Source organism: Sciurus carolinensis, chromosome 10, assembly GCF_902686445.1.
Source record: "Sciurus carolinensis chromosome 10, mSciCar1.2, whole genome shotgun sequence".
Taxonomy (NCBI): Eukaryota; Metazoa; Chordata; class Mammalia; order Rodentia; family Sciuridae; genus Sciurus; species Sciurus carolinensis.
In genome coordinates this window covers 2157014-2227952 of record NC_062222.1, presented here as the reverse complement: position 1 = coordinate 2227952, position 70939 = coordinate 2157014, and the positions used below count along the sequence as shown (strand labels likewise).

The following is a 70939-nucleotide window of genomic DNA, read 5'->3' as shown; positions in this document are numbered from 1 at the left end:
GACTATCACACTAAGTGAAATAAGCCAATCCCCCAAAACCAAAAACCAAATGTTCTCTCTGATATGTGGTTGCTAACACACAAGGGAGGGTGGAGAGGGAAGAATATAAATGCATTGGATTAGGTAAAGGGAAACGAAGAGAAGGGAGGAGGATGGGAATGGGAAAGACAGTAGAATGAATTAGACATCACTTTCCTATGTTCATCATGAATGCACAACCAGTGACTCCACATCATGTACAACCACAAGAATGGGATCCTAATTAGATTAAGTTATACTCCTTGTATGTATAATATGTCAAAATGCACTCTACTGTCATGTGGATCTAAAAAGAACAAATAAAACATTTTATCCAGTGCTGAAATTCCTCCAGGGAGTACCTAAACTTATACACAGCTTTGAACGGCACTCTGGGGAAATCCAGAAATCTGCATAGTTAACAGGAGAATATGACTCAAGGATTATCTGTGCTTTGTAAACCACTGGTTTTGTTATTATGGGTAAAAATACTACTTTTCTTATTAGGCTAAGTACTGTGTGGCTTTCCAGTGGTGCTGGCTTTGCAGGCCCACGTTCCCAGTCTTCCCTGTGGGAAGGATCAACAGGCGGGGCTAAGCACTGAGGAGGTTGGGAGGCGACCCAAGTTAGGGTCCTGTGGGAAACTCAGGTGCATCTTTGTTCCTCAGTCAGTTCCACTGACCAGCCTAAGGCATTCTGCTCTGGTTCTAGAAGGAATCTGTACAGCTTTCAGGAAACACCCACCAAGAGACTTACCTTACTGTATTATTGCTGTCGATGTTGTCATTGCTATTGTTATTCTCTTCAGTAGTTGAGAAGAATATGTCAAGAGGCCAGAGTAAAAGGGATGACTTTGCCCTCCTCCATCTTTTAGCCCAGTCAGGAACTCGGGGAAGAAGGAGATTTACAGCTGTAGCTCAGGGAGAGCCTCTGCTTAGGGTGGGGTTTGAAATGCGTTTGTGTGCCTGAAGCTCTGGCGCTGCTGAAGCCGCTGAGCCAGGAGGTGCCGGAAACGGCGCTTGCCGAAAGCCACTGGGACTGAACTCAAGAGTGGGACTGTCACAGATACGAGGGAGTCAGTGGCACACGGCAGGCCCAGTACAGACGGGAGAGCAGAGCAGGGCGCCCGCAGGCCTGCCCGTCAGCACATCTGCACACCGCTCAGCAGCCTGCCCAGCTTCTGGTCTCAGCCAGGCCGATTTTTAGCACTTCGTATTTATATTTCATATTTTACATCCACTTCTTCCAAAAATACGCCTGGAAGCTCCTTGAACCCAGGAAAAACCCTCTTCAAGGTGTCTTTCTCTGCTGTCCTGCACTGGGCCTGCATTCAGGAAGTATTGGATGACTTGGATGGAGGAATTGAACCAAAGCTAATTTTAGTTTGAGCAATTACATTTAAAAAGGCATTCTGCTTACAGAGGTAACAGGCAGCCACTGCAGAAACTTTGGAAACCACAGAAAAGCTGGAGGAAAATGTGCAAGTGGTCAGAAACCGGAAGTCATTCTCTCCGCTCCTGCTCCCGGGACGGCTGGAAGGTCTCGGGCCTTTCTGCTGTGCTGGCCTCTGGGGACCATGGCATAAACTATCCATAAAGCTCAGCAGCCCACAGTTTTCGCTTGATGGATGTCATGAACTTTTTTCCACATCAGTAAATACTCTTTTGAGACGTGACATTTTGCCAGTTCCATGTTCCCTGAATGGGAACACCACGAATCCTACAGGACACCCAGATCACAGTGATCCTGGTTTTTTTATTGTTAGTTATCCTACTGTGAATATACATGCTCATATCATAGCAAATACACATGGCAATTAAGTCATCAAATACTTGATCTCTAATAAAGAATATGTGATTAATGAGAATGGGACCATACAATCAGGTACTGCATATTTTACATTCCACATGGAAAAAAATGGTAATCTCTTGAGCTCTTCAGAGTGGTTAAGAAATAAGATCGTGAGGGTTTTTTTTTTTTTTCCTCTTTTGCAGTACTGGGGATCCAACTCAGGGCCTTGTGCTTGCAAGGCAAGCACTCTACCAGCTGAGCTATCTCCCCAGCCCAGATCTTGAGGTTTTTATAGGGAAAATGTTTGCTTTGATAAACTAATTACTAAAATATAAAAATGTTATAAAAAATCAAAGCCTTCAGTCACTCAACAGTGAAGTAAACAACAACAACAAAAAAAAATTCTACACAATTTACTGTTTGAGTGATTAAAACAATAAGGAAGGTTTCTGCTAACTCAGGAAAGTTCGAAGGTGAGTGCATTCTAGATAAACTTCATAAGAGTTCAGTACCTTGATTATGATCATTGACCAATTTATCTCAACTGAGTCACATGCAGAAGGCCCTGTGGCTTTTAAAAACTCTCTGAAAGCCCAGGAAATGGTTATACATTTAGTTATAAAGCAGGGAACCCACGACATCTGTCACATTCCAGCACAGATTTTCAATGATTCCATCTCCAATGCAAACGATGAAAAATCTCAGTGATATCTCAGACTCTCCCATTTAAAGGAATCTGTCCAGGACTAATTATTTCTACTCCTTTTCTATGTCTAGGTTTCTTGGTAGTGAGTGACCTTTCCTTTCTTTATTCAAAAATGTTACAGGAGACGACACATCAGATTATCAATGGGTACAGGTTGGAGAAAGGATATGACTAAGGCCATGGGCCTCGTGTCCAAGCTGGTCCTCACTGCCAACACAGTTTTTTACCTGAAATGTGGGTCAACAAATATGTTGCTGAAAGAAAACAGCAAGAAAAAGAGGAGCCAAAGAGACTTTGGCCATGGGACAGAGAGATTCACAAAGAATCGAAGACTTCTGCTCTGGGGAAGTCACAGAATGCTCAGAATCACACCTGTGGCCCCTTAAATGCATCCAGCTGTTGCCTAGCAATGACACAGCCTCTCAAGGTCCCGAGGTGCTGTTTAGATAAATGTACTCGAGGAACACCCGGTCCCTGTCCTCATGTCACCCCACCCCACTGCCCTTTCCAGCTTACTTTGTACCTACGTAGCAAACCCTGTTCTGAAGGAAGTTAAATTCTTTGAGGATTTATTATGAAATGAAGTGGGTATACAGCTAAGCAAAAGCAAAAGCAAGTTGCAGAACAGTTCATATAGCATGATCCCATTCGTGGGTTTAGAAGCAGCATGAAACCCTATCCTTGGGTAACATCGCTAACGAACAGTTCTAAGCAATGTACTAGACCCTAGGCACTGCTGGTGTTTCATGGGTAATTCATTTAATCACAGGTGCTAATGCCACTGCCAGCTCAGGAATAAGGAAGTTAAGACCCAGCAATGACAAGTAATTTGCTCCAAAACTAACAAATGTTAAGAGTTCGGACTTGAATTCTGACCCAGGTGGCCTAGTCCAGAATCTGCTCTTAAACATCATCTCTCTCTCTCTCTCTCTCTCTCTCTCTATATATATATATATATATATATATATAAATTTTTGTATATATTGTATACGTATTTGTATATATAAATTTTTGTATATATTGTTGTTATATATATATATATATATATATATATATATATATATATATATATAAGTTTTGGGGGACACCACATAGCTAAACCATAGCAGTCTGTACTTAGGATCATTACATTCATGACCCCATCACTATCTTGGGCTTTATATTTGCTTAGGTACTAATGAATTTTTTTTCCTGCTTTCATCCCAATTTTAGCACAAGTATGTACCCAGGTTCTAAGAGCAGATCTAATGCCACAGATAGGATCTTCTTACATGTCCTCTCTCCCTCAAGCTGTTCTAACTAAACTATTCCGTTTTTCCTCCCAGTCTTCCTACCCAGATCCTCAGGGCACTCTTGCTGCTTCTGCTGAGCTCATGTTCTTCCTCCTGAAGTCAATTGTTTCTGGATATTGGGCTCCTGCTGAGTTTTCTCCAGAGGCGTCTTTGTTGATATTCTAATGTGTTTGGCTACAGCCCACGTAATATTTCCAGCCAAGGATGAGCTGATTATTTTTAAATACGGTATTGTTGGTGCATAGGCCCCTCAGTGCATTTTTGGTAAAAGTCCACCTGTGATTCACTCAGCTGACTGCACATGACAATTGGAGGTGGTTATGGTCTGGGAGCCGGCCATCCCCTCCATGGTGTGTGTGAAGCCAAGCTCTCCTCGGGGACTTCAGGACTGCACGCTGCCGCTGAGCAGCCGAGGGGGCAAGAAGTCTCCTAAAACAAACGAAAGCCCTGAAGAATGAATCCCTTTTGTTGTTCAGTGGCCAAGACTAACACGTAACTGCTCTGAGAGATGCTTCCATGTGCAAGAGCTGTTTGTGTCATACAGATACTGACTCTTTGATTATTATTCCTGACTGCAGAAAGCATCGTCTTCCTGAGATGCCAGCAAAGCCCACCGGACACAGCTCCTTTTCCAGGATAAATCACCTCCAAGCCAAGAGTCAAAGCTTTCCAATTACTATTTAGACAGTTCTTCTGTTTTGTAGTCAAAGCTAACTCTATTGCATGCAAAAACACATAACCTGTTTCTTTTTGGTTTACAATGACATAGATCCTCACAAAGGGCCCTCTACCCCATCTCCAGTGGGCATTCTGGCTAAGTTATGTCCAAGACCTGAATGTACACAGCAGATTTTCCACAGGGGCTCAATTAACTATGGACTGAATTTGCTTCTCACGTGTACGAGTGGACTTGCCCAGTTCTCTTAGGCCAAGGCGGTATTGAACACCCCTGCTCTCCAGGAGTGCTCCCAGGCATCATTTCAAGTCCCTCTGAGTGCTGACACTATCACCAAGAGATGCAGTAGCCTTCTCTAGGACAGTCACTCACAGACTGGACTCATGGTTGAGGTATAAGCCACACAAGGAAAATCTCTCCCAAGAGAGGACTGAATGCATTAAAAGATCTATGGAAGCAAGTGCACAATGTTTTCAAAACTGTTTACAGAATGACAATATCAACGTGTGTATATGAAAATTTAACTGGGACAGTGCAGAGGAATTCAAGCACTGTAAGGTGATGAGACTTTGTGTCCTTTAAATTATGTTGCAACCCTGCAGAGCTTATGATTTAGTGAACCCTATAACCCTTTCCTTTATCCCTGAAATTCTTAAAGACATTACAATTATAATGTCATATCAAAAATACAATTGAATTGCATATTTCTATGTTGTCATGTGACTATCTTTTTGATTAAAGATCAAAATGTGCATTAAAAGGAAACCATCGAACATCCCAAATATTTCACACATTTTTAAGGTAACTTATTCCAAGTAAATATAGGGAGAAGCAGAGACATGTTTTAGCATTTTTGTTCTATTTCTCTTTTTGCTTTGTCTTAACGCTTTTGTTCAAAATTGAGCTGCAGGTGCAGGGAGTCACATTTGAAGATGAGCAACAGTTACTGGGGCAGGAGAGCAAGACTCGGAGCCCCAGGAAGCTCAGTGTCAACGAGCCACGCCCTTCCCTGCATTCACCTACGGAGGCAGCACCAGCACAGGCGGCTCCCATCTGTGGGCAGGGAGGAGATGCCTGTGCTTTCAAGCAAAGCAAGGAAGATGAAGTGGTCATCACTTACCTGGTAATGGAGGCCTGCGATCTTAGCCTAACGCTATTGTGGCGCAGCTCAGACCTTGAAATGAAGCTTCATTTGAAACAGAATCAATTTGATGCAAATGGGTTGTGTGAGCAGGAAAAGAATGGAGAATTATGACTGATATTTTTAGTGTCTTTCTTTTTTGGAGGGTGTCCGCACTAACTTGCCCAGGCTGGGTTTGAACTGGGATCCTCCTGCCTCGGTCTCCCAGTGGTTGGGATTACAGGCAGCACCACCATGCCCAGCTTAAGTATTTGAGCAGCATTTTTAATATGCCCTACGATCTCAGCCGGGGCAGGATTAATAGCTTACGACATCAGCCAAGGTGGAAGCAGGCTGGAATGCTGACCCGCTTTGGACAGGTGACTCATTGGACCATCTCTGCCAGTTTCCCATCTGCAAGTGACTGGAGTTTTTTTCTCCCTCAAGGAAGGACAAATATAACTTTGAGGAATATGCCTTTAAATAGTTTTTAGGAGAAGGTCTGGGGGGTCACAGGGATTAGAATGAAGGAGAGTTGTTCTTAACTTTGCCAAAAATAAACGTCAAGGCCGCAGCCCGTGAGTCCCGCTCCTGGACGGCAGCCGTGACCTGGAGCATGGTGCTGGAGTCCCACCCTTCAGGCGGCACTAAGAAGCAGGAAGCTCTGGTGGAGTCCAGGCCTTGCTGTGTGTGGGCAGAGCCGAGACTCAGTGTGGTGGTCATTTCACATTCAAACAAACGCATCAGCAGGCGTGCAGAACAGGACCCAGGCATTGGAAAATTGGTGAGTAATGCACCAACTTCCATGGGAAAGTTATTACAACCCCTTGAAGAACCAGATTTGCTCTCGAAGCCTTCAGTCCTGGAGAGAGCTGTTAATGCTTTCATCTGTAAAATTTAATAACCATCAAGAATGATGAAGGGCCAGGGGGTTACCATACTGTATGCTAAGGACATCCCCAGCCACAGGTTAACAAAGGCTGGTTCAAGGCACAGAACTCCTGGACCAGAGATAGAGGACATGTGTTGCTCATCTCAGCATCTGTGCCACTTCCTTAAGTCCCAGTCCCCACCGAGTGACATGAAGAAGGTCAGATGATACCCACACAGGCAGTGGTGGCATTAGTGGAGAAGAATCCCTGGCTCAGGCAACCAGCAAGCCAGCCTGACCTGGCCCCAGGAGAGCACTCTCTCTGTTACATGGACAGTGAGCACATCAGCTCCTGGCTCCAGAGGAGGCCACTCTCTCCGGCTCCCGAGGGTTGCCACACAAACACCCTTGAAAAGATGCTCCGGAACAGAGGCAGCCCTTGGCTGTGCTTGCAAGATGCATAGAAATGTGAGGTGCAGCTTGAAGAATTATCTTCTAACAGTGACAAATTTATCTCTGCTCAATAATGAGACTACACAGAAAGCCCCTTGCTCCGCCTCTTAGTCCACGTGCTGCTCCCTCCTCGAATTGGGAGCCTTTCTAGATAATGCCATTGGCAGATGTTGATGGGATAAGGATTAGGGCAAATTTGCATGGGTCAGGAAGTGAAATTTAGTAGCAGGGAGAAGCCAAGTAAGAACCCCTACAGGGGAGCCACCCAGGTCGGGCTTGCTGCTTGGCCACTCCCACCTCCCCACCCCAAAGCTCCTTGCTTTTAATTCATTTAAACACACAGCTAGTCATCATATCAGAGGGAGATTTATTGCAATTTTTGAAAAATGTAAATCCCTTGGAGCATGAAGAATTCCCAGCTTGTCACACTCGTGTGACTTTGGGTAAGATAGTTTTCCTCTAACAGTCAGCTGGACTGTGGCCCTGGAGGAACGCAATCTTGACTGACAGGACAGCAAGGCAGCTGTGAGGCATGCAGCACTTGGAGAGCCGCAGACCTGGGGGAGAAGCTCTGGGAGCCTTTAGATAAGGTGATGCCCCTGAGCCCACCTGCCAGGGAGATGGGGAGGGGACTACGAGAAGGGAGGAGAGGAGCGCTGTCCCTTCTCGGGTTCACCTAGTTGGTGCTGCATGTCCATGGCAGGGGAAGGATGCCTCTTCCTCCTCACTTCTGGGGTGCTGCATTTCTCCAAAGTCTGCTCTTGCACCAGCCTTTGCTGTTATCTCTTGTCACCGCTCCCTGAACACTAGCTGTGCAGCCAACTGGATGGTGACACGGGTGTGACAAGGTCATACAAGACTTCTGGGAGTTGCCTGGGACCTCCTGGGCTGGGAACTGCAAGAGCTTACAGCCAGCGGGGAGACAGAGGGGAGGGAAGGCACACAGCTTGGCAGGCGCTACTAAGAGTGGCATTGAACGGCCCAGGGCGGAGCCCCGCTTCAGGACCCAGGCTTCAGGCTTCCACAGGTCCTAAGGTTCGCAGGATTGAGTTAATGGCACCTACTGCGTATGAAGCACAGTTTTAGGTACTGAATCTTATAGCAGCCAGAGAAAATACCTAGTATGGCTATATCCTCTTGTGACAGAGGCTCAGAGGGGTTAAGTAGCTTCTCTAAGGTCACAGAGTCTGTGAGCTGCAGAGAAGGAATTCAATTTCAGGCCTCTGGCCTAGAGTATGTGTTCTTAGATATTGTCACTGAAACAAGTTTAAGCTAACTGTCCTGGAAATAGAACCACCATTTATAAGTTATTTCTACGATGAAGTAAATTTAGAGTTCCAAGCTTCTGACTCATGGGGAAATTTTCAAAACACATGTTTCAAGTTTGAAAGCTGCCTGGGACCTCCTTGGCCTGTAAGAACTGTAAGGATAAGTGATTGACAGTTTAAAGGACAATGCGAATTCTGTGTAAAAGGCACTAGGGTATTAATCACCACATGATAACTTCAGGGGTTCTGCTATTGGGGGTTCAATTGTTCTAATAATATGTAGCATTTCCTATTCTATGAGTTTACACTGCTAACTGCTAACACAATTAGCAATGTGAAGTTACTTTAACAAAGCAGAGCAAAATCCATTTATAAGAGAACCTCTATTCCAAAGGAGGAAAAAAATGTGTACTGTTGGAAACATCCCACCTGTTCCCAAGCTCTTGCTCCCTTGAGACACTCTGCAAACCTACAGGCAGCCATTCAAGAATTAACTGCCCGGCAGGGTCTCCTCATTGGTGTGTTACAGAGGCCCTGGGGAGAGCGGGGTAGAAGGAAGAGAGGGGCTGAAGGAGCTTTCCACGGTGTGCAAAATGGAGTTTAAGGAAGGTGCAGAGTCTTCCTCGAATTTGAAGAGGACTTTTGGAGATCATCTCCTAGGTTTAAAAAAATCACTGATTTTATTTGGATTTCTCATAAAAGTCATGCTTCACTTATGCCTCAGTGGCTGCCTCTAGTTGAAAATAACCTGCTTAAACTGCTGGATCTTTTGAATACTGAATGTTGATTATTTTGGTCCCCCAAAAGGAATGGATCTGGACTGTATCTCAGGCAAACACTCTCCATGAGCACAGCAGCTATAGGCCTTTTGCAAAAGGAGAAAACAAAACAGAAAACTCTCCTTTCTCTTTTCTAAGAGTTACTTTCTTTTACGTTCCTTTTCCTTCCTTGAGTGTGTTCCAGGACCACACTTAAGATAAAAAATAGACTCTGGGGCTGGAGATGTGGCTCAGTGGTAGAGCACTTGCCTGGGATGCACAAGGCCCTGGGTTCAGTCTCCAGCACCACAAAAAAAAAAAAGAGAGAGAGACTCTGGAGGGAGCCACTGCCTCTGCCCAGGTGTGGCAGTGTTATAGGCTGCAGCTTGTCAACACAAAACACATCCTGAAAACCTCATCCCCAGTACCCCTGAATGTGACAGACAGTAGTTGCAGGCAGGGTCTTATAAAGGTAATAAACCTTATAAAGTTTAAACGGGGGGTTAGTTGGGCCTAATCCAACATGAGGGGTGTCCCCATAAGAAGAGGAGACAGGACCGAGGTTATAGCTCAGTGGTAGAGCACTTGCCTAGCACATGTGAGGCACTGGATTCGATCCTCAGCACCACATAAAAAATAAAGGTATTGTGTTGATCTATAACTAAAAAAGAAGAAGAAGAAGAGGAGGAGGAGGAGGAGGAGGAGGAGACAGGCACAGGTGCAGAGGGAAGGTAACACAGGATTCAGGATTCAGGGTCAAGCAGCCATCTCCAAACCAAGGAGAGAGACCAGAAGAAGCCAACCCCATTGACACTTTGAACTCAGACTTCCAGTCCCCAGAATTGAGGGAGAATAAATTTCTGTCGATGAAGCCACAAAGTCTCAGGGTAGCTCCAGGACACCAATATGGCATGTGTAAGAGTAAACTCTGGTGACTTCAGGAGCCCACAGAGCTATCCAGAGCCTCTACGGGAGCCATGAGCTTGTTCGTGCAATTAGAAGGAACCTGCAGATTTCTTTAATTTCCTCAACTACTTTTATTGAGCTTTCCTGGACATTAAGCACTCAGCTAAACAGCAAGAACAAAAAAATGATCCCACAAGTAGCTCAAAATAAATAAAAACCAAATCACCAGCAAGGAACTAGCACTTCAGGGAAAAGACAGGCAGGTAAGAATTAACTCAGGTATGCTGTGACCAACGCTACGATGTGGTGTGCAGATGGGCAAGGAACTCCCCTGGGATCAAGGGCAGTGTCAGCCTGGAAGCCACTTCTAAGCTAGGGTTTGAAGGGACAAGAGCAGCGTGCCAGGTAGAAGGAGAAGGAAGAGACAGTCCAGTGTCGGCAAAGTGGCGGAGTTGGTTGGTGAATGAGGGTCCCAGGCTGCTGGAGTTGGAATGTGTCCGCGGGAGGCATGGGCAGACGCTGCAGAATCGGGGGCAGACCACAGAGGGCTGGGTGTGCCAAATTTGGATTTTAACCTAAAAGCAGTGGGAAATCTCCAGAGATTTTCATAGAGGAAAGTCATGATCAGACCTGCTGTGAGCACAGTCTCTGGAGCCAGGAGAGGTGTGTCACAGGAGTGGAAGGCAGGGGGGACCCAGGGCCTGCACTGAGGCCTAGCGCTGGACTGCTGTGCGTTCTGCTTAGACGATAATTCAGAGGTGCATGGAGTGGGTCTGGCAACCCTGTGAGAGGGCCTGCCACCCAGGAGCACTGACAAGGTTCGCTGGCTCCTTTTTCCCTGTATCAGTTGTCTTAAGAAATATCATCACTTCTTTAAACATAGACACTTGATGTCAATTCAATAAAATGCCTGGTATTTTGTTCATTTTTTAAGAATTAGACTCAGAGTAGCTACATGGCTTCACTGGTGTTTGAAGTGGGAAGATCTGCTCCTCCCAGAAGCACAACACGACTGGATGCAGTTAAAAAGGAACAGATGTTATTTTGTCTCTTCACAGCACGTCCAGTATTTTGGTGATTCTTGCAAGTTGGGTTTGTGGAAAGTTGCCCGTTGAGGCAACAGAAAGTCTTGGACAGCACACTTCCGGGCCTGGTCTGTTCTCTCACTACTGGCCTCCCTTTAGAGTCCACCCAGGACCTCTGCTTCTCTATTTCTAAAAGGAGCAGAGCCTGGTTGGGTATAGCCCAGTGGCAGAGCGGGTGGTGGCAGATTCTATTGCCAGCACCCCTGAGTAAATAAGAAAAAAAAAAAGGAAATAGGAGAGGACCAGAGGATAGAGGTGATTCCTGTTGACCAAAATTCTGTAACTCTTTCCTCCCAGAATGAGTACTCTTGAATTTTGCATCCATTTTTTTTCAAGTTTTAAAATACTTCAAATTTTTCCTGAAAAATATTTCTTGGAAAGTACTTAAGTCTTGTTAGATGAACTACATTGTTAAATGAACTAAAGCATCACGCACGTTTGAAACAGTGCTGTGCTGTAGCACCGAGGCTCTCGGGGAATGCGCTGGGACCTCTCTAGGTTCAACCTACAGAAGGCCCGACGAGCAAGGAATGCTTCTGATATCTGCGGCTTGAGCTCCAAATGCGACTGCAAGGAACCGAGGAGCCCTGCGCTCCCTCTCCCTTCCTAGCCAACTTGCTCTGTGGGTGCAGGGGGCTCTGCTGGGGAGAGGAAGTTCTCCAGTTCCTTCGCTCCCCACCTGCTGGTCTGTCTGGTTTCCTCTCCAGCGCTGTCTGAGGAGCTGATCTTCCCCTCCTCCCTCCCCTCCCTCCTCTCCCTGAGTAGCGCTGCTGTCCTAGCAAGTGATGCTGTCGGAGGCGGGAGACGGGCGCGCAGGCGGCACCGCCGGGGCCTCGGGGCCGCAGCTCCTCTCCCGGCACCGGCGCGCGCTCGGCCCGGGCTTCCTCCTCGCGGCCACTGCGCGGCGGCTCCCGCGCTTGGATGGTAGGCGGCGGCGCGGCTCCGGCTCCCGCCTCTAGCCGCCAGGTCGCGGGCAGCGCCGCGCTCTCCCGCCGCCTTCCCGCCCCGGGCCGCGCGGGCTGCGGGAGCTGCCGCCGGCCCGGAGCGGCGCCGCCCGGAGGGCTCGCGGCGGAGGAGGCCCGCGGCCGGCGCGATGTCCACCAAGGTCAGGAAGTGCAAGGAGCAGGCGAGGGTGACCTTCCCCGCGCCGGAGGAGGAGGAGGGCGAGGACGAGGCAGCCGAGCCGCAGCGCCGCCGCCGGGGCTGGAAGGGCGTCAACGGGGGGCTGGAGCCGCGCAGCCACCGCGCGCCGCCCCGCTCCCCGGGGCCCGACCCGTGAGTACCGGCCGCCGCGCCCGCGCGGGAGGGCGGCGCCACGACGTGCGCGGCGGGGCGGGTGGATCGGGGCGCCTGGGCACCCGCCGACTCCGCCGGGCGCTCCCGCTCGGTCCCGCTCCGCCGAGGGACGAGGGGTGCGGGGCGCCCAGGGCGCGACAGGGACTGTCAGGGTTCCAGTGCGCGGAGCCGCCCCGCAGACGGACGCTGATGGCAGACACTCGTCCCAGCCGGCAGCGCCCGACACGCGCGTGACTGCCACGGGACAGGGACCCTCGGAGGCAGACCCGGGATCCCCAGGCTTACCTGGCGAGGCCGAGGAGGGGGACGCTGCTCCGGGACGCTGCTCAGAGACCCTGCACCCGGAGCTCCCCGCGGCGTCCCCGGAGAGCCACCCTGGGAACTCGGGTTCCCTCCACCTCCCGGCCGTCGGGGTGGGGGCGCTCAAGTGGCGCTGGGCGACGGCCTTCCCAGACTCCTTTCTAGCTGGGTTAAACCAGAACCGACGCCGCAGCGTGTGCCGACGAGGGAGTGGGCGCGGCGCGAGCCGCGCTGTGCTAACTTCGGCGAGGTTCCCAGGGAGCTCAGGGTCCCCGACTGGTTTTCCTTTTCTTTTCTCTTTACTTTCTCCCCCCGCAACTCCAACCTTTTTTTCTTTTTAACGAAGGAGCGATTGGCGCTCAAATTTGAGAAAGAGCAACTTTTCTGAATCCCCAGTCTCAGTCTGCTGCGAGATGCGAAAAGATAAGAAGGGCTCTTCCGATTTCAGAGTGAGATGCCCCTGATTCTCTTCCCACTATCTGGGCGGTGCTGAAGGGCTCCTTGTCTTTTTTAGGATGCAGCACAGACCGAGGTAGAGCCCCGGGGTCAGAGGAGGCGCTGGCCACCGACAGGCAGAACCGGGGAGGTGGTTCTTGGGTGGGGACCGAGGCTCTGCAGCGCCCCCTGCCGCCCCAAGCTCTCCCCGCCGGGCAGAGACCTTGGGGCCCTGGGACTCACCCCTCAGCTTGGCAGGCCGGGAGCTGCTGCCTGGCGGGACTGGACTTGCCTGTAGGAAAAAAGAAATCAGTGGCTGGGAGTAGACCCCAAGGGGAAGGGTTTGACTGGAAATGAGTGGTGCATCTCGATGTGGTTCGTTACTGCTGAGGATTAGCGTGGAGTGGAAACAGCCCAGGAGGTGCAAGGACGGGCCTTAATCCTGTGGGACTGAAGAGCCTCCAGCGCGCCTCCCCGCTCCCCTGGGAGTTCAAACACTGTCCATTTTTCTTTTGCCAAATTGTTTTGATAAACTTGCTCAGTTTCTTGATTCGTTAAATTCTTTCACAATAAATCCAGACAAATTGGGACACCTGAACACTATTATCATAGAAAGTAGGGCGGAGATTACTGTACCCGCTTTTGAAGTTTGAGGTCAATTGCACAAAGCCCTGGAAAGAGGCCAGCTGTGGGCTGGCCATCTGAGGGCTAGTAGAACACCCTTCTGATTTACCGAAAGTGAGTGCCTGGTACCTGTTTCCTACAGGTCAAGGAGACCGGTCACTTTGAGGAGACACACATTGATGGCCTTTCCTTCATGTTTATTTGAAGCCTGCCACATGGTGAATCAGAGACCAGCTTATACAGTGTCTGTAGCAGCTTCACTCCTCATCCTGTTGAGTAGAACAAGGCCACGGCTAATAAATGCTGTTTATGTGCCGCTGTTTAAAAGTGAACAGACAGCCCTAGCATGGACCAGGGAAGTATGTCCAGCCTAGCAACGCCCAGATCATTTTCCACAGGCAGAAGAGCACAGCTAGGTTTAAAATTCAGCAGGATCCTGAGGATAGAGTGCCCCTGTTACCAGGGAAAGTCCTCAAGGTAATCCTGGGACTCATTTCGTCCCAGTATTCCACTTGGGAATAAACAGACTTAGGGACAAGAGTGTCATCTGTTATGTCACTATTTTTAATCTTTGATAGAACTCTTGATTAGCCATTAGTTCCAGCCAAGGCTTCCTTTATCCCAACTACTTGTAAACCAGGATTTGTCATCTGAGATTACTTCCTTCTTGAAGTTGTGGGATTGTTAAGTATCTGATGAACTCCATCCAAGCAGGCGTTTGCAGACCATCCTCCTGGGTTTCAATTCAGAGATGTTTCTTACACCTGTCTGTGCAGAATGCAGGCGGTGCAGGCGGTGCAGGAGACACGTGCCCCCTCTCCAGCACTCGGGGATTCAGAGTCTCTTGAGAGAGTGGTGGGAATGAGGCAGGCTTGAGGAACCAAGCTGCAAGTGGAGTAGAATTGCTGTCAAAAACTACAGAGATGGGGCATAGAGACTCTAGTGCAGAGCAGAGTAGCCCGTGGAGAAACTGGGCTCAACATTTTGGTTTGGGACATGCTATGGGGGTCTCATATGCCAGGAGGTGGCAGTGGGGTGCCATGGATGGTTTTGAGTCAGTAGCTGTTTAATCAAAGCCACTCTAGGCACAGGAAGGATTGACGTGGCAGGTGACAGAATGTGAAGGAATGTGCAGGTGAGGTAGCCGACCAGGCCGGGTCAGGGTCTGCTACGGGGTGGTGCAGAGGGGATGAGAAGCAGGGAGGCTGGTGAGAGGACAGACCAGTGGCGTCTCTGGGCTCTTCACTCTGCTCCCCATGAACGGTGTAAAGAGAAGCAGGGTCCAAGAGGATCTGATGATTTTGACCTAGATAACTAAGACTGTTGAGGTCACTGTTGAACAGAAAGGAGAAATGGGAAGGATCTGATTTTTCAGATAATATGAATGGAAGTGTGAAGAAGAAGGCGGAAATGCAGGTCAGCGGACAGGGGGATGGCCGGAGCCAGTGCTTCTGGGATTTCTCGGAGAGGAGCATGAGGAGAGCAGCAGAGTCCAAGCAGTGTGTGTGTGTGTGTATGTGTGTGTGTGAGTGTGTAGGGGGACTTTTGTTTAGAGGCAGGGACAAAGTTAACAAGCAAAGCACAGAGGAGGAGGAGCAGGTGCTGTTGGCGGGGGTGCCTGGGGAAAGCGCCCCAGGAGAAGAGGGGAAGAGCCGACCCTTGGCTGCTTGGACACTCGTACACAAAGCCAGTCGTGCCCTGGCAGTGTTGTCCTGGACAGAGGGAGACTTCCAGGAAACGGAATTCTGCCTTTCTCTTCAGAGGGAGCACTGCCCAGTTAGCCAGGATAAGGAAAGCTGCCATCTGCGTCTGTCACGCTGCTGCCGCGTGCGCTCGCTTAGTCAAAGCGCAGTCGCCTGGCCGTCATTCCACACGTGTGGAAATTGGTACCAAGAAGTCATCTTCTAGAGTGTACTTGGCAAATCAGCAATGGCGTCTGTGGCTCCGCTCTGTGTGAGGGGAGCAGTGGTGACATGCCGCGCCCGGTAACCCTGGGCGGCTGATGTGCGCTGCTGGCCCTGGACTTGTGGAACATTCCAGCCTGGCTTGCTCTGGCTGTGGGTTTAGGAACCGTGCCATGTGGGTTGGTTTGGGCATCAGATTGGAAGCAGCGCCTCCTTCCCACCCCTGGACTGGGAGTCCAGGCTCTCCGAGGGGCTGCCGAGTGTCCAGGGACAGGAATCTATGCTTGGGGGACTGAAGTCTGACTGAAAGAGCCTGAAGGAGAAGGTGCTTTCTCCGAGGCCATGGCTTAATTTTCGAGACCGGCAGCGTGGCCTTAGGCTTCGACAATCTGAAACCTCCCGTTACCTCAGGAGGCTTGTATCCTGGAGTAGCAGGTCTACTAAGTAAGATGTGGAGATGTCATTTGTGTTGGTTTGTTTTATTTTGTATGATATCAAAGTGATCCACGAATATAGTTTTAGACATCCATTTGTGCTAAAATACCTACAAGAGTCACAGGAACCCCAGCAGCCCCCTGGGTCCGTCCCCTCTCCTTGAGTTCACACCATTTTCAGCTCCTCCCTGTGCTGTTTGCTTGTTATTCATAGATTCTAGATGCCATCCATAACCGAAGGAGAGAGTTTTTGCTCACATATTCCTGTTATTCTCCCCTTATCCTCCACAACGTAATTTGCCATAGTCTTTCTGGTTAATATCTTATTTAGGGTCTTCGTTATTAGGACCATGCAGCCATGATCACTGCTGAACAATATTGTAGAACTGCCTTTTTTTATAATTACTTGTGTCCCTTGGGGGAAGGGGCTGGCACATCTTGTCTCTGTAACTGAATTTTCTATATTCTCCAACAGTTGCTTCCTGAGAAGATATCTCTCTGACTTACTTTGTATATAGTTTAAATTTGTTCTCCTGCAGGAAGCTTTTAGAATTGTCTCTTCATTAGTGCTATTCTGAAGATGTGCTTTGATGAGAGTCTTTTCTCATTACTAAAACTGGACACTGGGTGAATCCTTTCAACTTGGAGATTATGTCCTTTTGTTCTGATTTGATTATGTTTTGGGGGGTATTATTTCTTGTATTATTTGCTGACCACTATTTTTATTCTTCTCTCTAGAATACTTATTATGTGGATGTTGTATTTCCTAAATAGTTCCCTGGTTTTTGTATTGCCTCTCTCCAGTTTTCCAGTACTTATCTTTTGCATTCTTCTTTTTGAGCTATTTCTTTGTATCTCCCAACTATTTCACTGTTTTTTTCCACTTTAGTGCACGCACGCACACACACACACACACACACACACACACACACATTTGCAGTGAGAGCTGGGTACTGAAACTAGGGCCTCATGTGAGCTAAACACATGCTGTAGCTCTGAGCTACATCCTCAGCCCCTAGCCAGTAAAATTTTAACCTCTAAGCCACTCTTTGTCAGAAATCAGTATTTTAAAAACACACATTTCTTAGGGGAGGAGGGACTAGGAAACAATAAAGCTGGCTGTCGGTGTCGTGGAAGTGGGCAGGGTTCCCGGCTGTTCTTAGCTTCTGCCCCCCCAGGCCTGGTCTCCCCACATCTAGACCGTCTCTGTTTCTATGTCTCCAGAGATTCCGTAACCTATCTCTCCTGCAGGACTGCAGGAAGGTTGTCATGTGACCATATCAGTGGGGACCTAGGGACAGAGGGAAGGGTCTCTCCTACTCCTGCAGGCTTCCAGCAGCTCCCTCATTCCAGGTTCCAGTCCCAGCTCTACTTGCTGGACTCTGCGTTGAGCAGGGTGGATCAGCCCGCCCCCCATTCCAGGCACTCCTGGAACCTCCTATCTGCACTGAATGGTGGACAGGATCTCCTCTCCATCTTCATGTTGCAGCTTACTTGGCTTCATGGAATTTGCGTTGATGTTCCTTGCTGTCTTGTCATTGAGGGGGGTTCTGGAGAAGACAGGGATGAGAAAGGACTTTATTCCATCATCCTGAAACCAAGCCCCTCTATGGTTGTGTTTTGTTTATTCAAGCCCTGACGATGACAGTATTTTTGACAGAACTAAGATTGCAGGTGGAGGAATAGTCTCACAATGAGCTCACCAGGCAAAGGGCGTAGACAGCAGTCTCCCTGACCACAGAAGGGCGGCCGCAGTCCCCACTGCAGTCATCTCAGCTCTGTACCTCTCTGTCTAACTAGGAGACAGCACTTTGAAGAATAAAGAGTGTTTGAGTTGAAAATAGTTCATCAAGTTCAAGTCCAGTGCCTTATTTTATGAATTAAGCCACTGGATCTGAAGGTTGACATGGAATTCCCAGTAGCCCCAGGTCAGGAAACATCCAGGTCCAGGGGCCGTCCTTGTGCACTGTGGCCTCCACTGGGTTAAATATTTCTTCCTCAAAACATTTAATGTAATTACTCCTAGGAGAAACAACACAGGAAATTATTAATTAGTATTAATTCATTTACGAGATCCAATTAAGTCATCACAGCAATCTGGCTGCTGATAGTGGAGCAGCTTGGCAAAGCTCGTAAGAAAAGTCAGAGAACGAAGGCGGGAAAGAGAAAAGGCATCTCAGGGACCATTGCCTTGCTCCCTTTTCCTCATCTCACAGAGGCGAAGGGACCCCTGTCCACATCTGGCCCATCCTCCACGGGCTGAGTTAGAATTTTAGGAACTTTTCCATTTCTGTGCTGAAGTTGGGATAGCAGATCTCTCTGAAGTTGTTCTTAACCATCAAGCCTCTCCTGCCTAACATATCCACAAGCCCATCTGCACAGTTTACAACAGGCATTAAGACACCACAGGGAAGGCAAAGATGTCTGCTGAGCTCCTGTGCCCTGTGCCAAGGAGCACTTGGGACTTCCCAGCTCGGACTGGATCACGGTGGCCTCCTCAGCAGCATGCTCAAGTAGCCATGAATGTCCACCCGGCAGCCCATAGAGGGGAGCCTCTGTGCTTGGCCAGCAACCCACATCTCCAAACTGCCCGCGACCTATGACAATCTAGCTCTGGACAGGGAGCCAGATTAGTGGCCTCAGCAGGGAGAAGGCAGCAGGCCTAGTTGTAGACTTCACAGTTGTGACTTTATGAGGATAATCAGGACTGTTACAGTACTCTCAATTCAGCATCTGGGTCAGGGACATTCGTCTACAATTATCCAGTCAGAAACTCTCTTATTTTAAAAACTCCTATTTTCAAATAATAGGTGATAATATATGTTTGGTCCTGGACCTTTGTAAAAAATGAGATTTAATTGTCCACCAGTGTGTGACCTGTTAAGGAAAGAGCTTGACCTGCTGATATTCTGCATCAGCTCTGCACTTCTGAATACATTTTGTCCACTAAAATCGATGCCTGTAGATTCTGGTGAGATGGAGGTTGCAGAGAGATGGGCGGGGGGTGGTGATCACTAAAGCCCCAGACTGACTTCACATGTGGAGGACAGTGACAGAAAACCAGGTCCCTTTGCTTCTAATAGCTGCAGAGGTTAAAATATAGACATATTTAATAGTAATGAGTACATTTAAATGGCCAAATAAAATTTATCTTCAGTAAGCAGAAGATTTTTGTTTTATTGAGCTCATTTTTTCTCTGTTCTTATTTAATTATAGACTAAATTCATATAACTTCTAATTTGTCTCTAACCATTCTGAAATAATAATAGTTTTAAAAAGCATTGTGAAGATGAATTTATTTTAGAAGATAGGCTTAATTATTAATTAATTTTAGTGGTTATTAATTTTAAGGTTTAATCCATATTTTCCCTCTAGGTTTTTCCTGACAAAACTTAACTTTACCTGAGATCAAAATCAAGAGATAGAGAAGTCATCAAACCCTTCAGTGATATAACTAGGAATTGATCTGATTAACAGACATCTGTGCTTAAACATTTGGTTGACAGAAGACTGGTTATTTGTATTCTTGAACTTTTATGAATGTTTTGTGACGTTCTTGTTTGTAGATGTCCTCCCATTCCCTCACCCCTTCCCCAGGTGACAGGGGAATGGCCGGCTCCTGTGGGTGTAAGCAGGTGCGCCCAGTCCTGCAGCAGATCCCCTACACATGCTGGAGGCGGGGCGTGCAGGGCGGAAGAGGCAGTCTCTGATCCTCAAGACACACTGAACCGTGGAGGAGACAGGCATGGAAGGTCACCCACAGCCATGCAGCCGTTGGTTGATGGGATCGGAGTGAAATGCAGACCCCGTGAGCATGAATGCCCAAGTTCCAGAGGCACTGGCTTCCGTACTTCCTGGGCTCACCCTGAGGCAGCATCTCCCGGGAGCCAGGCGGGCTTGGCGAGGGCCTCGCTTCTCCTCCTGGGGACTCAGCAGCGACATACCTTTCGCGTCTGCCTTTCTGGCATTACTTGCTGAGGAGCCTGGCAAAGCTGCCGCATGCTCCTGAGAAGGCTGCGGGGCCAGTGAAGGAGACGGGCGACCTGAGGTCCCCTCCTTGTCCCTGGCAGCCTACTGTGGGGACCCAGATCTCTCCCTGGCTCGGCAGCGCCAGGACCTCTGCATTTTATGTTCTGTGGCATGGGGCTCTTTGGAAAGGAAGGCTGTGCCTGCCTCCTTCCTAGATGCAGTGCTTCTCCTGAGGCGTGGTGTGCAGTGGGTGGGCTGTGGCCCTGGGCCTGCGACCTGAGCAGCTGAGCTGTGGGTTGCGCCGCCGCCTTCCACGCTGGGCACCCGGCGCTGCTGACGTCCAGAGGGGCCTCCACCCCTCCTCCCACAAACACATGTGAAGAGATTTTCCAGGTGGGCTTCTGGCCTCAGCCTGCTTCTCCTCCTTCCAGCCACACACGTGGCACGCTGGGCCAATGTCGGACGTCTTCAGAGGCAGCGGCACTGACTGGCAGGTGGTGCTTGCGGGGACCCTGAGGGTCTCCTCTTTCGGCCCTTCTCTGCTGGCTTCTGGTTCTCTCTCAGGCCCGCTCTCCCCACCCCCTCACCACTTCTGCTCAGCACCATCTCAGTGCCGTAACCACCGTGCCAGCCGCTCCCTGGCCAGCACCCTCGACTTGCTGTTCACCAGACCACCGACTGGCTCCCAGCCACTTGGCACAGTCTCCTTCTTGGTGTGGCGAGCTGACCGGTCACAACCCTTCGGTGTCCCTCTCATGGCTTTGGCCACATGGATGGTGTGGTTACTTCGCCTGCTTGCCTCCCACATGGCTGGAGGAGTGATTCATTCTTGATCTCATTTCAATAATGAATTTGAGGCCATTTCTTTAATAATGCTCACTTGTTGCTGAGTGCCAAGGAGCTTGGGATTCCAGCCAGAGAGCCATTTTAGAAGCTGTTCTCTTTGGACTCTCGCTATCCCAACACTGACGCTGAGCATACAATTTAATGATAATAAGATCTTGATTCGACGTGGTGTTGCTTTTCACAGTCCCTGGGAAGAGCGTGGTAAAGGAGGAGAGCTGGGGAGGACCTCCGAGCCCAGGCAGGCCTCCCCTCAGACCCGCGGGGAGTTACTCAGCATTCCGAGGAGGCCTTTTTGTCTCCAGGATTAGTATCAATCAACAAGTACTTTTTAAGCTCCTGAGCTGCATTAGGCACTGTCGAGATGACACGGAGGTGAAAACACAGGCTGAGATGCAGGAAGCCCTATCCTCAATCAACCTTGAGGACACGAATGTCACAGGAGACCATAATCAAGGGAACACAAACCAAGGAGACGAAATTAAGTATCCAGATTTATGAGCAGACTAGCAGCGTCACCCGGCAACTCAGGCTGTGGTCCGCAGTGGCTTCGGAGAAGACCCAAGGACTCCCTTTCTAAGTCGGGCCTCTGTCCTTTGGGCAGCCTCCACCGGGGAGCTCCGTTTCCACAGGCATCACGTGAGCTGGACCATGAACAGTGACGGCTTGAGCTGACAAGGGCAGGGAGCAGCGTGTTCAGGGGTGAGCCACAAGGAGCAGGAGCGGTCAGGAGAGCCCTCACACAGCCTGGACGGGCAGCCACACACAGCACCCATCCTCGTCCACACCAGCCTCTCTCCCCAGCCTCCCACGACTGACCAGGAGAGAGGAAACTAACCCAAGCTCCAATCTGTGGCTTTAAATGGTTTTTAAGTGTTTGTTTTGTTTTATTTGCTTACTACACAGACACTCACTCAACAAGTGAACTAGCAATCAATAATTAAGCAATTAAGCTAATTAAGCAATCAAGCAATTCCGTGAGCTGACAGGAAGGGAGGCCTGGCTACCAGATTAGAGGACTGGTCAGCGAGGGCAGCCTCCCTGCATCCTGAGCCTGTGCCTAAGGGGCATTGGCCTGCTGGTCCCCCTCCGGTCTCCAAAGGCAGTGGGCGTCTCTGTGGTCTGACTGTACCCCGATATTGAGTCCACCCCAGAAAGATGCTGGGAGGCTGACCTCACTCATCTAACCTGATGCCATAAAGTAAATGTTGTTTTTAAGAAATACTCTCTCAACTAGATCAAATCACTGAGGCTCCTGGGAATCTACGCTTCCCCTGCTCTCCCATGGTCGCTTGGGGATGGCGTGTCCTGCGCTCTGGCCTCCTTTCTTGGGTGCTTCTTTTCAGCAGAAGGAACTTGCTGTTGGTGGACTTGCCTCTGCTGGAAACCCAGGAGTGCTCGCTGGGTACTCTCTTCAGGAAGGTCCTGGGCTTGAGCCCAGTGCCCGCACAGTGTCCCTCACCTGCTCCACAGCACTGAGGCCACCCCAGCCCTGGCAGGCGCCCCGCTCTCCACAGGCTCAAACCACAAGGCGTGAGGGGCTCCAGGAAGCGTTAGCCCACACGGTGCCCTGTCCAACCAGGCTGAACTGTCCCCAGCCTCCAGATAAGACAGGCCTGGCAAGAGCCCTGCCCTCAGAGCTTCCCTCACTCTGACCCCCTTCTGTTCTTCCTTTCCCCTCCCGGGACTGCAGCACTGAGGCTTTGCTGTTGAGGAGGGACAGCCGTCCTGTCTGCATGGGAGACCAAGATCGAGCTCCTTCGGGATGAACTAGGGAAATAAAGGAATCGAGTAACTTACCTGCACGACAGTCTCCCTTTTCTCAAATTCTGCTTGCAAAACTTAGTTCTTCTTGCAAAAATCAGAACCCGCCTGTGCGCTTTCTCTTTGTGCTCCTCCTCTAACATTGCTCTTCTCCACTCTCCCTTAAGCACACCGCCCAAGGCTACCCGGCAGCCCACCCCAGGCCAAGGTGTTCCCCATCAACAAGGGTGAAGTCCTTATGTGTGGAATGCAACAGAGTGACAATCTTAACATTCTTAAAAACATCCTCGAGGGTAGAGGAACTCCTCTGATGGTACAGGAGCAAGCAGGGTCTTGGGGCTTAGGACAGTGAAGGAGGAGTCTGAGGAACAGAAAGGAGGCTGGCCAGGAGGGCAGGAGGCGTGCAGAGGCCGCTGGGCTGCTGGTGGCTTCTAAAGGGAAGTGGGGTAGGGAAAGCAGCTGGGAAGGGCAGGATGCCGGGGTGGCTGTGGTGTATGAGGAGGAGACTCGGGAGCCGCCAGGAGTCAGCGAGGCCAGGTGGCTCCGGCTGCATGTACCATCTGTGTGTTGACCTTGGGCAGTTTCCCTTGAGTCAGCGTGCTGGTCTGTGAAGCAGAGGAAATGACACCTGCCTCACAGCTTTGCTGTGGGACTTGACTGTGACAGGGCCTTGCCTGAGGACGCCTCACGTGCACCGGGTCCTTGTAAGGTCCATTCCTGCTGCTGGGAAGCTGTGGTGATAGTCCAGCAGAGATCTGGGAGCTGGCGACAGTGATGGGAATGGTGAGGAAGGGTCCAGCGCGAGCAGGAGAGTAGACAACCTTGAACTTGCAAACCTGAGTGGCTGCGATGCAATGCTGGGAGGGGAGCTGGGCTAAGGCAGAAGCCTTGGGTATGTCAGAGGGATCAGGCCGAGTTCAGGTGGGGACTCCGGTGGACACAGGTGTGTGGAGCGCCTGCTCTCTAAGGGGCACTAGGATGGACGCTGTGGATAATGAGAAGTAGAATACGCTTGGCTCTCCAGGAATGTGTGGAATTGGGGCACAACGAGGGGGACTCGGTGCTATCTTAACAAGTTAAATAATGTCATTGGGTTTAAAACACATGGCGTATAAAAATAATTGGTTTAAAATTTACATAAGAAATTAAGAAGGAGGAGAAAGACTATCAGGAATCTGGGATGAAAGTGATGATATTTGAGGAATTTTAGATCTAAAAGGAATTCCTGGGCATCCTGGAGAGGGAGAGTTATATAGTTTATATCATCAGATTAAAGGACCAAACCCACCTGGAGAGAAGCCAGTGACACTGTTCCTGGTTGATGGTGGCCCTTGCATCCTCATGACAGCACAGGGACGGCTAGAGTGGAAAAGGCTTCTTCTCGCTGCCATTGCACTTTCTGAGAAGAGGCCATAATCGCAGTTTCTGAGAAGAGGCAGTAAGTTTCTTTTTTTTTTTTCTTTGCCTTGCAGTCCTGGGTTCTGAACGCAGGGGCACTTTACCACTGAGCCACCTCCCCAACCCTTTCTATATTTTATGTTGAGTCAAGTTCTCACTGAGTTGCAGAATCTGGCCTCAATCTTGCAATCCTCCTGCCTCAGCCTCCTCCTGAGTCACTGGGATTACAGATGTGTGCCACCACACCTGGTGGCAGTCAGTAAACTTTTTAAAATACTGTTCTTTGATAACCGTGAGGCGTGACATAAGTTGGTCACTGGTGAAGGCTTTTCTGCAGGCTGCTTATTTGCTACCATAGGTAGCCTCCTGGGGATCACATTTTAAACAGTAACAAGGCACGGAGGAAGTACACTCATGGAGGGTTATGTGTCCCTGGGCCTGTGCTGCTCAGATGCGTTGATTCTGCTTTGGTCAGGGGCAGGGTGGCCAGTGTTTGATGGCCCCATAACACCATCATTAGCTTTATACAGGCAGTTCCCAGTTTCAGCACGCATAGAAATTGCAGAGGATGCTCATTTAAAATACATATTCCAGGGCCTCACCTGAGAGATTCTGATTTAGTTAATCTGGAATGAGACCTAGAAATCTGCATTTGAGCAGGCACTCCGAGTAATCCTCAGGCAGGTGGTCCTCAGGACACTCGGAGAAACACTCCTAGAGGGCAGTCGACTCGATGGCAAAGCACTGAGAACTGAGGTGTGTTGCCTGTACTTCCTCCTCTGATAGCATGGGGCTGTCCCCAGTGGAACGCCAAAACACTTCTCAGGAAGAACTTCTCATCTGCCTAAGTGTTTGGCAAAAAGCATAAAAAAGAAAACCTTTTTGTGCCTTAAAATCTATGACCAGTGTTAGTCATCTCTGCTGCCAAAATAAAATATCACGGGTTGCTTACAAACAGATTTATTGGCCAGCACCTGTAATCCCAGAGGCTCAGGAGGTTGAAGCAGGAGGATTGAAAGTTCAAAACCAGCCTCATCAACTTAGCAAGGCCCTAAGCAACTCAGTGAGATCCTGTCTCTAAATAAAATCCAAAACTGGGCTGGGGGTGTGTCTCAGTGGTTAAGCACCCCTGAGTTCAATACCCAGTACCAAACAAAACAAACAAAACACCTGATTCATGTTCCTCACAGCTCCGGAGCCTGGAAGTCTGGGAGCAGGGTGCGGCGTGGTCCAGTTCTGATGAGGGCTCTTTTTCTGATGTGCCCCTGCAGGGGGGGCCTGCTGAGAGCGTGCTCCACGCATCCTTCAGGGTGCCAGCCCCACAGCAGGAGCCTCATCCATGACCCGGCCAGGCCTGATAACCCCCAGAGGCTCTGTTTCCAAGTGCTGTCTCATCAGGGTGTCAGTGCTTGCCTTCTGGAGGGACACGGCTCAGTGCCTTGCAGACAAAGTGCCAGTCATCCACGCCTGCCCTGGCGAAGGGGCTTGCATGGGGCCCTGTGCCCCCTGACTCTAGGCCAGGGGACTCCAGTGCTTTTACCAGCAAGAAGTCCCTGCAGAAGTTCCTCCCTCCGTGCTGAATGAGTCGACCCCTGCAGGGGACCTGCGGGTAGGAAGGTTCCCCGGGAACAGCGTTGGAATGCTAACACCACTGGAGCCAAGCGTCCTCCCCATTACCCGTTCCTGTCTCATTCTCCCGCGAGAAGAGCTGTGGGTCCAGAAGAGCCCCGGGCAGCCATGGTTACGCCCTGTGGATGGCTTGTGTGTCCATTCGGTTCAGATGAAGGAAGCTTCACTTGGTTCTGGAGGGAAAGCGGGGGTGGGGGAAGGGGGAGATGGACTTCCTATCATGGATTCGTGGATGCGACAGGAAGATAAGCAGCATCAAGGCCGCTCTCTTATTGTGAAATAGCGGTAGGATTTGCTGACTGAGAATTCTGACTTCACACTTAACTCAGCGTTAGAATCTTCTAAAGACGGAATAAAAATGACCAGTGTGACTCGGATTGTGTAGTATTAAGATGACACATTTCAGTTCAAATATACAGTGTGGAGGTATAGACGCTAAAAGAAGAATAAATGGCAGGAAAAAATGTCAAAATACTAAGAAATTTAATACACAATGTGAGGTCCACAGGTAATGGAGGGAATGTACCTGGGATTCCGGAGAAGCAAGTAGATTTTAGCTGCTCTCAGACACACGTAGGTCGACAGTGTGAGATGACAGGTGGGCTCCCTTGCCTCCTCTGGCAACTTTATACTGTGGGTATCCCATGCGGAGTCTTCTAGACCTTAAATATACACAAGGAAAGTGTTATTTCAAACAGTTTTAAGTAGTAAGAAATGCAAAGAAAAAATTCATGAAATAGTCATTTCCTAGTGTCTTTTAGAGAAATTGTGGGTTTTATAGGTGGCTTTCTTTGTAGATAACAGTCATTAAACTATCCCTTCCATTAGGATGTGACGCTTTAATATGAGTTTCCCCCCCCCAAAATAACCCATCTGAGTGTAGACTGGAATTCTGCAGTTACATACCCTCTATATACATATTCTCCCCTACTGGCTTCTTCTGTTACTCATAGTTAATGCTAATGTATTAACACTGGCAAGCACTAAATTAATCTTTCATAACAACATGAAAATCCTAGCCATTTGAAGAGTACCAGTCATAGCTGAATAGTAAAAATATTAACCCAATGAAGTCAATATGATTAATGGTAATAAAACATACTTATTATAATAATGTTTACAAGTTTTGTTTAAAATCCTTCTCATAGAATTTGATCTTGAAACAAAGTTTGCCATAAGGTTCAGCATAAGGAACATCATGTCCCAGTTCTCACCCACCTGAAAATCATCACTGTGTCAACACACCAGCCTGGACCCCACCAGTCCCCCGTTCCACTCACCACACACCTGAGCCCACACGTCCATACTCGGTCATAATAGCCAAACTCACACTAGGCTGCAGAAAGACTGTAGTGTAATGCCTGCCAATAAGTGCCTGAATTTAAAACATTTTTGTCCATTAAAGGATTTAAAGAGAAGCGTTAGAACAATTTTATTTTTAATACAAATATTCAAGTTACAATTAAAACTATTCAAAACACCAAGAGGGTTTAAGTGAAAGACAGAAGTTCCCCGTCCACTCCAACTCCTCAGTTTCACTGCCCATGGCCTCAGAGCTAACTTGGGTGCAAAGCTTCTTGTGTTACTTTCTAGAGATTGCTATAAATACAGGTATATATGTGTGTGTGTGTGTGTGTGTGTGTGTATGTGCACATATATAAATGTGAACATATAAATGAATATACTTATTTAATTTCAAGAGCTGTGAACAGTTAGGGCAGGGTGCTAGTCACAGCGCTCTCTGTCCTGTATAAGTTAAAAGCTTCTCTGGGGTCCTCTTTGGTGTCCTCTGGATCCCCAGGTCGGCCTGGCTCATCTGCCTTGGTTCTACCTGGAAGCCTTCTGCAGAGTGGAGGACTGCATGAGGATCAGTGACTGCCTGTGGCTCTGCCTCGGAGAGGCTCCTCAGCTGAGATGTCCTCCCCCAGCTCCCAGGGAAGCCAGTGTCCTCTCCAGGGACTTTTCAGCCCTGAATATGATTTTCTCAATGGTCAGAGCTATTTCTGGAATGTATTATCAAAATAAAGCATTTTCCTTTCCAGTCACTTTTAACTTTGATTTGTTTGCTTCAAAAGGCAGCAACGTGGGGGGGAAATGCTTTATCTGGTACCTTTTGGTGCAACTCATCCCAAAAATACCCTTAGACTTTTAAAGGAAAGTTATCTTGAGTGTTTCAATCAGCAGGAATGCTGGAAACTGGGTAAAGGTAAAGACATGGGTTTGTACAATAATTGTGCAATATTTCAATAGCCACTGAAACATTGGACCAATCATTGAGATACTACAGACAATCACAATGTAAAATTATATTATTATTTAGCATCATTTTTCAGAGACTCAGAACTTCTAAAAAAAGCTTTTCATTCATGAGATTTTGAGCAAAATCCAGAGAACTTGATAAATTTTCATTTTACAAGGATAGTAAGGAAGCACAGAGAATGAATTTATTTACCCAACCTCATAAAAATGAAGATGTAAACTCAAATCCCTGCACACATCAACTAATGATATGACTTTTATAATGCAGTCAGTCAAATCTTACCTAGTGCGGTTGGAATTCAGATTTCAGTGCACATTATTCTAGATGTTCAGTTAGTACCTAAATGCTTTATTCTCAAAGTAAGACTGGGGATTTTTAAAACAAATCAAACCACAGCCTTTTAGTTCAAAAATGCAAATATTTTGCACTAAATAATTCTCATTACAGGACAATTATTTTCAGTAAAGTAAGCAGGAATCCATACTTGAATTTTGTATTTGCTAAATCTTGTCTGGGTCATTGAAAAAGATGAACCCTGTGATTTATTTGGAGGGAGGGGGGAGGTCCCCTTAAGAGAAAAAGTTAGAACCATTATCTTGCAAGATGAATGCTTGGCCTAAGTACCAATCTGTGTGCGTGCGTGTGTGTGTGTGTGTGTGTGTGTGTGTGTGAGAGAGAGAGAGAGAGAGAGAGAGAGAGAGAGAGAGAGAGAGAGAGAGAGAGATTCCATTAAAGGTAAAAGCTGTGACTTGAGAGGGTTGCTGCGTCCGGATGCCTGAGTACACGAGCTTCTTCAGTGTTCAAGCCTAGCGCTTCCGTGCCAGGGACTTGCAGCCTCTATTTCCACGACTCTTAAGAGCAGGAGACAGGGTAGGATGGATGGGGAACGCCAGCGTTACCAGGGTCACCATGGAGCGGTGGGTGGGTGGAAATTGCTTTTACTCTTATTTCATCTGAACGGCGTTTTCTAGGGCCGGGAGCTTTCCCTCTGCCCCTAGGTCCAGTGCCCACATTAGATACAGCTTACCTTGCGGCTGCGTCCTGTGCAGCTGGCCTGGCGGTCGGCGGGCCACTCTGGTGCGTGGGCGACCGCAGAGAGCCCGGGTTCCACAGCTGTTCTGTCCTTGCCACCTAGGTCCATGGAGGGGAGCCCGTCCCTGAGGCGCATGACGGTGATGCGCGAGAAGGGCCGGCGCCAGGCGGTGCGCGGCCCGGCCTTCATGTTCAACGACCGGGGCACCAGCCTCACGGCTGAGGAAGAGCGCTTCCTGGACGCAGCCGAGTACGGCAACATCCCGGTGGTGCGCAAGATGCTGGAGGAGTCCAAGACGCTGAACGTCAACTGCGTGGACTACATGGGCCAGAACGCGCTGCAGCTGGCCGTGGGCAACGAGCACCTGGAGGTGACCGAGCTGCTGCTCAAGAAGGAGAACCTGGCGCGCATCGGCGACGCGCTGCTGCTGGCCATCAGCAAGGGCTACGTGCGCATCGTGGAGGCCATCCTCAACCACCCGGGCTTCGCGGCCAGCAAGCGCCTGACCCTGAGCCCCTGCGAGCAGGAGCTGCAGGACGACGACTTCTACGCCTACGACGAGGACGGCACGCGCTTCTCGCCCGACATCACGCCCATCATCCTGGCGGCACACTGCCAGAAGTACGAGGTGGTGCACATGCTGCTGCTGAAGGGCGCGCGCATCGAGCGGCCGCACGACTACTTCTGCAAGTGCGGGGACTGCACCGAGAAGCAGCGGCACGACTCCTTCAGCCACTCGCGCTCGCGCATCAACGCCTACAAGGGGCTGGCCAGCCCGGCGTACCTGTCCTTGTCCAGCGAGGACCCGGTGCTCACGGCCTTGGAGCTCAGCAACGAGCTGGCCAAGCTGGCCAACATCGAGAAGGAGTTCAAGGTGAGCCCTGCGCACCTGCCCGCGCCCGGGCTGCTCCCTGGGCTTTCTGCACGCGGCTCCGGAAGCTCTAGAATCGGTTCCACCTAGCGGATTTTAAGTCACCAGGGAACGGGAGTCTCCTTCAGAGCTGATGTGATTGTTTTCCCCTTGTCAGTGGTAGTGCTGTGGTATTCGCTTTGGGGATGTGTATATTCTGGATCCCAGCTACAATGTGGTGTCCCTCTGTGTTCTGGGTAAGCGTTAAATAAAACTCAGGGCCTCTCCACCCTCTTTTGCAAAATAAGATTTGGCGTGACCTTCTCCTTCCCAGAGTCTTGCTCCTATTTTGCAGTTAGTTGCATGGTGACACCCAACACAGATGTAGTATTAGTTTTTAGCTTTTTTTTTTTTTTTAATTCTGGGGGTGCGGGTGGGGGAGCCTGGTCCCTGGAGGAGCTGTAATACCAGGTCCATGATTGGAGTGGATGCTTCTATTCCTTCCCTCTGCAGTAATATTAGTTTTGAAAGCCCTGTTAATGGGCCCAAGCGTTTTGATAGCCCTTTACAATCAAAGATCAAGAGAATGATATAAAACACTATTAAAATCATTTCCTTAATGTGACTAATGCCTCTCCCTGAATTCTGCAAATGTATATCCAGAGGGTGAGGCATAGTGTCAGGTCAACACAGAAACACAAGGACAACCAAGTGGGTTGCCTTAATGGATTTTTGTTGTTGTTGTTGTTAATGAGTGAACATTTTTATTTTGCTTTAATGGACTTTTTAAGTGAGTGAACTTTTTTTCTGGACCTAATTTGCAGACAAGCGGTATTATTTTTATAAAAATTATATACTGATGATAGACTTTTTCTCATTGCTGCATCCTCCTATGCATTTTGAATGGTTGTAGCTATTAAGCCTAGGGCACAAGTATATTTCATACTTCTGAAAAAAATTAATCAAACTCTTCAGCAGGTTCTTGTCTACCATTTTTCACCTAAGAAAATGTAAGCACCAAATTCTTGAATTATATTCTGGGTGCTGAGTTAATCTTTTGGTTTAGTGTTATGGTATCAGATCGCAGAAAGAGTGGTTCTTCTGTCTTTCACATCTTAATATTATTTTTCACATTTAATTGAGATTTATTCATCTGTAACTAGCAACATAATTCAGGCCAAGGAAAATCTATTTTCCTCTGGGGTTGCAAGAAAATGGTGGGAAAGTGGTTTTCTCCCCTGCTTTCCAAACACACCAAATTTCCTACCTATTCATGAAACTTCACTGGATCCTGGTAGAGATCTGGCCTTAGGGTAATCTTGTTAATTCATTTAATTTTTTTTTTTTATGATGCAAAAGCTAGACATATTTATTGTAAAATATTTTCAGAAAACATGGGAAAATACGAAGAAGAAAATGAGTATCACTTTATATCTACTCCCTTTGAAGACATTTATTATGTGGTAATTGAAAACATTTGTTTCCTTGGACCCAAGATGAAAGTCTTTAGACAGAACAATTTGAAAACTTTGAACCGGCTAGAGAGAAAGTAGAAAAACATTTGGGTAAAATGCTTCTAAAAATCATTTTTGTTTGTTTGTTTGTTTTGAGACAGTAATCAAAGCATAATTCTGAATTTGTTTATTTGCCACTATTTCAAACATCACCCAGAACTCGTTTTTGTGATGTATACTGCTTGATGTGTATTGAAAGTCTACAGAAGAAATTCTATAAAAGGGAGTATTTTCCTAGATTCTGCTTCACCAATTTACTCAAGATGGCGATGTTTGCAGTTTTCCCAGGGAAGTCATGCAGCCAAATGATGGCGGGGCGTTTGTCATTCACAGTTTCCCCCAGCCAGCTGAGTCCATATTAGTAATGCCGAGACTCCACTTTGCAGGAAGAGTGGCTTCTGCTAACCTTTCAGAGGTGGGAATGTCGCTGGTGAAGCAGCCAGCCCCCCCGGACCAGCACAGGGAGTCCCCGAGGACAGCCATCGGGGCTGCACACCAGGATGGGCCAGTTCTTTTTCTCTTTCTGTGGCCAGTGGGGCGTAGCTGAGCCCCTCTAAGCCCACTCAGACAGTCCTTTCTGTAGTCACGGTCTCTTGAGGCTGGAGCCTCCTGGCCCTGACTGGAGGCTGTTTCTACCCCAGGCTCCCCTGTCCTTGCTGTCCCTTCTTGTCTGCTCTCCGGCTGCCCCTTGGCCTCCCATCCCTGGTGCGTGGCATCTGTCAGGGCTTTAGACAGACACAGCTCTGAAGGACCAGTGCCGGCGCAGCTCTTCTCGGAGGAAAGCAGGTAACCTAATTTGCCCTGTGCTGTGGTGTTCGCAGTTCTCTCTCCGCAGGGACTCTGAGTACCAGCCTTGGAATGAAAAAATAGATATCGTGTTCCCTGGTGAAAAAGTGGTGATTTTCCCCTTCTCAGACGCCTGTGCCTCTTTCATCTTATTAATGGCCTGTAATCGCTCACGCCTCACCTCTCAGATTGCCTCAGTGCAGGTGCTTTGGAGGATATTCTCAGCCCCAGTGCAGTTTCCAAAGTTCCTTGAGGGCTGTCCTCGGCAAGGTGTCGAAAGCACATGAAGGTCATTACCTGCAGAGGTCATGCATTCTAGGACATAGATTTAGATAGATTAACGGAGGACAGCCCAGTGACAGGTTATTAAAGAAGTATTTTAGATGTGCATATGCTGTCTGAAGCTATTCTAAGAAACAGAATATTGGACAGGATGGACTCTGGGTCTAATTGGCCACATGTCAGTGACAAGGAAGTTAGCCATCTATTAAACAGTGAGAAAGCAAATCGAAATTTCCTAACTCTGACTGAGTGGGTGATGTACTTTCTTAATAAATGACAACAACAAAACAAAGCCACCAGCCTTTCCTGGGCCTCAGTTTGCCTCTGCCTCAAGCAGAAAGACAGTTTGGATTTGTATCACAGTGGCACTGCAGGGAGAAAGAGAATAAATACGACCCACAAGCAGGCAGCGTGTGATAGCAGGAGGGCCGCTAGGAGTCAGCTGCCATGCAGACCTCTCATTTTACAAATGAGGACATCAGGGCTGAATCCCAGGTCCCATTTGCTAAGCCTAGATCTGAGTGTCTTGGGTCCCTGCCCTAGGCTTTATATCTAGTGCAACATACCTGATTATACTGAAGCACTTCTGTAGTAATGTGTACCAAGCATTTAATCCCTGCAGTACCTGTAGAAGGTAGGATTATTCTCATCAGAGGGAAAGTAAATCGCACAAGATTACACAGCAAGTAAGTGGTAGAAGCAGTATTTGAGCCCAGGAAGTCTGACTTCAGGGTCTATGTGAATCCAGACTGAACCACTACACCTCCTTGCTGTTCTGCTGGTAGAGAAAGGACCCCAGAGAGGGAAGCCTTCTTAGAGTTGAATTTCAGTTTCCTCTTAAGGACAGAAGGGGACTAGAATGGAGAACAGACCATATAAGTTAAAAGAAGTATAGCCGAGTTTTGATGAGGACTGAGCTGTGCAGTTGCTGCTTTGTCTTGCGCGGGTCCTGGGGGTTCACAGTGCCTGTCCTGGACTGTGCCGGAGTCCATCTGCCAACTCGTGGAGGGCCATGGTAATGGAAAAGCAGCACAGTGAAGACCATTAAGCAAAACTCAAGAGAGGAATGTCTTAGAAATTGTAGATTCAACAAGTGACCTCCATTGTGAAGCCACATGAGGCAGGGCCTCATGTGGAGCAACGAGCCGTCAGCGTTGGCTTCACGGTGCCATCCTTGCAACTGAGGGCAGGTGTTGAATTGACCCAGAGTGTCTGCCTTCCCTGAGAGCTCCCAATAGCTCTTTAAAAGGGTGACCCATGAAGGAAGTAAAGGAATTCCCCTTGGCTGGTCCTGGTGGTGCACCCCTGTAGCCCCATCTACTCGGGACTGACAGAAGCATCCTTCATCCCAGCAGCCAGGAGTTCAGGTCAACTGGACAACACAAGGAGACCTCAAAAAGGGAAAAAGAGAAAGAAGAAGGGGAGGAGAAGGAAAGGAAGGGAGGGAGGGAGGGAGGGAGGGAGGGAGGGAGAGAGAGAGGAAGGAGAGAGGAAGGAAGGAAGGAACAAACGAACAAAGGAAGGGAGGGAGGGAAGGAAGGAAGAAAGGAAGGAGGAAGAAGAGAAGGAAGGAAGGAGGAAGGAAATAGGAAGGAAGAGAGGGAAGGAGGAAGGAAGGAAGGAAGAAGGAAGGAAGGAAGGAAGGAAGGAAGGAAGGAAGGAAGGAAGGAAGGAAGGAAGGTAGGGCTCAATCACCATTGTCTCCAGCTCTGATTGTTTTCTGCACTTAGGCAACAGACTTCTTCCAGCAAGAAATGTTTAAATTGTTATGAACAAAACATTGTCCTTGTAATTTGCATAAGTACCAATTTTTTGACTGACCTTTCAGTGGACATGAAAAAAAATTTACACAACTTTCCTTAAAACCGGACGCTTCTCAGGTTATAACTTTCAAGGTGATGAGTCAGCATTTAGGTATTAGGGCAAAAGTCGAGTGCTAAGTGTCCTCCCAAGCACGGGAAGCAACCTCTTTCATTTCTGATCAGTGAAGAAACGGCCATCCTGTGTTTTGCCAAATCTTACAGAACAGTCTGAACTAAAGAATAACATGAGGAAATTTCATCTAAAACACTCTATTAAAAGGGGAGCTTTCTATGGAAAAGGGCATGGATTTAATACTTCTGTATGCTGCAATAAAATATTTCATTAGTCCTCAGGAATGGAGGGCAGATGGATATTTAACTGACCCTCTGCTTAGAAACCAGAGACTGGACATTTTATTAATTTTATCAGTTGCCTGGTACCAACTTGAATGGAAACCAAAGATTGAAGTTTTTTTCATTGTATCTGTTCCCTTATGAGGGAAAAAGGATTAACTGTAACTGTTCTGTATCTAATCTCTGATATCCAAAATGGAAACTGTTCTAGTCTGTGTAACCTTTGAACAATCTGTCTTTCCTCTACTTGTTTCTTTTAGTTGGTGAGGTTTTGCCCATAAGATCAAATTAAGCATCTATTTAAGGGAAGGGAACTGGATTCTTAATGTCTTCTTTTGAAGAATGATTTCAGAAGCCCAGAAGTTCTGCAGTACTGCTTGGTTATGTAGCCACGAGGAGTCTGGAAATGTCGAAATGAGGAATACTATTTCCCTCAGGTGCACCAAGTTAGATTCTTACCTGGATGACTTTCTTAAGGGGCTAGAAGTTTAGTGAAAGTCAGAGTAGAGCTGAGGTTTCTGAAAGTGAGACACCTTGATTGGAACCCATGGCTAGAAACAGAGCTGCCTTCTGAAGGCGGCAGGGGGTGCTGCTGACAGCCCCTGGCACCATGTAAATATGCAAATGAAATTTTTAAAAATCACAGATTATTTTTAGCAAGGTGTTAGTTTCAGTGGCCTGGAAATTTTTCTCACAGGTATTGACATTCTGTAACCCTCGAGATTTCGATTATGTATAATCAGACATTTCTCTCCTAGTTCTGCTGGGAATGATAATATGCCTTGCACACAAACCGGGGAGAAAACCCTCCTCCATCCTGTGGATGGGAACCCCTTGGCCTCTTCGCGTTTATCAGAAAACATTCTTGAGCATAAGCTTGGGTCAGACCACGCACAGGTCCTCCCTCCACTTCTGCATCAGGACCTCGGGGGCAGGGCTGAGAACTGTGCTTCCAGAAGCAACACCTCCAACAAGGCAAGGGATGGAAAACTGGACAGGCTATGTCCACATAGAGTCCATCTTCTAGGTCAGATTGCCATTCAGAATACTTTCCAAAATAGAAATGGTCTCGTTCTGGCTTTAGAATAACTGTTGTTTGCATGAAAGAGATTAAACTCGTTGATCCTTTGTTCTTTCAGCATTGGCATTTCGCCAACATCACTTAATAAGAACCAGTGAATTATGAGGATATCACTTTTTTTAAAGCAAATTTAAGTGGTTTGTTTGTTTGTCTTTTGTACTTCTGGGGAGTCAGACTCAAGGCCTCATACACCCTACACAAGTGCTCTGCGACCCTGAGCTCTATCACCAGCTAGAATTTTTAACTGACAAATAATAATTTTATATATTTATGGAATACCATGTCATATCTTGATATATGTGTACAATGTGGAATGATTAAATGGAGAAATTAACATATTCATCACCTCACTTATCATTTTTTGTGGTATGATCTTGAAATCTACTGTCAGCAATTTTGAAATATGAAATACTTTGTTGCAACTATAACCACTGGACTATGCAACAGATTTCGAAAATTCATTCCTCCTGTCCAGCTGAAACTTTGAGCCTTTTGATCAACCTCTCCGTTCCCTCCCCACCCCAGTTACCCACCATCTGTTCTTCACTTCCAGGAGTTGGGGTTAGATTCCACATAGAAGTGAGATCACGTGCATGCTCTTTCCAGTGCTGTCCCACGTCGTGGGAGGTGGTAGAAGGGAGCCTGGCTAAGGGTAGAGGCAGCAACTCCAGCCCTGCCTAACTCCACAAGCCGTCCTGCGCAGGGAAGGGACACTTTTCCTGATCCACACACCCCACTCACTTTCCACTGGGTAAAAGGAAATTTGTTGTTTTAAGCACAAACCTCTTGTTTTTAGAATGACTATAGGAAGCTCTCCATGCAGTGCAAAGACTTCGTGGTGGGTGTGCTGGATCTCTGTCGAGACTCGGAGGAGGTGGAAGCCATTCTGAACGGAGACCTGGAGTCCACGGAGCCCCTGGGGGTGCACAGGCACAGAGCTCTGAGTCGGGTCAAGCTTGCGATTAAGTACGAAGTCAAAAAGGTGAGTGGGCGCTTCACAGAGACGTGGCACACAGGTGCCAGTGTCTAGGATGCTTGGCAATGATCAGAGCAGGTGCTGTGGACGAGAGGAATTCTTTTCTCTTCAGGAAAGACATTAAGTGGAGAATGTCTAGATTCAGACCCATTATGGGTCCTTGGATAAGTCACACATCTTTAAATTTCAGCTTCCTCATATAAAAGGAGATACTCTCCCTTATCTATCTCAGGGTTTTGGTAGGATTTAAATGGATGAAGGTATGCAAAGCAGTCTGCAACTGTTGATTCCATGCAATGAATACTAATATCTGATGTTTGTGTACATTTTGTTAAGGCACTATTCCATTCCTTCTCATGCTGATCTTTGCAGCAAGTCTACGTTATTGTTTATTTTACCTACAAAGTAGCTAAGATAGATGATGAGGTTTCTGTTGTACAGGAAAACTGAAGGTCACAGCCTTAAATGACATGTCTAAGGTCACAGAACTGTGAAGTTGGTCATACAAGTTCAAGAAATTAAAAGTATGATTTTTTTATTCTGATTACTGCAGAAAAACTGATAGGCATATTTATTTGCTCACTTGTATGGGATGATTAGATAACTCATTAAAATAGTACTTATAGTACTTTTCATGATAATAAAATCCCAGTTATGCAGAATCTGACAGTTTATTCATGCTGTAACTGAGTGGGGGGGGTTTGGCCTCTTTGTGATATGTTTGTTTTTGGTGTGTGTGCTTTAAATGGAGCTGACAAGTCATGAAGAGGAAAGCTATTATTAGAACAGAAATAGATCTGGTTTCATGATCTGGTCAATGACCAGCACATCTCTGTCCTTTCTGCAGAGTGGCATGGTGCTTAAGAGGACATGCAGGGAGCTACCCTGAAGGGTTCAAGGCCTGAGGTTGCATGGGTTCCCTGAGTGGCCAAGGGCAAGTCACCTGGCCATCTAGCCTTGGTCTGCTGGTCAGGAAGTGGGGACCATAACAGTGCTACTCTTCAGGTGTTTGATGTTTACGGGAGATAATGCTTGTGAAGTAATTAGCACAGGGTACTACACGGTGTTGGCTCAATAAGCATTAACTAATAACATTTCTCCTTTATGAAAACTGCTCAGCCTGAGGGACAACCTTTAGGGACGATCAGTCACCAGAGACACATTTCCTGTTCTTTGTGCTGGTTCCAGTCCTTGGTACCAGACATAGCCAATTTTAGCAGGAAACCATGGAGTAAAGGGTGTTAGGAAGTTCACAGAATCACAAGGAAAGGTGGAGGAACAAGCTTAGTTAAGCTGGGTTTCCATAAACCTCACCGGAACTGACCTGGGCAAGAAGTTCCTGTGGCTCAAACAGAACAATTCTGCTGCCGTGCAGATGGACGCTGGGCTCCTGCACCAGCAGAGAGGGTGCCCTGAGGCCTGTCCCCACAGGCCCTTCCAAGTCAGGCCAGCCAGGAGCTCTTGGCAGCAGGTGAGGACAGGGCAGTCCCCCCTTGCACCCTCTGTGGACACACAGGTGTGCACCCACACATGACCACAGTGTGGAGAACTTCAGCAAGTGGTACTAACTAGATTTTGCTCAGACATTAATGACAAATTTCCCCTTTCCTTAACAAGACAGTCAGATGTGAAGGTTCTCAGTAAAGATGGAAGCAAAATAACTTCTTGAGGAGATCCTCAGTTGCAGGGTGACTAAATGGGCTAGCCGCCCTCCTCTCAGAATGCCTTGCTAGTTGAGGTTTCACTAAGTTGGGGGAAAAGATAAGTGTGAACAAGATTGATAGCAGGCCGTTTTTAGAAAGCTGTCTGGACACAGATTCACAGACCTGGCAATACGTGGCTCTTCTGTTTTGGCACCTGAGAGAAGAGAATTGATTTCGGTTGTCTCTGGTTTTTCATCATTGCTTTGGAATGTCGTGTTGGCAGAGACAGCTCATCCACAGATGCGCTCCTGTTAACCAAGCTGTCCTGCAGAGTGAGTGTCCTCCTGCATGTAAATTTTAAGCAAATTGGTGCATAGGTCACAATGCGTGTGAGGTGTCATTAATAATAAATTGGCTATCATTCAACCAGCAGGAAAAATAAATGGATTTAGAACTGAAAGGAGACTTGGCATTTTGTAAGCATTTCTGTTTTATTTGTTTTATGCCATAAAGGAGTATTGCAATCTTTGATTTGGAATCTTTACTCAATAACTGTATAAGAACTTTGTTCTAGGTAGGCATAGTGACACACCTATAATCCCAGCTATTCTGGAGGCTGAGGCAGGAGGGTCGTAAATTCAAGGCTGGCCTCAGCAACTTAAGGAGACCCCATCTCAAAATTAAAAACAAAAACAAAACAACAAAACACCTGGAGGTGTAGATTCAGGGTAGAGCCCCCCTGGGTTCAACCACCAATACTGGGGGGAGGGGGACTCTATTCTGGAATTCCCAATAAAGCCCCAGTCCTTCCTTTCTTTGTCTTCTCGAAGGCTGGCTCCATTGTCACCAGCACCTGCCCTCTCCATCTCCACTCTAGCCTGGAGGAAACACCACCTCCCCCACCTCTGCCTCTGCCTCTTCCCACCACCTCATTTTCCATCCTCAAGCACAGCCACTTCCAGGTTATAGGGACAAGCCTGCCCACTGCAGCACAGAGCTGGCCCACGGAATTCCCACAGAGCTTCACACGGGACGGACCCCTTCCCTTCAGTAGCATGAGTTCATGCTTATGCGAGTCCACCCATATTCCACCAAGGAAGTGAGTTTTATGCAAGGGCAAGTCGTTGAGGCCAGATGAGTTAGGAATTCTTTCCTGTACCACCTGCCCAAGCTGCTCCCTGCCTTGGTCCCAAAGCAGGAGCTGAGCTTGGACCTGAGCTGAGCCCCAGAGCCCAGGTCTTCCCCAGGGTCGTGCAGGAGTTCCATGCAGGCCTTACAGAATGAAACCAACAGAATGAAAATACAGGAGACCAGAGCAGGAACTCTGCCACCAGGCATTTGATGTTTACCTGGGAAGTAACTTTCTGATATGAAATCAATAGGAGTCTCAAAGCAAAAACAAATGATATGACCATGTACAACTTACGGTGCATCAGAAATGTCATTAAAAAAGCGAAGGACAAACTGGAAACATTTTTCTGAATTGTAACTTACAGAGGATCAATGTTCTTAATATCCAGAGGGCTCAGGCAAATGCATACAGAAAACCTCCAGTGCCCTGTGGGAAATGAGCAAAGGCTTGAACAGGTGATCCCAGGAGAGGGAAATTCGGGTTCAAAGTTTAACACCTCTAGTAACAAATGTTTACTGATATACAAATACCCTGCCCCCTCCCCAATTATCACAGCACACAAACTATGATTCCGGTGAAGTGGGCAAGCTTGCTTGCCTTGTTCCTGTCAAGGAGCAGATTTTGAAGGTTATTAATCCTAGAACTATCTGTGGGGTCTCTAAAGTAAACCATGAAGCTGGAAGAAGAATAAACATTATTATTTATATAGATGCACACTTTATTCCACAAGGAGCATGGAATTTTGATTTTCTGAATATTAACTTTTGGACAAAAACATTCATTTTGTCCAATTAGAATAGTGGACTCTGCCCCTAAAAAGTCTTGCATTCCAATCCTGGTGGTCCCTCGGTCCAGCTCTGTGACTGAGCATCAGGCCCGCCCTCCACAGGTGTGGGAAGTGCCACCCACTTCCCGGGAGCTGTCTGCTCTGGCAGAAGGTCCTAGACCATGTACACCACCAAACCTGCAGATCCGTGTTCTTGAGAGAAGGCTTCCTGAAGGTTCCGGGGTGCCTGCTTCCTGCACAGTGGGATGAGTTCAATTGCATGAAGTTCACCCAAGAAAGGGACAGACAGGCAGCAACACAGACGCGAAGGCTCACAGCCCACCTGCTGCGAGGCCTCGAGGGAGCAGTGGGGGCACCTGCTGCCCACCAAGCCCGGGTCCTTCACAAGCACCTCTCGCCCACTTGTGCTCGGGCACCCAGATACAGCATGCCCCACTCAGCCCGTTCCAAAACCCAGGAAACCTGTACAATACAAGCTTTACATTTATAGTTCCCCATTCAATGAACTTATTTTTAATAAAAATAAGTTGATTTGTATGGTTTTCATTCACAAGAATATTTTCTTTTAAACTGTATGAATTGTGGCTATTACAATGTCATTAAAAACAAAAACGGAGTGTTCCTACCACGTTTTTACATAGTAATCTGATGTGAATATTGTGAAATCCAATTCGATGAAAAGACAGTATAAAATGAACCTGTTTAAGTTAAAACCTATTTAATTGTTCTGTGTAACTTGACCTGATTGGTGGTTCAGTTTACATCCTCTTAGTCATTTGGCAGGAAAAAGACATGTCTGTTCTATACTGCGATGGTCGTTTTGCTCCATGGAAAGATGGACGTTTTCTTGGGTCAAGCATTCTTCCTTCAAATCGGAAAAACCTCAAGTAAGGGTATTATTTTTGTAATGACTTCAATTTGCTGGCCCACTGGAGTTAGGAAACCACATACAAATTTTATCCAGCTAGCTGTGGCTGGGAGCACAAGGACATTTTTTAGAAAGTAAAATAGTTTTAAGAGATAAAGGTCAGTGCCCTATTTTGAAGTCATTGAAAAGTGAAAAACTCATCTTCTAGAGGGATTGGTTTTGTTGGTTTCTTCCCCCCTTACTTGCTAATACTGTACTGGTTTTATCTTCTTTTTTGAAATGCCCTTTATGTGCTTGTAGTAGGATTTTAAATTGAGGAAAATCTATTTGCATGGACTGAAAGGAATACAGACACCTCGGAGGGCTACATTATCACAAGGAAGAAGAGAGTGGAAGTAGTTGGGTAGGAATTGCACCTGCCTGGCCGAGTTTTAAAGTGTCGCAGATGAAACTGTGATCTGGGCTGGTCTCTACACGCTGGGAGAGTCTGTGCTGTGTTGTTCAGGTCACTGCAAGTCTGATATTGAGCCTCACGTTTGCCCTGTGGAAGGGCCGGATTCCTATCAGGTGTCTGAGGCTGTAGAATCTTTTTACAGGTGTAACTCATGCCTTAAAACACATCTTCAGTCCTGAAGATTTGCAGGGAGGAAGAGGGAGAGTCACGCCACAGCTTCAATATTTCTGCCCCCAAGAGTTGAAAACCTCAGAGTATCTTAGTCCCTTGTGCTGCTGTAATGGAAAACCTGAGGCTGGGTAATTCAGTGGAACAGAAATGTATTTTCCTCACAGCTCTGGAGAGGGGTTAGTCCTGGATCAAGGACAGCATGAGAAGATTCAGTGCCTGGTAAGGACTATGTCCCCCAGATGGGCAAACGCTGCATGGAAACTCTATATGAGGGCCTACGTCCCTGCAAGGAGAGGGCAGTCCTCCGGCCTCATACCTCTTAGTAGAGTGCTCTCTGGTTTTAAGAGATAGGATCTTGTAATGTTGCCCAGCTGGCCTTGAACTCCTGAGCTGAAGGGATCTTCCTGCCTCAGCCTCCTCCTCAGTATCTGGGGCTGCAGGTGTGTACCCTACACCCGGCCACCTCTTATGGGTCTCACCTCTTAAGAATATCACACTGGCAACATCCCAGTTTTGGAGGAGACACATTCAAACCATGGTAAGCAGACACACCCAAAAGGAAATTATCAGCAATCCCAGTGGACACATGTCCACCTGTCTCTAAACTTCACGGATATCTTGTGCCCCACAGAAACCCGTCACTTACTGAAAAAAACAAACGTGCAAGGTTGGCCTTCCTAGTAGAGGCAATTTGCTGGTGTATGTGCTCAGCCTGTAGCTGTCCCTCCTGAGCCGGCCTGGCCAGAGTCACCGGGGCTGCCTTGTGTTTGCACCTGTCCAACCTCCCTCAACACAACCCCCAGATTCCAAGACATTTGGCCCAACATCCAAATCAAACTGCTTTATATGACGCCCTTGCCACCCTGACATGGAGGCCCACCTCTGTGATGGCTCCTGTCCATCCCTTCTGTGAGGACTGTGTGCCCCAACAGTGACCGGGCCCTGCCTGCCTGGCTGATGCCCCATCTTTATCTTCTTGCCTGGCACAGTGTGTGGGGCCTCAGGCATTGAGTGAATGAATGAATGAGATGGCATTCAGGAGGTGGAGAGAGGGGCGAAGCAAGGAGAAAATGATGCGAATATAGGACAAGGCAGGGCGGAAGCTGGAGTTCTCATCCAGGTTCCCGAGACTCTTCTTGTCACATAGACCGGGGATTATATCCACAGATGTCTTTCTTCTTCTTTCCCCTCCTCCTCCTCCTCCTCCTCCTCTTCTTCTCCTTCTTCCCCTTCCCCTTCTTCTTCCCTTTCCCCTTCTCCTCCTCCTCCTTCTTCCCCTTCCTCTTCCTCTTCCTCTTCCTCCTCTTCCTCCCCCTCCCCCTCTTCTACTTCCTCTCCCCCTCCTCCTCCTCTTCTTCTCCTTCTTCCCCTCCCCCCTCCTTCTCATCCTCTTCTTCTTCTTCTCCTTCTTCCCCTCCTCCTCTTCTCCTTCTTCCCCTTCTCTTTCCCTTCTCCTTTCCTCCCCTCCCCCTCCTCTACCTCCTCCTCCTCCTTCTCCTTCTTCTTCTTCCTCTTCTTCCTCTTCTTTTTCCCTTCATTGCTGAGGATGGAACCCAGAACTCTGTGCATTGCAAACCAGCTCTCCACCACTAAGCTACACCACACTCTTTATTTTCAAGGCTGGCCTTCAACTTGTGATCCTCCTGTCTCTGCCTCCCTAATAGCTGGAATTACAGGCCCCTGCTACCACACCCAGCACTATAACCACAGATTTTATCATTTTCAAATAATAGCTGCACTGTTACATGAAATAGTGTTTTCAAAAGACAGAAACTTGAAAGTATAACAGAATCTTGGTCTGGAAAGTTTTAATGGGTACTTAGCAGCTGGCAAGGACTAGAAAACACAGGGACCTGGGATTTTTATAACTGAGTGAAAGGAATTTATAATAAAATGTGTCTTAGCTTGTGCCACTAAAAAATACCTTAGGCTGGGTGATTTATAAACAAAAGAAATGCATTTCTCGCTGTTCTGGAGGCTGAAAGGTGCAGCTCAGGATGCAGCAGGGTCGGCTCTGGTGAGGGTGCTTTTCTGGGTGGCAGACTGCTGTCTTCTCATGGTGCCCACATGTGGCAGGAAGGGGACTCTTGCAAGGGCACTGATCCTGCCATAGAGCTCTACCCTCCCTGAAAGCAAATGAAAGAAAGAAACAGACAGACCTCAAGGGATCCGTGCTGCTTCATCAAGCAGGGGAAGTCTGCATTTTATAGGGTTCAGTGAGACGGGGTCACAGTGGAAGGTGGGCTGGGCACTCAGGGACAGCTGTCGCACTCCAGAGCCCACTGTTTCCTCCGTCCTGGGGACCTTGTTTCCATATCCTTCACTCACCACCCAATCACTTCCCCAAATACCCTCCTCCCGATACCCCACACCAGGGGTTGGTATTACAAATAATTCAGATGTACTATTTGTGACCTTGTTCCCAGCTCCTCAGCTGGCCCTCAAGTCCTCCTGTGTGTGGCACAGTGTCAGCTTTCAGAGCCGTCATGGGCAGACACCGAGTAGGGTAGCACAGGCTCCGGGCAGGGTGGGGAGGCCGCGCGTCCTGCCCCAGGGGTGTGCTCGATGGCTTGGGGAGTTGCCCCGGTTACAGGCACCACTGGGATCGCTGGCTGGAACCTGACGAAGGCGGAGCCCGTGGCCAGTGGGAACTGCGGCTCTCTGCTTCTCCAAGTTCCCAGAACCTTTCCTGGGTACCTCCTAACAGGCCTGTCTTGTTGTGTATTCTGGCTTTTCAGAAGACAGCAATACTTTTATTTTATCATAGTAAAGGCTCCTTTTAAAAAGTCTGTTGGCGCTCAGTCCTTTGGAGTGGCCCCCCACCATCCCCAAGCCTGGGCATGGAGAAGGACGTGCCTAGCCCAGAGGGCAGCTGGGGGCCTGGAACTTTGCCTCGGCCTGACCTGCTGCTGCCTGGAAGAGGGGGGAGCCCCGGGAGCCCCGGTGTCTCCGAATGTGCAGGCAGGCGACTCGGCGAGCTCAGGTGCGGCTGAACACGTGCGGCGCGCTCATTTCCCGGGACGGAGCTGCAGTTAGGAGGACCCGCTGGGGGCGGCTGCTGGCCTCACCTGCGGCGGAGGACGGCCGTGAGAGGGCATTCCGAAGGGAGCGGCCGCCGCCCGAAGCACCCCCTGCAGTGGCCGAGCGCTTGGCAGACCTTTGGGATTTTCAGCAGCGACGCTCGGAGGGCGAGGCGTTTTAGGGTTGCGCGGGGCATTTAAGAGACCGGTCTCTCAGCAGCAGTTGCGATAAGCCGACCCCCTTTGCGTTTCCCTTTTGCACTGAATGCCAGTGGCCCGCAGACAGCGCGACGGGCACATTTTCACAGAAGCCAGGTGTCCCGCCCCCTCCGCAGGAAACCCGTGAGTTTGGGAGGTTTTCTGTCAGAACTGTGATGAAGGGCAGCGTCAGTCCCACCCCGTTTCCACTTTGGCTCTCCGCACAGTTACGGAGTAGCTTCGGAAACCGGGACGCAAAGGCGGGTTCTCCGGGGCCCCGGGACCTGTGCTCCAGCGTCGGTCGGTCGGGGCGCGCATGCGTGCGCAGCTCAGCGGTGGTGCTGTGGTGACTCCTCTCTTCTCTCCCCAGTTTGTGGCGCACCCCAACTGCCAGCAGCAGCTTTTGACCATCTGGTACGAGAACCTCTCGGGCCTGCGGGAACAGACCGTGGCGGTCAAGTGCCTGGTCGTGCTGGTCGTGGCCTTGGGCCTCCCGCTCCTCGCCATCGGCTACTGGATCGCCCCCTGCAGCAGGGTACTGGCCGTCTACACCGTTTCCTCTGTGTTGGCCTGCGTGTCCCTTCAGGAGAAGAGAAAGGCGCTTCACCCGCAAGGCCCCACCCTGAACGTCAATTCTCTTTTGAGCACAGACTGTGCTTTTCAGTGACTGGATCCATTCAAATAAAGGCTGGGGACAGGCTTGGTCCTAGCAGAGTAGCTCACACTTGCAGGCATAAGATACTTAGGCTTTTAAGTGAAAGCCCCCGTGGCAGGCAGAAAGGAGGAAAAGTGGCTTGTGCATTTGTGTCAATTCTGTTGACAGCCAAATACATAGAAGGCTGACCATGCTGAAACAGGAGCAGATAGTCCCACTGTGAGACCCAAGAAGTGGTTAGCCCGGGAGCTGGTTGGAGCCTACAGGAGCAGTCTTAGGCTGTGTCAGTAGCACTGAGAACGGGCCTGTCATTCAACCTGGGATCTGAGCACATCAGGTTCCCTAGCCCTCTGTTCTTTCCGAAGGCCCTAAAATATGTAGCCTGTGGATTTTGGATCTTTGACATCATTTGGTTTTGCTTACATCATCTGTCCACTACCCTTACCCTCCTCTCTGCTTGCTCAGGAAGAGCCAGTTTAGTCATGCCTGAGAGATCCCCTGAACAAGGTGTGGAGAGGGACCCAGCCTGGCTGGCAGGATCTGTGTTAGGCTAATAAAGGGCACAGTTAGAGAGAAGGAGCTGTTGTGAGGTCGCTTAGTCCAGTTTCCTCTTCCAGAACCTGGTTTTGTTCATAACTGAGATAGTTTCAGGCAAAACGAGTCAAGCCCACTTACCACTGACCCTGGAAATCCGTGGGCTCTTCAGCAGTCTTCCAGGCAGTTCTGCTTCGAGGTGCCCGTGTGTGTGTGTGTGTGTGTGTGTGTGTGTGTGTGTGTGTTTGCACTGCTGGGTTGCCCAGGGCAGTTGGAGGCAGAAAGTTTGTCATTTTGATCAAGTTGATGGCTCAGCTAAATTCTTTTGTTATGTATCATGGAAAACTAGTTCATGATTCTTCAGCTACGTAGACACTAAACCCCAAGGCACGTGACTGATAGGAGAGGCAGCACCACGGCAGACCCGCAGTCCTCCCTCCAGGGTCCCTCTGTGGGCAGTGAGTTGGAGTGTTGGCCTGTCCACATCTGTGCCTCCCAAGGCAGCTTACCCAGCTAGGACAGGACGTCAGGTTTGAAGTGGGCATCTTGGGGCCCACTCCTCACAGGTGGTGAACTCCCCTGGGCAGAGAGGGCAAGGTGGGAGTTAAGTCATCCCAGGTACCCCATCTGTGGCTGCTGTGAACAATCCATCCCACCACAAAAAGCATCTTCCTCACCTGCCCCATTGTTGAGGAAGTGTACTGCTTTCTCTTCTGCTTGTGTGGGGTGTTTAGAGATCAGCCTTTAGGAGAAATAGATGCCATGGACAAGCTGCCCTGAGGCACCTTCTCCACAGCAGAGTGACATGGCAGTTTACTTCTGTGTCCAGTGTGGAAAACATTAATTCAGCTGTGTGCACTTCTGTGTCTTCAGTCCCAGAACAAATCGAGGTTCTGGACATTTGTTCAAAGTTCAGTCTTTTAAATGCAAACCTTGGTGCTTTTGAAGGTCACAGACTGAGTTACAGGCAGGATCTGAGAGTGCAGACTAGAGAACTCACTTGATAAATCTACCACATGTCCAGGAGTGAGGACTATGGAAGCCCTGGGGACAGGAGGAATTGTTTTTCATTTCCACTAGAACGTGGGACTTTTAAGGACATTGTGTCACAGGGGATTTTTTCAGGAGTCACCTTAAAATAATTATAAACTGAACTTTAGAACAGCTTTTGCACTATAGCATAATTTTCCAAACTTAGAGATGAATTTTAATTAAGCTAACCTACTTGGAGATTTCAATTATTGAGGTGGTAACAGATAAAATACTCATTTTGATTCTAATATTTTCTGTCTTTTTATATGATACAAAGTAAAGTGATTTTGGAATATTTAGAAATAAGAACTCAAATTTACTTCTGTTATAGTAATTTTTTTTTACTCCTCAAAGAGTTTTTAATGCCCTGAGTCTGCAAACTCATAGCATTTCAGTTACATAGCATTAAAGAACTACACAGTGCACAAAGTCTCTTCTCCCAGCTGCAAGAACTTTGGTTTTGCATAGTCTTCCATGTGAAGAAGGAACAAGAACCAGTGCACGTCCTGTGAGTTCCAGAAGAGCATCTGCCAGTGCAGTATATCCGAGACAAATTGGATATTAAGAAATGATGAATTCTGAGGTCTTACTAAAAAGTTTTGAACAAAGACTCTCCCTACAAAGACTAGTTTTCTCCATACATAGCTCTTCAGAAACAGAAGCAGGTTTTTAAAAGTGTTCCCTTTTCCTTTATTTGTGTGTCGGTTTGTGGAGTGTTTAAAGTGGAAGGCAGGTTTTCTCAAGTGCACTTTCTCTCTCCCCCACTGCCCCGTCCTGCTCCAGCTGGGGAGGGTTCTGCGGAGCCCTTTCATGAAGTTCGTGGCGCATGCCGCCTCCTTCATCATCTTCCTGGGCCTGCTGGTGTTCAACGCCTCTGACCGGTTTGAGGGCATCGCTACACTGCCCAACATCACGGTCACCGACTACCCCAAACAGATCTTCAGGGTGAAGACCACCCAGTTCACATGGACCGAGATGCTGATTATGGTCTGGGTTCTCGGTAAGGCTTTGATTTTAAGTACCCTAATTTCTACCAAAAACTAGTTGTCTAAATCATTGTCATTTTCTACTGAAGCTGCTATGCCTTCCCTGGTAAGGACATTGCCAGTGTCAGATGAGCTTAGTAGCAAAATGATTGAATAATTTGGTTCATACTGGTAAATGTTATACCTTAACTCAAGTTTGTATGATTAACTTGAGCCTGATTGCAAATCCACCATGTTTCAGAAATCTAACTTTAATGATTGAACACAAGTAAGTTTTTAAACGTGATTCACTGTGTGATCAATTATTCAATTGAAATACTTGTGAAATAACCCAGCAGTTATTGACTGAGGACTAAAGAACCTACAAGTTGCATTAGTTTAGAGATTTTTTTTAGGAGACTGCATTTTGGGGATATTTGTTACTCTGCCCTGCAGTAACCGGTTTTGAGTACTGTATTAAAGTAAAAATTTTAAGTGATATGAAAAACTTGTTTTTGTTGCATTTTAATCAGTGCAAGTCAAAGCAGGTTTGTCCCCTAGATTTCTGACCCAGTCATTTCTGTATGTTTTCTTTTGTCCGGTGTGTTTTGTGGTATCTTCTCGTTTCCTGAATTGACAGATTGGTTCTCCCCTTCGTTCACCTCCGGCCTCGACCTGGCCCAGTAGTTGTCTGTGAATTGTATTTTGAACCCTCACGTTTCCTCTGTAAGCCCTACAGACACCCCTGCCCCCAGTCAGGGCTGTCTGCCCTCTTCTCCTCACGGGGCACCTTCTGATCTCAGTTTCTCCTGAGGGGGTTCCTCTCCTCCCAGCGGCGCTCCTGGCCTCCCCCGCTGAGGGCAGAAGTGGGAGCGGGAGGGGAAGTGCAAGCTTCCTGGGTGGTGGGAAGCCTCTTGTTAGGATCCCTGTGAGTTTCTCCTGTGGGTTTCAATTTCCCAGTCACCATGGCTGGACAACCAGCCACTTTGATTTCTGTAGGGACGCCTTTTCCTCTGTCCTCCACACATCTCACCGGGAAGCTCCTTTGATTTGCTTGCTTCCTTCCTCCTCACTGCATCTGCCACACTGTCCCCGTGTGAGTGACCACATGTGGAGCCCTCCAGGTCTGGCTGTCGGGTGCACCCCTCCTGAGGGAAGCCCTTCCTCCACCGGCTGGGCCTGGGTCAGCAGGTGCCTGTAGTGGTCTCCCACCTGAGCTGTCATCTCACCTGCACCCTCTCTGCTTGCCGCCGCAGGAATGATGTGGTCAGAGTGTAAGGAGCTCTGGCTGGAAGGACCTAGGGAATACATCTTGCAGCTGTGGAATGTGCTCGACTTTGGGATGCTCTCCATCTTCATCGCTGCATTCACGGCCAGATTCCTGGCTTTCCTTCAGGCAACAAAAGCACAACAGTACGTGGACAGCTATGTCCAAGAGAGTGACCTCAGCGAAGTGACGCTGCCACCAGAGATACAGTACTTCACCTACGGTGAGTGGTTAACTGCAGGAGGAAATGCCAGTCAGGAGTATGGTAGCCCCTTATCTAAGGCAGGTACCTCCCAGGACCCCCAGTGGGTACCTGAAACTGCTGATAGTACCCAAATCTCTACATGTTGTTTCTTCCCATATATAAATACATACTTATGGTAAAATTTGATAAGTAAATTAGGCACAGTATGAGATTAATGACATCAATAATAAAATACGACAGTTATAACAATATACTGTAATAAAGTTGCTACCATGGCTTCTCTTGTGCTTTGGGGACATTATTAAATAAAAGGAGGGCTTCTTGAACATAAACACTACAATACAATGACAGTTTCTCTGACAACCTAGTTGACTTCTAAGTCACCAGTGGGCAGGTAGCTTATACAGCATGAATACACTGGCTCAAGGGGTGATTCATGACCTATGAGAGACAGAATTCATTTACCCAAGATTGATCGTGCTGTTCAGAATGCTGTGCATTTAAAATTCAAAAGTGGTTTATTTGTGGACGCTTCCACTTAAAATTTTCAGATCACAGTTGACCATGAGTAACTGGAAGTGCAGAAAGCCCAACCTCAGATAACGGACAACCACTGTACGTCAGTGTGAGAGGTGGACAGGGCATGAGCCTCAGAGCTCCGTGAAGCCCGGCCTCAGGGACTGGAGTCCCCGAGCCTGAGGGTTCAAGGAGATGAGATGATGCAAGTTCCTAAGCTGCTCTGAGAGCGGCGTGAACACGTCCACAGAGGCACCGAGGGGCGGCGAGGCCACTACAGAACTGCAGCTGCTGGGACAGCAGACACAGTGGGGAGGGTGCTGTGCCTGTCACCTGGCACAGAATGGGGCTCCTGCCTGACCTCCCTGTCACGAAGAGCAGGGAGACCCCTGTGGACGTCCAGGTGAAAGGAGGCTGATGCATTCTTGCCCGGCACAAACCTGTCCGAGTGCTGTTCGCTGCCCTCCCGGAGTCCGCTGCGGAGCTGCGGTTGGCAGTGTTCTTGTCATGTATACATGTCGTCGGGCTCCCGCAGCGAGATGGCTCAGCATGCAGTACCTGGTCTGGTGGTGAAGGATGACCACGGTGCCGTCGGGGCTCTCGCCAGGCGGGTCCAGGTGGGAAGGCTGGCCTCCCTCGCCCACATGCAAGGTCTTCAGTTTACAAAATTGAAGCCCAGTGACTCTTACTGTCAGTAAGCAAGGGTTTAATACACCAAGACACTGGGTCAAACACGCAAAGGATCACCATTTACCATTAGAGATTTAGTCTGTATTTGTGTGTCATCTATATCCTGAGTATTTCCATAAGCTCTGTGTGTGATGTATATTTAATGGCTGTTGTCTTGAGGGGACTTTGTGACTGCTGCATCCCTACCCACTGGACGTGTGATTCTGATCATGGTTTTGGCTCTTCCCAGTCTTGGTTTCTGCATCTCTAAGAGGTCAGCACTGGCTCCGCTTGCTCACCAGGTAGCCTGTGACACTGGCATGCCTGGAACACTCAGTAAATGTTGATGTTTCTTGTCCCAAATGTCCACAGAGTGTCCATGCTTTTGGAAATGACCCAGTTCACACAGAATGAACCACACAGTGTTTCGCTGACCTGCCAGGGCAGGCCTACTGCAGACTTAGTAACCTCGAAAGGGTCAGTAGGGCCCTTGTTCTGAATCTGCATCCCAATCTTTACCCTTCCTGGCACTTTACATTCTCCAGGAACAAGTCAGGCTGCTCGGCTCTCATGGGGCAGCACTGCTGTGACCCAGTGACACTCTCCCTCGACACTGTCTGAGATTTCACTTGCATAAACTGCTAGACAAGCTAACCTCCCATAAGACGTGGGAAAGAAGTTTCACTCCAGCTGTGTCCAGAGGACACCAGAATAGCGGTTGATAAATCTGACCGTGAGGGGCAGGTCAGTGGGTTGTCGCACCATCCTGCGCGTCAGTGTCTGTGACGCGTTTTAATCTCTGACTTTTGTTCTTTTCTGATTCATGTGTTGTCAGTTCGGCATCTCTACACTGGTGTTTCCTCCACTGAAAGTGATAGAGAATTTTGTTTCTCGTTTAATATTAAAAAAAAAAAAAACCCACTGGGCAGTTAATAAATGTTCAGTGGTGTCAACTGAGAGAAGAGCCACCTACACAAGACAGATCCTGTTTACTGCATTCACTCTGCAAGGTAGCCATGTGTGGCATGCTCCATTATTAATCTCTTTCTCTTTTCCAGCTAGAGACAAATGGCTGCCCTCTGACCCACAGATCATATCGGAAGGTCTTTATGCCATAGCGGTGGTGCTCAGCTTCTCTCGCATCGCCTACATCCTCCCTGCGAACGAGAGCTTTGGCCCCTTGCAGATCTCTCTTGGAAGGACTGTGAAGGACATATTCAAGTTCATGGTCCTCTTCATCATGGTGTTTCTGGCCTTCATGATTGGCATGTTCATACTTTACTCTTACTACCTTGGGGCCAAAGTAAACGCTGCTTTTACCACGTAAGTAGAGCATCTTATTAAAAAGATTTGATGAAGAGGAATCCTAACAGGTCCAGACAAAGCAAAAGAAAAATTTCAATTACCCTAGTGAAGGTGTTTTTTAAGAGCAGGAAAAAAAATTCATAAAAAACAGTCGGTTCTTGAATGTGATTATGTTGCTCCACAGATTCATCTCTTTTACCTTGGTGAGCATTTGACCACAGAATCAATCAGGATTTGGAAAAAATCCTGGACAAAACCTGCTATTTTAAGAGAATGGGATAACAGATTTCTAATACTGGACGTGTCTTTCATTATGTATAGTGTTAAATTTAGAGCTGTCATTTTGTAGCTAGTACTACTCTGTTGAAACAGAGGCACTGGTTTATTTTAATGAATCACTGAACCCTGCAGGGAGGAGAGTGAGTGGAAAGCAGAGCTGAGTGTCCTGAGCCCCCTGCAGAGGTGACACCACTTCCTGCCCAGGGTCACACTGGTTTCTGCACCGTGACTCGCCTCCTCCAGGAAGCCTTCCCAAGCTGGGTCGTTACTACCCTGCAGTCCCTCAGTGTGGAGGTACCCAGACTGTGGTTGTCATGGCGATCATGATACCTCCCCTGTATCTTGGTCTTGCTATGAGGAAATCCTACCCTGACCACTCCCTTGGTTCCCTGTAAAGCCACAGCTGGAGACCAGCTTCACTCTCAGCAAGATCCCTGTAGACTAAAATAGAATACCAACCTTGCAGACATCTGAATGGTTCTGAACTAGTTTTCTAAATAGTTAATATGGAGCAGGTCATAAAGGTGAAAGAGACCTGAAACGCACTTTATTGTAATGAAGGAAAACAATTCATTTGAACCTGCTGGGGGAAATGACAGGGATCCTGCACAGTGCCACCCTGCCCTCCTCCCGCTTTGAGCTCCATGGGAGCTTGCTTTATACCTGGCGCTTTCTCCACTTGTGGGGGCGGGGGCAGCAACACGGTGAAGTGGAAAGAACGAGCTGGAGAATCAGGCAGAGCTGGACTTTCCTGCCGCCTCTGCTACTCTCTAGCCCAGGCCTTTGGGTACTCGCTGGTGGCTTCCCAGGGTCATTTTCCTTATTTTTAAAATAACACAATGCGGTTTAAACAAGGCTGTCGTGAGGACCACGCGGCGCAGGGAAGGGAAGCCCCTCGGCGGCGGGCGCTCTCTGCCAGCGTCTCCCGGTACCGCCCTGGCTCTGCAGCTCGCACCCACCCAGACCCGAGAGGTTCAGGGAGCGGGCTTCGCAGAAGCGCCAGGGCAAGGAGCGGAATGTCTCCATGCGCTCAGGTCTGCGCAGAAACACACGGGCGGTCGCTGTCTCACCTCCATCAGCATCTGTGCCCTGACATCACCCCGCAAACGTCCCCAGAGGAAGGGACACCTTGCTGGTCAAACCTCTGTCCCCAGGCCCCGCCCTCCATTCCCTTTCTCCATCCATATTTGTCAAATGAATGAATGCATGAACAATCAATAGACAAGTCAGCACTGGCCCTGCAGTCTATAGAATTCATTGTTACTTAGGATCTGTTGAAAAAAAAAATTTTTTTTTTAAATACGGTTCCCATAGAACCGCATAAGAGAACTTGCTTCTGACCTTTCTTGTAATGGAATTTTACTGGTAACTGTTTAAGGACTATTTATTCAGTTCCCAGCTCAGGGATCACAAGTCAGCACATGACAGAAGCGGCCACGTGTATTGCCAAAGTCAGTTGAGGAACTAAAGCAGGTGATTGGTGTGGGGACCACGGGCGCTAATAGTCTTGATGGAGGAACCGGAAGTCCTGTAATCAAGGGAAACGCACCCCTCATTCTGCTGCCCTGCTTCATGTCCCGCTAAGGATCCTTTCCAGGGAGGTGATGCGGTTCGCCCTCGGGATCTGTGGGCCCCTTGTAAGTCCGGCCAGCCGTGGGTCATGAGTGGTCTGGAAGCACGTCCTTGCTGAACAGGTGCAGCCGTTTCTCCTTGTTGGTCCCTACACAGCACACAGACGTCTGTTTCAGCAACTGTCAGACAGTCGCATCATATGGAGCACCGTAAGCCACCTGGAGATGGTTTCAAGCACGTGGGAGATGTGCGTAGGCTAGTTGTAAATGCTAAGCCATTTCTTTAAGGGACTTGGCACCCACAGACATCCTATCCCCAGGGCATCCTAGAGCCCAACCCCAAAGATACCCCGTGGTGACTGACTATTCATTATGGTGACAAAAGATTCAGAGAGGCATCTACAGTGACAAGCTGGTCCCTCCCCACCCCATCAGTCTGCCAGTTCTCCCCAGTTCCCAGAAGCACTGGTGTCTTTGGGATACATTGAGATGTTTTTTCATGAAGTGGAATGTTAAGTGTTTGTGTCCCCCTTGTCATTCGACTGACAGAAGTTTTCGCAGTTGCTGAGTCTTGTTTCTTCACATAATGCTTCTCTGACCTCACGGCACGTGTGCAGGAGACAGACCTGTCTCATTCCCCATGGTTGCATGGCCTTCTGTCGTCTGGATGCACCAGAATTATTCAGCCTATGCCTTGCCTATCTAGGCTGTTTTTATTCTAAAATTAAATTATTTCATAGCAAATGATGCGGCAAGGAACATGTTTAAACATTTTTTTTGAAGTAAATACATAATTTTAATTTCTGTTCTACTCCAGGAAAACTGACTTAAATATCTAAACCATCTACCACATCAAACTTCAAACTCTCATCCTCCCAGGAGAAAGGAATGGACATTGTGATATGACCTCAGCTTTCTCCTGCCGAGTGGAGAACTTTCCTTTGATGGTCCTTCAGAAAAGCTCAGCTGGCCAAAGCCTGAGAGGAGAATTTCTATTAACTATCATTAAATTGTTAAAAGTAGTTACTAGATGTTTATTCTGATTGCGTTTTACATCTGTATAGTGTTCAGCCCTAACTGGTTTTTACTTCTGAATTTGTAATACTTAGAACCTTTAATCAATTACTCTGTCTCGTTTTCTCAACAGTGTGGAAGAAAGTTTCAAGACTTTGTTTTGGTCAATATTTGGGTTATCTGAAGTGACTTCTGTTGTGCTCAAATACGACCACAAGTTCATAGAGAACATCGGATACGTGCTTTATGGAATATACAATGTAACTATGGTGGTCGTGCTACTCAACATGCTCATTGCTATGATCAATAGCTCATACCAAGAAATCGAGGTACGCCCACTCTGTCCCCAGCGTCTCCCCTTGCCATCCACTCTGATGGCATGTGACATCTGCTTCGGTGCCCTATGTTCACAAAGAGGCTCATACCCGAGCAGGGAGCTGGGCGCAGCTGTGTTCCCCTGCACAGGCAGTCACCCCGGCTGGTTCTTCTGGGAGCACAGGTCCCTTGACTTCCCTCCCACTCCACCCTTGCGCTCCAGAACTCCTGAAATTGTGGCCTGCATGTACTGGCTATAGGGAAATTATTGGCTCCCAGGTCAGCCAGCCCGCCATTCTTCCTGGTGGAAGAATTGCTAGATGCCTGGAAACATGGATAGCATTCTTTATCCAGTCAGAATTTCCAGGATTCCAGAAACTGCTTTTGGTCTTGGGCTGGGCTTGGATTGGTAGCATCTTCATCGCCGTATATATCTTCTTACATCCTCCAGTTTTGTGTTCGGTGTCTTTCCAGTGCCTAGCTGTTGGTGGCTCTGAGAGATCCCCATGTGTGTTTTAGAGCCTCATGGTAGAGTGTCCCCAAGGCAGATGTTTGCTCCTCCAGAAATGGAAACCCCAGTGCTCTGAACACCAGTGTGGGTGCATTCCTGCCCATCTGGGCTGGGTGACTCGAGCGAGCCAGGCTCCTCCACCCTGGGCCCCTCTTCCTTTCTTCCACCATAATGGCCATGCCCATCACCATAGAGTGGCTACTGGGGAATTACTGTGACATTGGGGAACATGTGACAGAAACATGAACTCCACAAAGCAGTTGATCTAAATCCACTTTTTGCTTTGCCCGTGGAGCATAATATACCATATGCATAACCCGGCTTGGATGGTCTGGGGAGGGGAGAGCGTGGGTAAAGAGAGTTAGGGTAAAGAACTAACATTGATCATGCAGAACTGGTGGGTGGTCTTTTTGTCTTGTCTTTGGGTAAGGAATAGGAAATTCTGGTTAAATTTTACTGACTGTAGACAAAGACATATAGAAAAGAAAAAATTTAAATGGGTTTCATAGAATTGATACTCAGTTTATCCCATAGGCATAAAGAGATCATATGCAGATAATTATGTATAAGTTCCTTACCTATTTCAAAAGTTATTTATATTCATTGCTAGAATTTACATTGTGAATGAAATATTTAGTTTTAAAAATTAATAGCTAATTTAAAGTCAGTAATTTCTATTTTGCAACACAGGATGACAGTGATGTAGAGTGGAAATTTGCTCGTTCAAAACTTTGGTTATCCTATTTTGATGATGGAAAAACATTGCCTCCACCCTTCAGTCTGGTTCCAAGTCCAAAATCGTTTGTTTATCTCATCATGCGGATCATTAACTTCTCCAAATGTAGAAGGAGAAGGCTACAGAAGGATCTGGAAATGGGAATGGGTAATTCAAAGTCCAGGGTAGGTATTGACAACTTACCATGACCTTAAAATCCATGTTTTGTCCCTTTCTCCTTGTCTTTTGATGTGTGTGCAGTAATTTTTATGTGTGAACTTAGAAGACATTGAAAGTAGCCGCGCATCCCGCGGGCCGCCATAGACAAAGGCTTGATGTCTGCCTAATGTTTCAAGAGCCACTTGTCTATGCCCCGGGTGGTCAGAACTTCATGTGAACACCTGATTAAAAGCACACAGACAAGACTCCTTTCACTTGTCAAAAGTAAACAGAAACTCATTTTAGGGAGCACTTTGTTTCTGTGCATTCCATGTTTCTCAGCTGTGATTCTGAAGTTAAATAATTTTAACCTCAGATTCTCCTCTTCCTGTTCATAGACTTGGCATGGCTACACTGGGCTGAGTAATCTTTTGTCCATTATATCGTAAAATAGTCGGCCTGAGAACTCCTCAAATAACCCTGAGTGCCCCTCTTATAAACAGCAAGAATGGTCTTCCCCCAGGTGTCCCAGTTGAGTCAGACCTTAACAGCTGATGGCACCTTATTAGCATGAATTTGATTTTCAGAGATGAGATTGGTACAGGAGGCATAATGTTATGGGCAAACTTCAAATAAGAGTGAAGGAGGAAGACTGGAGAAAATGCACGGGCTTAATATACAATTTTTGTCTAAAATTGTGAAAATGGCCACAGGATTTTAGGTGAATTCCCTGACATACAGGCTTTCCTGAGCAGAGGTGGGTATTTTTTCTCAGTTGAAGCTGGGGGAAAGAGGATTAAGGCAATTTAATTTCTTGCTTTTTAAGATAGAGGTGAGTTTGCAAGATTTGTTACAACCTGGAATCTTACTCTTTAAGAAAGCCAGATGTTAAGTCCTTTTGGCAGACCTGGATGTGGGCTCTCACAGCGGTCAGGTGGCAGGGTGATGGTGGGTTATCCCTTGCCAAGATTCGAACAGAACCCTGGAGGCACGCAGCCAGAAGCAGTACCCACCAGGGAGACAGCCTTGCTGTTGGCCTGGGCTTGGACGCTGGCTCTGGGGACTTAGAGCAAGTAGCAGGGACAAACCACTTCACCCTCTGAGCTTTAATCCCTTCCCCTGAAGGAGGAAGCTCTGGGGTTATTGTGAGCACTGTGTGAAATGTGGAAAGTTCCAGCCTCCACAAATACCAGGGCCCTTCCTTATCCACAGTCTGCACAGTGCTGTGCAGCACACTTGAGCCTCCTGCAGCTCTGCGAGGCAGGCGTCACCCTTGTTCCATGGGTAGTTTAGACAACCAGACCATGCAGATTCCTCCCCTGGCAGGCCACCTGGGCCGGGTCAAGCTCACTGTGGCACTGGGCTGCCTCTGTGCTCAGCAGCGAGTGCCTCCCTCTCCCTCCCCTGAGCTGTAGTTTCAGCTGTGGGGCAGCTGGTGTCTTACAGGGGCCTGGAGCTGTCATCCTGGGTAGCTCCTGGGCTGCTGAAGCTGACTTTACTGGGAAAGGTTTTAGTATAAAAAGGAAGTTTCTCAGGTGTGGGAGTTTGCAACTCTAGCACACCCTAGGGCGGATCTTGAAGTTTTCTTCTTTCTTTCTGTAGGCCCTGAGTCCACTGGCCTCTTTCCTGACCCTATCATAAAGTAGAAAGGGGAAATCAGGTAGAGGAGAGCACATTGAGAGAACTGCGGCTGCTGGACCCCTCTAAAGGAAACTGGCTTCTCACGGAAATGAGGGCAGCGCTCTACGTAGGGTGTCCACTGAGGGTGTCCCCTTAGGATGCCGGCTCCTGCCTGTATTGTGCCTCTGGCAGGAAAGGGTCCTTTATCTCAGGGAGGGTCTGAAGCAGAAAATAGGTTGAGCGTTGATCTCTGGAGAGGCAAGAGCCTCAGCTTCCCAGGCTCCCCACATCTGGCTTAAATGGCCATTGTGGTTTTTTGTTTTAAGTTGCACATAGACCTGTTCAGAGCTCTTTAATCTTATGCACAGTTATAGACACTCTTGTAGGCTGCATTTAGTAACAATTTGGAGAAATCCTCTTTTCCTGTTTTTCTTTTGGTAAGAGGGAGGCCCCTGGAGGAGCCTTTTCTGCTCGCCTGGACAGCTAGCCTGGGTTGGTAGGCAGACACTGACCTCCAGTGGCCAACAGGAAAATTAACTCAGCTGGGTGAGGTTTTTCCCTAGAGCTGCAGACCTGTGGGAGGGTCAGCACCTGATGCTGGTCAGAGCCACGACCCCCTCCCCGGCATCCGGCACCTCCCACAGTGCAGTGGTGGGGTCTCAGGAACTGGGATCAATACGCCTTTTAGGATGGGGGTCCCACTTTTGAGCCACATCTTCTAGGTGGCCACATGACCATGAGTAAGAGGTCACTCAGGAATGGACGGCCCTCTTGCTCTCATTCCTACCCAAAGTCTAGACTTTAAGAAGAAAAGGAGAAAAAGGGAAAGAAACCCGAAATTCTTTAGCCCAATTCTCTCCCAAGCGTGACCCTGGCTCCTGTAAGGCCAAGAAGCTTGAGAAGATGTGTTCCGTGGGCTCAGGTGCTGAGGCTCTGAAATTTCACGTGTTATGCAGGCCTGCAGTGCACTCTGTTCCTGTCTGGGAGCCACCGAACTGCTTCCCTGGACCTGGGCTTCTAGGTGCCTTGCGTCCTTGATCAAGACCAGGTCCCGGGAAAAACTGTTTAGTAGGAGCCAACTTTTAAAAACGTGTTCTCGGTCGGCAGCCCTGTTACTGCCCACCTTGCCAAGGCTCTGACCATGTGAGCCCGTGTCCCACCTAGATTTTGCCTTGGGAATTGTATGAAATCACGTGTAAACCTCAACCTCCATGAGGCGATCCTCAGAAATGTTACCAAGGAGAATGCAGTAGACTGTGCTTCTGATTCCAAATAAATGTATTCTAATTTACTAGGTTAATTGTATTTTTTCCTAGTTAAACCTCTTCACTCAGTCTAACTCAAGAGTTTTTGAATCACACAGTTTTAACAGCATTCTCAACCAGCCAACACGGTATCAGGTAAGAATTCCTGAGACATCTCTCTTTATCTGTATGTGTGTCGTATGTGTGTGTCTGTGTGTGTCTGTGTGTGCAGAGTGAGTGGAACTGTGAAGACGGGGACAGAGAAAATGAGAACAGAACAGGCTAGTTGGAGGGGACTTTAGAAATCAGTCCAAGTGCTCCTCCCCTCCCCTCCCCTCCTCTCCTCTCCCCTCCCTCTCCTTCTCCCTCTCCCTCTCCTTCTCTTTCCCCCTCTTTTTCTCCTCTTCCTCCTCCTCCCTCTTTTGGGTGAGGAAGAAGAGTTCTTTTTCCAATATTGAAAAAAAAGTGTTACTATAATTTCCAAAGAATGTTTGCATAAACCTTGAGCTGGACAAAGAAGTGGGAGTCAGAGTATATTAGATAAATCAAGCTCTCACAGTGTGAAAGCCAGACGCTTTCCACCGGTTTCCCTAGGGCAATCCATCTTCCAAGTGACTCTTAGGCCGTACTATTTCAACGCCACTGTTTTAAAATACCTTTTGTGCATGATTGTAATCCTAGCAGCTCAGGAGGCGGAGGCAGGAGGAACGTGAATTCAAGGCCAGTCTCAGCCACTTAGCAAGGCCCTAAGCAACTTAGTGAGATCCTGTCACAAAATAAAAATTAAAAGGGCTGGAGATGTGGTTCAGCGGTTGAGCACCCCTGAGTTCAATCCCCAGTATCTAAATAAATACATACAGTGCAATACCCTTTGCATTTGCTGCTGGCTGTGACACTTGGATTCCATCCCCCGGCTTGCCCATTTTGAGTCTCTGCATTCTGGTGTGTGCAAGGTGTCATGAGGACCAAGGGGGTGACAGTGTCTAGTGATGCTCAAGGAGCGGGCACGCCCCTCACGCTGCTCTTGTGGAAGCTGGGATTGGCTCACTGATTGACAAAGCCGTGCTCTTAGTGGTACATCATGTTCCCTTATGTGGTGTGCTTGGTTTATTTTATCGGTCTCCACTGACAGAAAGAGGATATTGCCGGTATTTAACAATGATAAATAATACTGCCATAAATAACCTTGTACACTTGACATTTCAAATGTGCAAATGTGTAGCATTTTCTGCTTAAGCATCTGTGTGTTTAATTTTTTAGTCATTATCAAGCTGTTTTGATGGCGCTTGTAATGTTCACACCTGCAGGACACCTATTAAGTCTCGGCTTCCTTCTTCATTCACACACGTGTTGTCAGAGGCTTGGGTCTCAGCCAAACAGACACGAGAATGGGCTGTCTGTGCGTCTTCACCGTGAATGAGATTGACCTTAATTTTATGTTTAGGGTTCTGTATTCTTAGGACCCAATGTCTATCTGCTTTTCTTGATGACTTTTGGTATAAATTAAGAGGAATTCTTAATATTTGAAAACACAAGCTGTTGAGCTTCAGGTTGGGAAGGTTCTCGCCAGTTGCTGTGGGTCTGGGCGTGTTGTTGCCTCCTGCCTCCCTACTTCTGCGGACACCTCGCAGACCCATTAGGGCTGGAGGTGTGTGTGTTCTCTGACAGGACCTCCCATCTGAGATTATTTAATAAGCCTCTTACCCATATTTCTTAAATTCTTTTATCTTTTACATGAAAATATAACCCAGGTAGAATATATTTTAGCATAATATGTGGGGTAGGGAAATTAATTTTTTCTTCCAGATGATTACATAGCTCCATGTGTTTGAATAATCTTTTCTATTGATTTGAAATTCTGCCTGTATTATTTACTAAATTCCAGTATCTATTTGTATTTATTTCTAGTTTTTCCATTCTGTTCTGTTGGTCTTTCTATTCATGCTATATGAACATATAATTTTAATTATTGTAGTTTAAAACAAAATCAAACAAATGAACCCCCAGGCACAGGTATTCTTAACCCCGAACTCTTATTTTACAACTTCCTTACTTCCTTTGCTATTCTTCCTCTCTCTGTCTCTCTCTCTCTCTCTCTCTCTCTCTGCCCTCCCCCCCCTTTCATTCTCCCCTGTCCTGTTTGAGTTTTAGAGTAGACTTGTCTAGTTTACAAAACAGCCTGTTGGTATTTTACTGAGATTATGTTTATTTAAGGAGAATTACCATCTTTGTGGGGGGAGGTCCTGGGTTGATCCCTAGAGTGCTCCACCACTGAGCCCCTGCCCCAGTCATTTGTTTTATTTGGAGACAGGATCTTGCAGGCTGCTGGTACTGGCCTTAAACTTGCAATCCTACTGCTTCAGCCTCCTGAGTGGCTAGGATCACAGGTGTGTGCACAGCAAGTGACATGATGTAAGATCTGACATCTCATGATGTTCTGATTTCCTTTTAAGAACATTGTGCCTTTCTACTGCTTCAGATCTTTGGTATCTTTAATGTCCTGTGACTAGTCTTCATATTGTTCATATTAATCAGGATTAATTTGGTACAATTCACATAGAACCCCAAATACCAACCACTAAAGGACTAAAAGAAAAATGGATATTTACTTTTCTTTCCTGTTCAAGAATTCAGGAGGTGAGCTGGGGAGATAGCTCAGTGGTAAAGCACTTGTCTAGCATGCATGAGGCCCTGGGTCCAGTCGCCATCACCACATTAAAAAAATAATACCAACAACAACAAAAAGAATTCAGGAAGTGGTCATTCTTTCCCTTTACCTTCCTAGGTTCAGTACCAGAGGTCTGCAAATTGAACTGTGAAAAGACAGGCTAACAATAGGGTAAATTAAAATAAAATCACCCAGCTAGAATTTAGAGCTTACATGTATCTTGCCAAAAAGCAATAAATTTGTTGAGAAGTGACAAGATGAAGAAGATAGAGTTTTGGCTCCTAGGGGTAGCAATGGTGGAAAGATAAATATTTGGGGAATCGAATGGAGGGCTATCTTCATAAGGCTGCCTTGTGCAGACCCCTCCTGGTGCTGACTTTCTGTCCCCAGTGGGAATGGCACAGCCTGGCCTGGGAGAGGGGAGGGGGATGTTTCTCAGAAGGAAATTTAAGTCCCGCTTTCAGGCAGATGGAGAGAGGGTAGATGAAGTGCCTGAGGGAGTACTTAGCAACTGCAGGTTGAATTTGAATCCCTGAACAATAAGTAAGAGAAAAGAAAGGCTCTGGCTCCTTTGGGGAGAAGGCATCCCACCACCCAGATCTCACTCCTCCCCCCAGTCCCAGGGGAGGGTTGAAAAAGGAGCCTGGTTTTGTTTGCAAGAAGGACCAGCTGGGTCTGCACTAGCCGCCACTCAGTTCCAGCTCTTGGAACCTTTTTCTAGGCCTTCAGTACCGTGGACAGAGAAAATTCGTAGTCTACACCATGAAGTCGCAGTGTCCTTCTGAACTGGTGATTCATGAGCTCCTGCCAAGGAGTCCAAATGACTCCTGGAGATCTCTGGAGGGTGGAAGATAATCTACAGCCTTGACCGAAAGAGGAAAATCCAATAACTCTGTTATTGTTCAATCTGATTTGGGTATGGAAGATAGATTTCTAAATGGCACTTTCGCTTGTTGCCTGTGAGTTTCCTGGTGGCTTCCTGTAGCACTATGATCTTAAGACAGATCAAGCAGGATGTGCTGCTGCACAGAAGCATAGGTGGCCATGAGGGACTCAGAGTCAGCAACTGAGAAATCTGCTTGGACTCCATTCTGCAAGGTACATCATGACATTCCCATCGCGTCATCAAGATATCGGCTCCACAGCCAAGTCCCAACTCAAGTCCCCGCCCCGCCGCTCACCTTTTCGACTGTGTTGAAGACCAGAGCCAGGCAGCAGCTCAAGAGGTGGAGGGGGATCTCCTTCAGGGAGAGACAGGGGAGAGACCCGGAGGAGGGACTCTGCTTCTGCCCCAGGGCGCCACCTGGGCCCACCAGGCAGGCCACCTTCCAGAGGATTCTCATGAACTCCCTGCAACATGAACCAAAGAGACTTCTTGCCTTAGAGGGGCTGGGGCTTGGTGCAGGGGTGTGTTTAAGCTGGAAACATTACAGTGGAGTTTCTGTGGGATGTGGGACCAGCTAAAACCACACCAGACGTTGAAGGCCCATAAGCCTATAGCCCGGTGATGCGTGTGCCTTCCTCTCTTCCCCTCAGGGAGGGAAGCTGGTGAGCAGCTCTGTTCAGGCTGTTTCTGGGGAACTTGAACCCCACATGAATTTCTTAAGCTTTCTGCTTTTCTACCACCTTTCCTTCTGGCACGCATGGAAGATTGCATAGACTTCCCACGCATAGTTTCAGAAAACTTAGCGTAAGTTTTTGCAAGAGCATTGCGTTGCGTTGGGGAACGTGAGCGGCAGCGTCCTGGCCTTCAGGCTGTAGTAAAGCCCACGAGCTCTAGCCGACCTTCTCCAAGCAGGACCCAGGCTCACCTGCGTTGGGTTGTCTATTCTGCACAACTCTCTGTGCTGAGTTGTGTTTCCCCCATTATTGAGATGAGAAAAGGAAGCTTAGGCATTCAGTGCCTTAAGCTCTGGGTAGAGGCCTGTATTGAAATTCAGAGATTCATTGCTCCACACATTCTGCCTCCCCTTCATTTTCAAGAGGTTTTATTTTTTGCAGTCCTTGGTGGGTCATGTAGACCACCTAAAGCCATGCCCTCCCAGCTCCACCTAGCCTTGCGTGTCTACGTGATAGCTGTTCACCAGATCTGAAGGAAGAGGCAGCAACTCGAAGGCCCATGGTGGAGAGGCTGCATTAGAAGACCACTGGTTGTAATGGCCAAAGAGCTTTTATCTTATTACATTTAAAATAGCTAATTATGGACTTTGCAAACACAGAAAAGTGCCACGAGTATTCTCTTTGGGTCTGTGCTGCTGCCACCTTGATATGACAAGTGCTAGCACTTCGCCATATTCTAAGTCAGCAGTGGAGACAGGGCCTGTGGTCCCAGCCACCCTGGAGGCTGAGGCGGGAGGCCCACTTGAGTCCTTGGTGGAGGCCAGCCTGGGTGGTGAAGTGACCCTGTGGCAGGAACAAAATGAGAGCACTCTGCCAAGGTCTCTTGGACAGTTTTGTAGGAAATCTTTGACAGGACTGAAATATCCCTACTCTATGACATTAGCTTTCTGGTCTCCCCAGAGGTCTTTCTTACCTGGAAGTCCATGTGTGCTCTTCCCACGCACACTTGTAGATATTTATTAGTACACAAATACATCCATGACATTATGTACTAGCTTTTTGAGTCTTTTTTAATTTGTGTAAACATTATATATCATTTTTCTTCATTTATCTTCACGCTGTTATCTATATTGTTACACGTATATCACATTTATTCTAATTGCTCTGTAACGTTCCACTGTATGGAAGAAACCATTTTTTGCCTGCTCCTTCCTCTATTGAAGGAGATGTAGCTTATCTTTCCATTTTTGACTATTGTAAGCTGTGCTGTAATGAACATCCTGGAAAATGGATCCTTTTTTCACATTTTGTAAGTTTTTCTGGAGGCTGCAGGGGGAGGCCAGGCTGCAGGAGGCTGGGCTCCTTATGCAACGCCCCCACCCCGCTTTCCAGGTGGCCCTGAGCAGGAGGCAGAGGTGGACAAGCAGCACTTCGCTTGACCTAACTACAGGTTGCAGTCTCTCCCCAGCTGTCACCTCTGCTCTGTCAGTGGCCAGGTTTTGGTGTCCTCTGTCCCTTGTCCTCTGGGTAGCCCACACCAGAGTGCTGCCTCTTCAGGGGGGCAGGGCCTGGTGTGGCAGCCAGAAGGCTATGGGGCTGCTTCCCTGTGCACAGCTCCTGCACCAGCTCACGTCCTTCGTCCCTGCTCTATTCAGCAAGTATGCCATCCCACCACTGCCTTCTCTTTGCCTCCCACCCAGCCCCATGGAACCTCATCTGCGTGACGAGATCTGGGAGTGCAGGCTGAGCCTGGATGCTCCTCCTCTGCCTCTGTTCGTTTTCCTCTAACTTAATTGTCAGGAACAGGCCGATAGTCAACTGGGACCAGGACGCCAGACTCCTTTTGTTTGCCACTGGTTGCCTGGGAGTCTTGCTCGGGTTGTGCTGGCGGGGAAGGAGACTCCCCTGCCTTTCACACAGGGATGGAGTGAATGTGAACAGGCTCCCTCCTGCGGGCCCAGGACCCTGCCCTGGCCCAGGTCCTTCCATGATGGTGGGTGGGCAGGAGGAAATGGGTGGCAGCTTCAGAAGGGGCCTTGTGACTCTGGGTAGGCACTGAGGGGAGGCGGCTGCCCCAACTGCCCAAGGCAACTGGCGCCTGGGGTTAAGCTTACCATCAACTCCAGGACAACAGGAAAAGTCCCTGTGGACATTGGTTACATTGCGTCCAGTGTCCTTTATTATGTGAAATTCAAAAATCCTCTGAACAGAGTCGGAGTCTCCAGTCTTCTTAGGACTTGCTCTTTTATCTTTTCAAAAGTGTTTCTCATCTTCTTTTTAAAAATCTGGAATTAGATACTCAGTCCTTCTCCTCCTCTTTTGCTTTCAAGTGTGTGTGTGTGAGGGGAGATGCCCCTCAGCGTCCCCGCCAGCAGTGCCGCCGGCTGGCACTGCTTGTCCATCTGTCTTTTCCACTGATCACGTCGCGGCCGTCCATGCTGCTCTGGACCGGTGTGCACCGCATCGCCTTCCCTCTGCAAGAATCCCCCTCACTGTTCTCCCACTAGGTTAGATCCCCGTACCCTCACCTCTTGGGAGTTGTTCTGGGTAGATGAGAAGCCTCCCCAGAGCGGGGACTGCGTCCACTGCCGCAGCCCTGGTTCTGCCACAGAGCCTGGTACAGAACTGGCTGTCAGTAAGCACTCGCTGAACCGCAGGAGGCGTGTAAGTTCCCAACACCGCGAGACCACCTGGCTCTGCATCCCACACACTCAGCGGGTTTTCTGTTTTGCTGTGACTGGTGAAGGGGGCGTTTCCAACTGCATGGGCTCTGCATGTTGCTCTTCCCCCAAGCAGGTGTCTGGAGGAACCAGAGTGCCCGGTGGGTCGCGTGGTATTTGTCACATGTGCAGCAATGCTGAGCTGCGGAGCGCCACTGTATGCACACTAAGAAAGCTGCCCGGGATGTTGGCTTTCCATCCGGGGCTCTGGCACTTCTCCGCCCCGCCCCAAAATCTACCCGGGGCGACCGCTATCCCAAAGTTTGGGTTTCTGATCCTCGTGCTTCGGTTTTCTTTTGAAAACGTGGGTTTATGAAATGAGTAGGCAGCCCTGAAGCACACAGATGCATTTGCTACTGAGCACCCTGAGGACGTCCTCACGCTGCCCAGGTCTGCAGCGGCAAGTCTCCCTGCACTTGGGCTTCTGAGGTTCTTTGTCCCACTCTCGTGTGTGGCCAGTTCACGCTCACTCCTCGGCAGGGCAGCGGAACCCCTACCTGACCACCTGTCTGTCTCCGTTGCTCTCTGCTGTTCAGGCCGGGTTGCTGCGGTTGTTGTCCTGTCTCTGGGTCCACCCGTGCGGTTCCCTAGGCCCTGCGCCTGGCCTGCGCTCTCCACGGCAAGGGTGTGCCCGCGTGCAGCTTCAGGAGATGACACCAGACTGCGTTCAGAGTGGTTTGTCTGTTTATACGCAAGCCAGGAAAGTGAGGGTTCTCGTTGATCCCTGTCTTTTCCAACCCGGCTTGGCATTATCAAATTCAATTAATAAACTGTATCTCCCAAGAACAGAGTGCGCGATGCTCCCTGGGCTTGTTGGTGATCTGTCTTCATTTCTGTGAAACACCTGTTTGCCTTTGGCTCATCTGAGTTTTTCCTATGGAGTTAAAGCTTGTATATAAATTTTTACATTTTGGCTACTGTAAGGAATCCCATGGAAACCATGCCGGACACGGGAAATCACATAAGGGAGTTTATTAAGCAAACAGAGTGTCTCCCTGCAGGGTAAGAGAGAAAATGAGAGGAAAAGAAAGAGAATGAGAAAGGGCGCACGCTAGAGAGAGTGGAAAAGCCAGGAGGACAGAGAAAGTGAGGAGGAGAGACAGAAGGATGAGAAAAGATGGCAGGGTAGCTACAGTAAAGCAATTGAATTCTGCCAGGCTAACAGGGGACCAATATCAGAGAAGGACACTTGCAAGCTGACTGATGAACCAATAGCTAGCTAAGATGTTCACAGATTGACAAGTGGTTGGGAGGCGGGGAAAATGGCTGCACCTGATGGGTGGGGGAGCAGCTTTGCACATTACAGATACAAACTATTTGTCAGTCATAAGTCCTGCGGGGACTTTCTGCCGGTCTGTGGCTTACCCCACCCTTTCCTCAGCGTCTTTATAAACAGAGGTTTGGGTTCTAATGACACTTAACAATCTTCTCCATTACAGTGGGGAATTTTTATCTGATTTTGAAAGTCCAGTTCTACTTTGAAATAAATATTTGTCCTATACTTTTTTAAAAGGATTTGAAAGCTTTGTCTTTCACACTTAAGATGCACTGGTATTGATTTTTTGTGTTCATGGTATGAACTAAGGCTCCAGTTTTTTTCCATATAGCCATATAATTGCCCTATAAGAGCACTTATTTAGAGTGGAAAATAGCAATAATATATAACGTTATAAGGGAAAAGCATGTGATATAACATGATATCCAGGAAGTGTAAATTTTCACACGTGATAATTATGTATATACAAAATTTGAATAAAAGCTATTAGAAGGTCATATGCCAAAATCACAACAGCAAATATCTTTGGACTGTGGTGTTATCAATGGTTTTGTTTCTTTTGTTGTTCTCTGTATTTTCCAAATTCTCTGTATTCAGCCTACAGTCATATATTTTTTTAAATAGTGAGACAAAGGTAGTGTCTGTAGGTGATAATGTAGTGTCAATGCACCTGACAGAAAGCATTTCCTTTGTTGGAAGAGGAACCATAATTTGAAATCCTCCAACTTAGCTTTTTATAAAGCTGCTTTCATTTCCGAGGCATAAGAGAAGTTCGCAGATGGTGCAGTGAAGTCTCAGGACGCATGCAAGGGGGACACTCTGAGCCTGGGAGCTGTGTGCCTAGTTCTGAGAACGTCTTCCAGGCGTGGGAGGCCCCGCGGGCGCAGGGTGCTGGGAAGTGTGGCCACTGACCACGTCTTCTTGCCCAACAGCAGATAATGAAGAGACTGATCAAGCGCTATGTCCTGAAAGCCCAAGTAGACAAGGAAAACGACGAGGTGAACGAAGGTAAGCTCCTCGTTCCTCCTCGAAAACCCCACCATTCAAGTAGCCAGCGTTTCAAAGGTGGCTCGGAGGCAGTTTCCCCTCTTCAGAGTGTCCAGCTCCATTGCCTCATCTGAAGTTTCCGTCATGAACGTCACTTTCCCGGCTGGCTTCTTGCCTATGTGTGTCTCCTCCTCAGGCACATTCTAGGGAGGGCATGTGTCTGGAATATAGACATTTTTCCTTAAGGGCTGGAGAAGGGACCCAAAGCACAGGCCTAGAGTTGGGAAAAACAAGCCTGGAGAAATAAGTTGTCCTAAACACGGAAACGGCACCTTCCATGCCAGCGACATGCCTTTAGACCTGCTGACACCGCTAGGAGGGGAGAGGGCTGAGCGTGGCGGAATCACTGGCGGGCTGTGGAGGTGTTACCTGGCTCATCTGAGAACCCCTTGCAAATCTGAGCCAAACCAGTGGTGCGTGTATGTAGAAAAGAAATCTATGAATGTGCGAGTGAGAACCAGCAACCCAGTGGTTTACTGAGACACGGTCTCAGGGACACGGGTTTGGGATGGGCGGATGGTCTGGAAAGCGAGAATCTGCCCGGGGAAGACAACTGAACTACAGTGGGAGGAGCTGTACGGGCACAACAGCTTCAAAAACAAGCAGTGCTTTGCAAGCGCTGGTCCACAGGAGGGATATTAATGAGGATCGAGTTTTGGACAAAATTCTTATAAGAAAGTTGATCGTGTCGCTCATGTAGTATATTACATGAGGTAGTTTTTCCATCTAATAAATGAGGAAACAAATGTACTCAGCATGCAGAGGCCCTGAGTTGGATCCAGCACTATAAAGGAAAAAAAAAAATGTTGGTTTAGCCAAAGGACAATACTTTGAGTTTTAATGCTAAAAACGTAGCTGGACTATATTTATAGCTTTGTGCAAAGGTCAGTGTATTTTTAAAGACAGCTATTTCTTAAACAAATAGCTACCTTGGGAGACTTTAGAAAGCAAATATATTCAAATCACATGAATTTTATTTTGTTCTTTTCTAAATTCAAAAAGCAAATCACCAATTATATATTTTTAATACAAATACAGGTGAATTGAAAGAAATCAAGCAAGACATCTCCAGCCTTCGGTATGAACTTCTGGAGGACAAGAGCCAAGCAACCGAGGAACTGGCCATCCTGATCCACAAACTCAGCGAGAAACTGAATCCCAGCGTGCTGAGATGTGAATGAGGCACGGCTGGAGCCTCAGCATAGACCGCAGCACACACGTGGGCAATAACGTTTCTAAGTGAGAAATACTTGAAAAACTGGTGTGAGTTCTTAGCATTAACTACCTTTATCATGTGACTCTTCAAAGGTTTAGGGCTTGATGATTTTGCTGTTTTATCACAAGAAAATGCATTTCATTGTCTGCCTCGACATTACAAACAATGAAATACCATTGTATTTAAAGGCCCAATATCACAGCGTTACTGACAGTTTTGCCCATTTTAGAGTATACGCTGTTTTTGCACTACCTGTTTGCCTCCAAGAGATCGTAAACTCCTTGGGGACAGGGACTATGTCTTATTCATCTTTGTGTCTCCAGCACCTAGTACAGTGCCTGGTACATAGTAGGTGCTCAATAAATGTTGAAGCCAAGTGAACTGAACTGCCAATAAAATACAAATAAAAGCTCATCACTATGTAGCATACCTTCCCATGTCCACCTGCTGAAGAGTTTGAGTTTTTTTAAAAATAGAACTGAAGAAATTTTACAACCAGCTATGACCTAGTAAGATTTTCTTAGAATTTTAGGCATTGCTGATAATCCTAGGACCAGTGAGCCCTAAGTGAGAATTTAACAATGAGATGGGTTAATAGAAGATACAATTACATTACATATTTAAGTTTCATAGGATTGTCCCGAACAACACATTAAAGATTTTTCTAAAATAGATGCCTGTTTGCTTTCTGTTTTAGACTTTTGTTCATAGTTTGTGAGTACTGTGAATTTAGTCCATGGGTAATGAGTCTTTTCTCAAGTTGGGGGGCACACAGGGTTGTTACTTGATGATAACCTCCTCATTTCTACTACGTGTGATGCTTTAATGGTAAATAAGATACCAACAGCTGGCTCTGTATTCTGCCCACTTGTTCCACTCTGAGTTTCGGAAGGTCTGCGAATGGAAAGAAATGGGAATAGCCATGCCTGCCTGAAAGGACGGTGTCAGGCGCCACCTGGGGCCACCCCCTTTGGGGCAGCTCTTGCTGTCCCTGGTGTCTTTCCATGATTAAATCTGTGTCCGCCAGCTTTTTCACTGCTGTGACTAAAAGATCCGACCGGCACAGTTGTAGAGGAAGAAAGGTTTATTCGAGTGCTCACGGGTTCAGAGGTGTTCATCCACACA

At 47.9% G+C, this 70939-nt stretch overlaps 1 protein-coding gene across 7 annotated transcripts; it reads left to right on the top strand.

Annotated features, from left to right (window-relative positions):
• The first annotated feature begins 11533 nt into the window (after positions 1–11533).
• Trpc3 (transient receptor potential cation channel subfamily C member 3) lies at positions 11534–70488 on the top strand. Of its 7 annotated transcripts, none has more exons than XM_047566761.1 (12): positions 11536–12219; positions 28936–29707; positions 36299–36484; positions 45122–45286; positions 47756–47972; positions 49194–49427; positions 51653–51917; positions 54897–55092; positions 56280–56489; positions 59400–59483; positions 68487–68559; positions 69637–70488. In XM_047566761.1, the coding sequence occupies exons 1-12, from the start codon at positions 12038–12040 to the stop codon at positions 69777–69779; spliced, it is 2727 nt and encodes a 908-aa protein (XP_047422717.1). In that variant the 5' UTR covers positions 11536–12037; the 3' UTR covers positions 69780–70488. The 7 variants fall into 7 exon arrangements, with proteins under 7 accessions (XP_047422722.1, XP_047422717.1, XP_047422719.1 ...); XM_047566760.1 differs by having other exon boundaries at positions 11537–12219; positions 68484–68559; XM_047566764.1 differs by lacking the exon at positions 11536–12219 and adding an exon at positions 23119–23296 and having other exon boundaries at positions 68484–68559.
• The last annotated feature ends 451 nt before the right edge of the window (positions 70489–70939 follow it).

Excerpts from the sequence above, each read along its gene's own strand:
- Trpc3 (XM_047566760.1), top strand. The coding sequence starts at position 12,038 with ATGTCCACCAAGGTCAGGAAGTGCAAGGAGCAGGCGAGGGTGACCTTC. Across the intron at positions 47,973-49,193 it reads GATTATGGTCTGGGTTCTCG|GAATGATGTGGTCAGAGTGT; the intron begins GTAAGGCTTTGA and ends TTGCCGCCGCAG. Across the intron at positions 49,428-51,652 it reads GATACAGTACTTCACCTACG|CTAGAGACAAATGGCTGCCC; the intron begins GTGAGTGGTTAA and ends TCTCTTTTCCAG.